At 36.8% G+C, this 72,089-nt stretch overlaps 2 protein-coding genes across 7 annotated transcripts; both read right to left on the bottom strand.

Annotated features, from left to right (window-relative positions):
• Positions 1-17,630: 17,630 nt before the first annotated feature.
• LOC131028199 (TOM1-like protein 4) lies at positions 17,631-57,800 on the bottom strand. 6 transcript variants are annotated; one of them, XR_009102578.2, is made up of 12 exons: positions 57,412-57,782; positions 54,067-54,267; positions 42,687-42,765; positions 42,404-42,502; positions 42,159-42,272; positions 33,065-33,231; positions 32,166-32,247; positions 22,326-22,411; positions 20,794-20,982; positions 19,588-20,522; positions 18,053-18,126; positions 17,631-17,957 (listed from the first exon to the last, which is right to left on the bottom strand). XR_009102578.2 is itself a non-coding variant. In XM_057958445.2 (11 exons), the coding sequence occupies exons 2-10, from the start codon at positions 54,165-54,167 to the stop codon at positions 19,613-19,615; spliced, it is 1,827 nt and encodes a 608-aa protein (XP_057814428.1). In that variant the 5' UTR covers positions 54,168-54,267; positions 57,412-57,782; the 3' UTR covers positions 17,631-17,957; positions 19,588-19,612. The 6 variants fall into 6 exon arrangements, 5 of the variants coding, with proteins under 5 accessions (XP_057814428.1, XP_057814429.1, XP_057814427.1 ...); XM_057958445.2 differs by lacking the exon at positions 18,053-18,126; XM_057958446.2 differs by lacking the exons at positions 17,631-17,957; positions 18,053-18,126 and adding an exon at positions 18,346-18,736.
• LOC131028200 (uncharacterized) lies at positions 37,662-42,149 on the bottom strand. Its single transcript, XM_057958447.2, has 2 exons — positions 40,437-42,149; positions 37,662-40,159 (listed from the first exon to the last, which is right to left on the bottom strand). Exon 2 carries the CDS (start codon positions 39,235-39,237, stop codon positions 38,101-38,103), a length of 1,137 nt encoding a protein of 378 aa, XP_057814430.2. The 5' UTR covers positions 39,238-40,159; positions 40,437-42,149; the 3' UTR covers positions 37,662-38,100.
• Positions 57,801-72,089: the final 14,289 nt, after the last annotated feature.

Below are 72,089 nucleotides of genomic sequence, written 5' to 3'. Positions count from 1 at the left end.
TATAGTGTCTAAACTTGTTAAGGGCATATATGACAGCTAGCATTTCCTTTTCAATAACTGTATAATTCAATTCAGGTCCTTGCAAATTCTTGCTGATATAATATATTGCATTTTCCAACTTGTGAACTTTTTGTCCCAGCACTGCTCCTATAGCATAATCACATGCATCAATATGGATTTGGAATGGTAGAGACCAATTAGGTTTTTTTAGAACCGATGCTTGAGTCAAAGCATGATTAAGCTTTAAAAAAGCTTCATTGCATGCTGAGGTCCATTTAAATTTTGCATCTTTAGTAACCAGTGTATATAAGGGACTTGCAATTTTGTTGAAATCTTTGATAAACCTTCTGTAGTATCCAGCATGGCCAAGAAAACTTCTCACATCTTTCTGCTTCACAGGGTCATTAATATGTTGAATAACCTCAATCTTTGCTGGATCCACTTGTATACCGTGTATAGATATATGATGACCAAGGACTATTCCTTCTTCCATCATAATGAAACACTTCTCACTGTTTAGAGACAAGTTGTAGTCTTCACACCGTTGCAAAACTTTCTTTAAATTACCTAATGCTTGATCAAATTCAGAACCATAGGTTGTAAAGTCATCCATATAAATTTCCATAATGTCTTAAGAAATATCAGAAAAAATATTGATCACTGCCTTTTGAAAAGTGGCTGGGGCATTACACAACCCAAAAGGAAGAACATAATATGCATAAGTGCCCCATGGGCAAGTAAATGTTGTTTTCTCCTGATCCTCGGGAGCTATTAGTATCCGATTATAGCCACTAAATCCATCCAAGAATGAAAAATATCTCTTACCAGCAAGAGAATCCAATACTTGATCCACAAATCGCAGTGGAAAATGATCCTTCCTTGTGGCTAAGTTCAAGGCTCTATAATCAACACATACTCTTCATTTGCCTCCCTTTTTAGGAACTATCACCAAAGGTGATACCCATTGACTGTCAGAGATAGGATAGATAAACTCAGCTTTCAACAATTTCTGCAATTCTTCTTTAACTATCTCCTTCAAGGCAGGATTGACTCTTCTTTGAGGTTGTCTGAGGGGGCAACACTCATTTTTTATGTAAATGCGATGAGTACAAACTGCTGGATCAATTCCATTCATATCCTCGTAATCCCATGTAAAGGCATTTCTATGGAGTTTTAGCAAGTCCACTAGGCTATTCTTCTGAGTATCTGCTATATTCTTATTGATGTTCAAATATTTATTCAATTCAACCTCTATCTTGATAGTAAGATCAATCTAATTTATATTAGAAACATGAGAATGTGACAATTCCTACGGCAACAAGGTATGCAAGACATCAGTGGCTGCAGGAAAGTCCAACCCTGCAATATTCGAAACCAATTCCTGCAATTCTTGGTCTTCTATTAATTCATTTATCAAGACATTATAAAGGATTGATTCTTCATCATATAACTGCATGAGTGGCACTCGATTAATCATCATAAGGTGATTAATAGAGTCAATTTCTTCAAATTCCTCTACCAAAATAGGCCAAACAGCCCGTTGCTGCTCAAGTTAAGGTTGTACAGGGGAATACAAGGCTAATGTTTTTGTGGAACTGCCATCTGAAATAGTCATGTCTCCTGATCTACACCCAATATATGCATCAGTTGTGGCAAGCCATGGTCTTCCCAAAATGACTGGATATCCTCTCAATGTTGCTTTTGGAGATAAAATCATAAAGTCTGTAGGATATTCCCAGGAATCTAGAATGACCACTATATCTTCTATCATACCATCAGGTCTTACTGCAGAGCCATCAACAAGTTGGAGAACTATGGGTGTAGCCCTTAAACTATCTATCTCTAGATGTTTCATTACTTCCCTTGTCATTACATTAATGACTGCCCCTAGATTAACTAAAGCATTTTTTATTTGACTGCCATTAATGACTATACTCACAACTGGACTACCTGGATCATAATACTTTGGAATAACAATTTTTCCTAACATAATATCAGCCAATTGACCTATAACATGACCTGTTTGTGGATCATTTTTCTTTCAGCCAGGTTTCTTTAGGCATGCCTCTCTCAATGCTTTACCATATATTGGAACATCCTTTATTGCTTGCAGCAATGGAATTTTAACACAAATGTGCTTCAGTTGATCAAGAATATCAAAGCTTTGTTGTTGACCAGTTGAAACTTCTTTGTCTTTCAATCTATGGGGAAATGGTGGTAATATTTGATTCTGAGGTATTACATCTTCAGAATCAGAGATTGGCTTCTCTTCTTGTACCTCAATAATAACTGGTTGAGAGGGATTAGGTAGAGTTGTGCCAGATCGAAGGTGAATATCATCTAGTGATAAAGAATAGGCTGGGTATTGATTAGCATCAGCTGAATAAGCTTGTTGTTGTTGCTGAGATTTGATATTTGGGTTAGGCAACAGTTGAGTAGGCAGTTGTGTTGGATTGGGAGGTGGTGTTGTGGCTATAGGAGGTGGCATTAAAGAAGGAGGTTGTGGCTGCTGAGCAGGGGTCTGATATCCAGAAGATTGGGATGACCATGATGGGTTTCCCCTCCATTGAGAGGTAGGTTGCCAATTCCCTTGAAACTGGTTCCCTGCTCTCTGAGGTGGATACCAGTTTCCTTGTAGCTACTGCCACTGAGGGATTTGATTAGCAAATTGTTGTCCTTGGCCTTGTGATCCATACCAATGTGGATAATTACCAAAATTTTGAGAATACTGTGGTTGCCATTAGTTATTTGGTGTATAAAAATTACCACTATAACCAGAAAAGGAAAGTGGATTAGGTGGCATACCTTGTCTTTGAAAATTTGGTCTTCTTTGAGCAACATAGAAGACTTGTTCATCCTCACCTTGAATTGGTTTGAAATCAGGTACTTCAACATTTGCAACCATCTTACATCTGCAATCTTTCTTCCGTTGCTTACAATGAGGACATAATTCTGCAAGAAATGCATCAGCTTCCTCATGCTTCTTCTTAGCTGCCAATGTATCCAACTGAGTAGCCATATTGTTTATAATGTCCTTGAAATCTTTTAACAAATGGCTAAGTTCCAATCTAGAAACTCCAGTTTCAGATGATGATAATGATGCCCCTGGCTTAAATCTCCTATTCTTCTTAGAAGTACATCTGGAATACTTCTTGCAAATTTGTCCTATTTCAGCCCAAGTAGCTTGTGTAATGTCACCTCCCCCCATGAGATCTAAGGAATCGGTGCATTCATCACTGATACCCCTCAAGAATATCAATTTGAGGGAATCTTCATTCAGAGTACTATGCTTGGACTTCTTAACACTAAACAAAAACCTTTCCAGATAATCCTCAAGGCTCTCATCTTCAGTTTGTGTCATTCTAAAGATATCATCTCCATGACGATCAGTGCCTCTACAATAATCTTTGTATTTTGCAAGAAACAATTGTTTCATCTCATCCCATGTATTGATTGTGCTACTACCCAAGCTCATACACCATCTCAAGGATGACTCCTTCAAAGTGGCTGGAAAATTTTTGAGTCTATGGGCAACTGTAGTATAATCAAAACTCCTACAGAGAACATCAAACTCAAACAGAAATGTATCTGGATCCTCAGTCACCAACCCATAGAATTTAGGAAGTGAAGATGCTGGAATGTTCTTGAGGTTAGCATTATCATGCTGGTCAGAGATGGGAAACTCAAACGTTGGACCAGGTGGTGGTGGTGGATTATTTCCAACAGGAGGTGGGTTCCCTTGCACTGGACTTGTGGGGGTTATTACAATAGGCAATTCTTCTTCTTGTGGACCAAAGAGGAACTGAAGACTACCTTCTGGAAATTCAGACTCAGGGTGATTCAAATTTTGTGGGACTTGATACAACTCAGAAAAAAGGTTTATATCTGGAAAACTATCTTCTGCATGAGTAGTATGAGTGGGCAAAAATCTACCTCTGGCATCTCTTCTTCTATTATGCATGCAGATTCATGAAATTTCAAACAATTAACTAGAAACTAAAATAATCATAAAAGGCTCTTAGCTTGACACCATCCCCGACAGCGGTGCCAAAAATGTCTACCCCAACTATAATGACAATAATAATATCTCTAATTGAAATCTCAATCCGAAGTTTGGACATTCATATGGTAGAGTTTACTATTCTCATGGTTGGTGTTCATTTAGTTGTCAATCCAGGAACGTAAAACTTGAAATGGGTCTGCAATATATATGCACTAAGCTCCTTAAATGATTATTTTGTATTACTGCAGGAAAGGTAGGAATGGAAATCATAAAGGTTAAATGAAAGTTTTACAAAACTCTGCTGAAATGATCTAATGAAAATAACAGTAATCATACCGTTCTGCCTTAGCTGTAGGAACAGTCAAAGGATCTATTTCTAGTGGCTGCATGAACAATCCAATCATGAACTTGTACTACAACTAAGTAAAAATTAACTTCACTAATCATAAACACAGGATCACTCACCAAGTGGGCCCCCTTAGATGAGTGATATCAAACTCTCAACAAAGAACTATTAATAGATCAAAATAACATATTCTTATTCATTTCTTCCTAAAAGATGATTACATATTCTAAAAGAGAAAATTCAGAATGCTTGATAAAAACTCTACTCAATCCCTTTCCATTCTGTCTAACTCTCAAAAAAGAAGGAAGAGCTTATTATAAAGAAAAGATAAACTACAATGGACAACTCCAGTTACGCCTAGAAGAAGAGGTGGATAATTGTCAGATGAAGGGGATAACTGAGAGCTTGGCTGCAGGAACTGTGGATCTGAAACCGAACCACAGTCTTTGCACACCAAAGCGATATTTTGCGAATTAAATATGCACCAGAATTAAACTCCCATGGTGAAGTACAACTGCTCCGATTATGCCATACATTGTGCTCGCTTGAATCTCCTTCAATTTGACCTCCAGCTATCTGAACGTGATTCTCCAGTCCTTAGGCACGAAAAAAAATCCTCCACCACAACATCAATTATTATCTGCACTAAAACAGAAACAACATACAAGGACATGCATATGTATCTTACTTAACTAATACATTCATTAACTCAAATATGAAATCATCCCAAATAATCTGCATGTCACAGGGACAAACCATTTGGCTATAGGAATAAATTGGCATGGCTGCAGGAATTAACCGACAAAGTTCAAACATGATTTCTTAAGTTCAGTTTTAAAACATGGATTATATATAGTCAATTCACAATATTTTACTATCACAATGCAACCCAGAAGATACCAAAAACCTAAGAGTCCTGATAAAAAACATCTCGAAACATCGAATTATCATAATCCTCGCTATCATCTGACAAGAATTTCAAGATAAATGCTTGTTGAGTACAAATGCATCACACATGCCAAATTAGTGACTCAAGGTTTTATCTCACAGAATGATTTCTCACCTCAACCTTCATGTGAATATATGCTCACTTGTGAGAAAAGCCCGAGTTGTTTATAAAACTGAGCTCATTCTGCTAAACATGACATTTCAAATTAACAGTCTAGGCAGAGTGGTACAAATCCAATCTTGATGGATACTCTAGTCGGGCTTCTTACTACTAATAAGAATCAGTTAGCATTTTTAGGCTTAATCTAAGAGTTGAGCTTAGAACACATGACAAACATGAAGAATGACTTAGTCATCTTTGTTGTGAAGTGTATATTAGGAGAGGATTTCTTGGTTTGCAAAGATAGGTACAAAGTGAACTCAAACATTGTCTACCAATTTGTGGCTTCTCTCCTAGATATGGGCAAACCAAAACCCAACATTGCCAAGCCCACAAGAGCTTTGTTTAGAGATAACTATACAAGTGGTTTGGAGGAGATTCTAGAAGTGGCTCAATATGGGGTAGAAATTTTGAACACCACTAACTTAAGGTCCTTTTTGAATAAGGACATTGTAGTGTTGTGGCTTCTATTTTTGTCAAATTTTTAAACCGCTATGATTAAAGAGCAACAAGATCGGTTTGCCCTTCTTTGTTCATTACTACGGAAGGTGAGGGGAGTCGAACCCATTTTACTGTGTGTTGTGACCTAATTACAGATCCCGCATTCTAAATGGGGACCCCCCTACTTTTTAGGTCTCTCGGTCTTTTGGTTTTCGTTTTTGAGGTTTTTTTGCAGCAGTCTCGTCGGTCTCTTTGACTATTTTAGGGTTTTACCTCTTAGTCCTAGATTTTAGGAGTTTCTTTTAGGGTTTTGAAAAAACTGAGCGTAGAACTAGAATCAGGACCCTTCGAGGAACCTCCTAGTGAGATTTGAGTGAATTCTGAGCAACTTTCTATTTTTAGAAAGTTCCTATTTTATAGGGATTTCACTGCTTCCAAGAATGTCTTCATTTCACCAAAAATCAAACTTATTATTTTCAGTAATTTCTATTTTTAGTACGTTTCTTTTTATAGTAAGTTTCTCTACGTCTTGTTTTTTGCTCTAACACTGACATTTTGAAAAAGTTTCTATTTTTAGAAAGTCTATTTGTGACAGGTCCTTGTAGGCTGATGCTAAAGAACCAAATATGCACGATCATTTCTAAATCTGAAAAAGGCAAAGAACAAGCGGAGTGATCAAAATTTGGCTAAGTGTGGGCTCACCTTTCAGAAGTGGAAAACTTGAGAGATCTTCTAAGTCTGGAAAATTCACACCAATTCCTGAAATGGCATCCTGAAGTTGGAGGCATTCAAACTTGCTAAGTTTGGAATATGAACTTGAAAATCCATTACCAAGGTGAAATGGCGCCCATATCCCACGTAGGGCGCCAAAAGCAAGACATCAAGGAAAACTCTAAAAATGCGAAATTCCTTGACCTGATGAAATCGGCGCCTAGGTCCTGACTAGGGCGGTGAAATGGTCAAGTCATGGAAAAACGAAAAAATTGTGAAATTCCTTCATTGAGTGAATTTGGCGCCCAAAGTGGAGTGAGGGACACTAAAGGGAGGTGGTTAAAGAAAAGGTGCAAAACCTATAAATCCTCCATGATGGGAACTTAGCACCCAAGGAGTAGACTAAAGCGCCAAAATGTGAAAGGCATGAAGAACTTCAAAATGATAAAATTCCATACACACACAAAATTCCGCCCAAGGAAGTAGAGGGGCGCTAGAACCAAGGTGTGGTGTGGAGAATGATAAAACAAGGAAATTCCTCCTTAATACCAAAATTGCAACCACGTATCACGAAAAACACCAAAATCGCTAAAGGGTGGGAAACCTGAAAAATGTTGAATTCCTTGACACATCCAAAATTCAGCCCATAGGGAGACTAAGGCGCTAAAATGACACTGGCATGCAAAATGTGGAAAAAGTCAAAATCCTTCAAGATCATGAATTGGCGCCCTAGCAAGGATGGAAGGCACCAAAACCTCAAGGTCATGGAAGAATGCAAAATCTTGAAATTCCATGACTCAGTCAAAACAATGCCTAGGTGAAGCGATAGGGCGCCAAAACTAAAATGCCAGGGAAAACTCAAAATCATCAAAATTCCATCATCAATGGAAAATAGTGCCCAAGTGTGGAATGTGTTGGGAAAAATGGCGTCTCAACCTTGCATTTACACAAGGTTACTATTTATAATAAGTTTTCATTTGAGCACAAAATGGTGTGAAATTCTCTCTGAAGCTTCTGGTTGGCTAGATAAGCATTTCGGTAAAGATACGTTGCAAGATCACAACTAGTTTTAAAGATATTAAATTTTTCGTTTTGGAGAGGTGCAATGAAAAGATTAAATTAAATTTTGAGGACTTAAGAGGCCCCGAAACACCTTGAAAAGTGGGTGTAAGTTGCGTAACTATTTACGAGGCAATAGAGCACTTCATGAGCTTTCTGGTGCTTCAAACGGTTCGTCAATAGGACAAATGGTTCTCAAGTTATGGCCTCTGGAAGTTTGTACTCTTGAAATAGGAAATATAAAATGTATCGAACACATAAATGAGTTGTAAAAGGGAGGGAAACGTGTTGATGTGTGTTTTAACACGTCATAGGGCATCTAGAAGGGAGATAAGGTCAGCGACACTTTAATGGGTGGTTTTAGCCCATGGTTTTGTAATACCGTTTGACGATTTCTTGTATTGTATCTCCTATATATGAGGTGTGTAAGATAGAGATTGTGTGGAAGAGTCTTATGGCGATTGAGTTATCTCTAAGTCTCTAATTAGTGGTACTCCTATGAAGAGTTTGCTTTGCAAGTATATTGTAATCTGTTGTTGATTGTTGAATAATATATGGGGCGGCTATTGGAGTGTGGGGTTTTTCTCTCGAAAGGGTTTTCCCCACGTAAATCATTGTGTTATGGTATGCATGTTATTGTGTCTATTTTTGTTAAGTTTTTGTAATTGTTGTAACGTTCTGTAAAAGTTTTTGCATTACCCTCCTCTTAAGGTTAGTGTAGGAAGTTGTTCCACTACTTAACTTCCTTACAGAATAGAGCACCAAAATCAAGATGTCAAGGAAAAGCTTGAAAAGTTGAAATTTTATACATGACGAGGATTCCACGCCCAATACAAAAGATGAAAATTTTCCAAGGCAAAGAAGAAATTGGAGGTCAAGGATACATTGAAAAATAAAATTCCCTTGGAGGAAAAATTTGAAAAATCCTCTTTTAGGCATCAAAATTCGTCTAAATTTCAAAAGTTCTTCAAGAACGACTAAGTGAGAATTTTTTCTCTCCTGAGCCTACAACTCAAATTTGGAAATAATTCCTAAAAAATAGGAGATGTGAAAAATTGGTCATAAAGCTCCTTGTGGACATGATGAATTCAAAGAGCACAAAAAATCCTTCCTCAAGGAACAAATTTCTAGTTTTTCTTCTCCAGTTCCAAAAATGTGCCCAAGGTTGGAAACAAGACGTAAAAATCAAGGTTCGGAAAGAAAATTTCAAGAATTCAAAAAATTCCTTCCTCGGGGAAGAAATGCGCCCAAGATGAAGAATTCCAGGAAAGTGAAAAATTGGCTAAGTGTTAAAAATTCCTTCCTTCGGGAAAAAATTCCAGGAAAGTGAAAAATTGACTAAGTGATGGAAATTCCTTCCTTCACAACAAAATTTTAGAAAATGTGAAAATTTGGCCAAATGATGGAAATTCCTTCCTTCACGACAAAATTCTTGGAAAAGGTGAAAATTTGGCAAAGTGTTGGAAATTCCTTCCTTTAGGGCAAAATTCCAGGAAAGGTAAAAATTTGGTTAAGTGTTGGAAATTCCTTCCTTCAAGACAATATTCTAGAAAAAGTTAAAAATTGATTAAGTGTTGGAAATTTTTTTCTTCAAGGCGAAATTCCAAGAAAGGTGAAAATTTGGCTAAGTGATGGATATTCCTTCCTTCACGATAGAATTCTTCGAAAAGGTGAAAATTTGGCTAAGTGTAGGAAATTCCTTCCTTCAAGATAGAATTCCAGGAAAGGTGAAAAATTGACAAAGTGTTGGAAAATCCTTCCTTTAAGACAGAAGTCCAAGAAAGGTGTAAAATTGACTAAAGTGCTGAAAATTCCTTCTTTCAAGACATAATTCGAAGCAAGGAAGAAAACATCCAAGGACGAATTGAAGATAAAATTTCTAAGGCAAGGAAGGAATGAAGGATGAACTGAACAAGAAATTTATCCTTGGGAAAAATTTTGAAAAACCATTTTCGGGCATAAAAAATCATCTGAATTTCAAAATTCTTTCAGATTTGGATTCGTGAGAGAAATTTCTCTCTCCTGGAACCTAGAATCTCGAACCCTATTTTTGGAAAGTTCCTAAAAAATAGGAGATGGTGAAAAATCATTAAAAATCTCCTCCAGAGCAAGGAAAGTTTGAAAAGCTTCAAGAAAATTCTTCATGTATCAATTTTTTTTCTTCAAGTTTTCTCTCTCCAAGGGTTTCTCACCAAATGGCAGTCGATCAGCGCATGTTGAGTCAATGGAGCATCTTTTTGCATGTAGCTGTCACGTGAAGGCATAGTGGCACATTCATTACTAGAATATTTGACCATGGTGGCGACTAATTCATTGCATGGTAGTCGTCGTACTTAATGAAGTGGTGGAGCATCCTTTGCATGTAACTACCATATTCAAGAGATGATGGAGCATTTATTACACATTGGGCGAACTTGATGTAAGTGGTACATTTAATGCACCCACGAATGCCATTTTGGGCATTTAAAAATTAATTGTATATGGGTTTCATGGGCATTTATTGTAGATTCCCACCTTGTTGCATCATGTGTGGGGAATATTTTCTGCGAAAACCCTAATTAGGGTTTGCATGTAGACTTGGCATGAAGCCTATATAAAGGGGTGACCCCCCTCATTTGTAAGGAGGAGAGATTATTTTCTGAGATTGTTGCAACAAGACTGTTAAAGTAGCAAACTTGATACATTGTTCAATTTGATGGTGTATTCTTGTTCTATTTTAGCAATCTACATGGTCTTTGCTCTCTTCCTTAGATTAGATTTGCTTTTAAGTTATTAAATGAACGAGATTTGATAGGATTGTTTGTTGTAAAATCCAAGCCCATACCTTTGGTTTGCAGTTGATCGTTCCCTACTGTGTAAGGTTAGTCTAAGCCTATTTTATGTGTGGACTTAACTTCGATTATCAAGTGGATGTTGTTCGAATTGATGGCATTCATTGGTAATCTGAGAAAAATATTTCACAATCCTTGAAGATTGCACCGCCTTCGTATAGTTGTGCTATGCTAGCAAAATGAAGCATGTTTTGATTTTGCACAAGTAATCGCATCTCTTTATCCAAAATCCAAAAAAAATAGCACTTCTATTGTAAATCTTTCGCAAAGTTGTCCTTGAATCAACAAATTTGTCAAAATCTTCTTTGAAAATATGAAAGACCCCTTGGATTACCAGTAAAACACATCATCCAACTGAGTCACGTCCATTGCACGAAGGATCCTTGGAGTTAGTCGTTTGATCTTACCGCAATCTTAGCATACGGTTTAACTTTGTTCAAGAGAGAGTAATGTGACGGTAACTTTACTCTGTGTTAGACGTTGTCATAAAAAACATGTCAACGTTGTGTAAATTACACATAAGATATAAAGAGCGAAGAAACTAAGAACAATATGTTGGCATTTGGCATAACTGATTCAGATGAGGTGATGCAGTTGAAGATGGATGACTGCACCGGTAAAGGATAGACGTTTATTTGTGATGAAGAGATTGAGATTTTGTGATTAGATGACTTGATCAGTTATTTGTGTTGTCATTGACGACAACTGATGTAAAATGTTGATTACTGATGTTCCTGATGTTTTGTTTTGCCATCTAAGTGATAGGGTTTACCGGCAGAGAATTGAAGTTTGTGAAATAGGACTTTCATCGATAAAGCAGAGATGTTTTGGTTGAATATGACAATCGGTGATGATTGGTGATTTGCGGTTTGGAATGAGAGCTTGTATCATGGAAAGGAGTATCTGACCCAAACTGAAACTTGTGAAGACTATTGGAATGATTGTTTCTAATTTCTGATGAAGTTTTGATAAGGTTTTAGTAGGGTTTAAGACCGGTGATGAAATCATCAAACCGGTAATGTTTTTTTGTTATGGCGGTGATCGACGACGAGTCTACATGAAGGTGGTAACACGGCACAACCCGCATGAATGATTTAACCAGAGTGTTTTGAGGTTTTGACTTTGGTACATATCGGATTTTCGTGATGGGTTACAATCAACCAACGGTTGATATTGCATTGTAATTTCATGTAATGATCTGTATATTGATCTAAGATGATCTCTTATGATTTGTATTGTAATTTCATGATGTAATTAGGGTTTAGTGGCCAACCTAGTTGAGATGGCTATTTAGGATGGCACAGTTCATGTTTAGTGTCAGTGGTCTTAAGAGAATGTGTTGAATCGTCCAAGTGAAGTGTGAGATCTGCCTGAGAGTTGCAGAGTGTTGAGCATAACTCGATCTGATCAAGCAAGCTGAAAAGTGCAAGTAACAGATCATTTTTTCACTCTTGTTCCCTAACACTTGCAACAAGTTAAATCTCTTAATCGGATAGGTCCTAAAACGCCTTAAACATTTAAGCCCCCTAACATGGCAGCTCTCAAAAGAGTGGTAAATCCTCTCACGAGGTTAATCCTAACAGGTCAGCAAGCTCCTAACCGAGCTGCTATGCAAATCCCTTAACCAGGTGACTCCTAACAAGGCCTATTGTAAGCTCCTAACAAGGCTAAGCTCCTAACAGGGCGTACCTCAAAAGAGTACAATTTTTTGTGGGTACCAACTTCCACGTGGTTTTTCCCTATTTGGGTTTCCATGTCAAAAAAATTAAGATGTTCATGTGTGAAATGTTTTTCATGTGATGTTCTCGTTTATGTTACATTTCATGCACTAATTCTGAGTACATCGATTATGATGTTTTATCAAAGGTTATTGGTACTGATAAGAGTTGGTAGAGAAAGTGTTTGATCTGATAATGAGTTGGTAAATGATCAAATTTATATGACTGATTAAGTGGTAAAAGAATTGATAGATGTGGTAAATGATTTGATTATTGTGTTAAGCAAATCTGATAAAGAGGTTGTTAGATCTGATAAAAGAAACTGAGATATTTTCAGATCTGATATAAGTTTTTTTTTGGTGTAAAGTCTTCATGGTAGTCTAGAGAAATATCAAGCTTCTCCTCTTGTGATGTGGGTTCTATTATGATATAATGCATGGGTTGGGAAGCAATCTCATGCATGGCAAAATTATCCTCTTCAAGGACAAGACTGTCCTCGTGCTCCTTGTCATGATCTTCTTCAAGCTCAAGGGTGACCTCATGTCCATATTCCTCACGAAGCTCCACAACATTATCCTATTGCTCAAAGACTACCATTGAAGTAGGCATAGGCATTATATTCTCTCTATTCTCAAAGAAGAATGGAAGATCATCAATGAGGCATGAATAATTTTCTTCACTTTTTCCTTTTTCATGGCTAGCACCTTGCCGTTGCAATTACTCATATTCATTTTTCTCCTAGGGAAGGAGAATTTTTTCATCCTTATGAGCATGTGGAAGCTCACAACCAACAAGTTGCTCCTCTTCCTCTCTTTATTCATGTGACCAATCCACCCTCAAAGAGTGAAATAGTATCAGGACAAGAGAACCAAGGGAGAATTTTTTTTGGCAAATAAGACTGAAGAATCTAATTTTTTGAAATAGTCCCTTGAGTGGGATGTTCTTGTGGAACAACAAGGTGGGAGTCTTTGAAACTTGGGATGACGAACATAGGTGATTCATTATAAGGCACCCCCCATTTGAAGTTTGGGATTTCAAATTTAGGGGTTTTAAGGGTTGATTCCTCCTTTGCACGAGTTACTCTTTTCACTAGCAGTAGCTTGCATTGCAAGAAACCGCTCTTGTGGTTTTCTCTAAGCCTATGCTAGAAGGATTGGGTGTACCACAGAACCAACCTACAATCCTTTATTGTGACAATCAGAGTGTTCTAAAGCTTGTTCGCAATCCAGTGTTTCATGAATGGACCAAGCATATTGAAGTTGATTATCACTTCATACAAAACATATTCAACAAAACAACATTCAGCTTCAATTATGCTCAACTCAAGGTTCTCTTATTAGTACATTAAAGAAATGATGTAACAAGGGGGGACTGTTGGGTATTCCATCATTTACTCCACGTAGTTAATTTCTTGAGTTTGTTATCGTTCGTTTTTATTATTTAGCAAACTATGATTTTGTTATTTTTTAAAACTGTGAATGCACGGTTCATCATAATGTCTTCATGTATAAATACATGATTCCAATGCAATATAATTCAATTGATTTTTAGACTTTCCGCTGTCTGTCTAAGGCTACAAAAAGTCCATCTCCAAGGAGGGGTGGATTCATCATTAAGGAATTTTCAAGAAGATAAAACCTACCGAGTATACTGGTATAAGTGGAGGTGAAGCATCAAACACTTGCTCACGAGCATGGAAAAATATTTTGGGCTTATGAATATGGAATCTTAATAATAGGAAAAGTGTTGGTATTTACCAATTGAAAGGTGAAGCAAAGTTATGATGATATTACTTCGAAACTATAATGATGAAATTTTAGAAATTTCATGGAAGAAATTTGAGAAGATATTCATAAAAGAATTTTTTTTAGTACATATAAGAAATTAATAGAAAAAAAAATAGTATTGAACAAAAGGATCATGTTTAATATTAAGATTGTAAAGTTGAAGACCTTACTGTAAGCAATATAAGCAACTATAATTGATAAATAGGCGAAAAAAAAAAAGATACTAATTTCAAGTCTCAAAAGTCCAATAATTTCATAGCACCTCCAATGAACAAGATAAATAATATACTGAAGAGGAACTTTGACTATAAAAGTATACACCACAAGGAAACCAAAGGTAAAATATTTGGAAAAGTGGCCGATTACAAGATGTTAGAGATGTGAAAATCATTATTAGAGGGATTATCTTCAAGTTACTAGTATAGCTATAGGAGAACATGTTAAGATTTATGACACCATGGATGAATAATAAGATGATAATTGGGTTACATTGATTGAGTTAGAGAGCTATTTTTCATACCCATCCTATTAGTATTTTAGCAAACTTGGATATAGATTATTTTATCAGTTTATATGTGAATAAATGTAAAATATTTCCTTCAACAAATTTAATAGAGAAATTATCGATGTAGAATTAGGACTTCATAAGACAACAAACTGATCATTGCCATAGAGATATTAAGATTGAGATACAATCTTTGAAGTTGCTTGTAGATTTATAAGTGCATAATTGGGAACTTACAAGATAACCCTAGGTATGGATTACTTGGGGCAAACTGTTGTTTTTTAGTGTAACTAGGATGGGAAAATAAAAAGGATTCGTATTGCCTTAAGGCATCATCTAAATCCTTATAGGGTTGGGCCCTTCTTCATTGAGGAGGCATGTAAATAGGGTTGGGCCCTATCTCCATCTAATGTATTTATGTAAAAGGGCACATAGGGTTGGACCCTATCTATGTGCACAAATTAGGATAGGGCTAGGCCATTTCTCTTCCTCACGCCAAGCAAGGTCAAACGTGTGAGATTGTAGCATCTACCTTAGCGCCCAAGATAGGGCTGAACCTAAATAAATCGTGGAGTGAGATATAGGGCCGACCCTATCTTGCACATATAACATGGGAAAAGTACAAAGACTTTAGCACCAAAAAGTGCCTTATTGGGCCGACCCAATAAGGCACCAATCCTCATATATAAAAGCTACATAGAATGCATCTTGATACAATTATCACATATGCAAATCAAATCAGAGATAACAGTACAAAATATATCTGCTCTCCTTTGGTATGAAGATACCTAATCTATGGATGCGACTTTGCTCTGATTGATGCGAACTTAAGTCTATTGTTCATGCTGAAGAAGGCACGGTTATGCTGATTACAAAAGTGTTATTTGAAGCTGAAGATATCTGCACATGTATTCAGCCTGAGATAAGTGTTGTAAGACGGCAATTTTAATGATAATGAATAATCAGATCTGAGGATTTGTTGTTACTGGATTTTCCTCCGAGAGGGAGGTTTTCCCAAGATAGACTTGTGTTGTGTGCCCTTTCTATTTGTGTGCTTTGATTCTTGTGACTGTGCATTATTATTTCTTGCTCATTATTGTTAATCTGATCACGAAAACTAACATAAACATATAGCACACCTTGGCATTTTTGTAGGAACACTAAATTTATGGATGTTGAAGGGGATGCAATGGTTATTCAAGGTATTCATAGGCTATTTTATTAAGAATGATTTCATCTATACAATCTAAAAATGTTGTAAGAAGGGTGTGCAAAGCTTTTGTGGTTAATGATGAGTAAAAAGGGGAAAGTCAAGTTCCTAAAATAGAACCATTACAAATGATTTACTTGGTTTACAACCTTAGGGAGCTTGATTTCAATATTGATCTTATAAATGGACTTGACCTATATCTAAGGCTCCTTATAAGATGAAAATGTTCAAATTGCAAAAATTACAAATGCAAAATGTTTTAGTTAAGGGACTAATGAATCTTACCATTATCATTTTGGAGTTCATTAGTATTGTTTTTGAAAAAAAGAATGGTACTTTTATATCATATATAGATTATAAAATGATTAATAAGATGCCATCAATAATCATTATCCTCTATTTAGCATTCAATATTTGTTTGATTAAATGAAATGTGGTTTAATATTTTTAAAGATTGATTTGAGATTAGAATATCATCTTTCGAGAATTAAAGATGATGATATTTAGAAGACTATTTTGCACTATGTATAAGAAATTTGTGGTATTACCATTTTGATTAATTAATGATCCATCAAGATTTATGTCTCATGAATCATGTATCAATGACTTGTTGTATGTAAGTGTGTTGGTATTATTGGATAGGAAATTTGTTGTCTTACAATTTGGATTACTCATGAATCATGTATCAATGAATTATTGGACAAGTGTGTTGGTATTATTAGATAATATTTAGATTTTTTCCTATGAATCAAGAAGAGTGTGAAAGACGTTTGAATTACCATAATAAAGAGAATAAAATATATAAGTCGTCAAGGCTTCATTCTTTAAATCTAAAATTCATTATCTTTAGAATATAATTGTTAAGAGCAAATATCAAATGTAGATAGTCACCAAATACTTATGAGCTCAAGAAAACCAAAGGTAACTAATAACGAAGCCAATGAGCTCAATAATTGCCCTTCACAAATGGTGGTACAATACCACATATTATAATGCATCCAAAATGACCCCTTATGAGGCTTTATATGGTCAACCTCCACCATCCTTGTCTTCTTATATTCCAAGGAGTTCTTGCGCACATGTTGCTGATCCCATTGTCCCATAGGGAGAAGGTTCTTGAGGCCCTAAAAAAAATCGCAACAAACCAAATGGTATATGAAGCAATAGAAGGGGATCAACATAGGTCAATGCAAAGTTTTGAGGTTGACAAGTTTGTCTTTTTACATAGGAAGCCCTATTAGTTATCATTAACAAGGATGGTGGGTCATTAGTTGGGTCCAAAAGTTAAGGTCTATTAAGTGGCAAGGTAAATAGACTATAAGTTAACACATTCTCCTTTTCAAGATCCACCCATTATTCCATGTCTCTTGCATCAAGGGAGTTATTGTTCCCTGATTAGACCAAGAGGTATTGCTCTTTTACAAAACATAGATGATTTTAAACAAGCATACAAGGCAAACTTCTACCATTGAGGAGATTTGGGTACAATAGAAAGAAATGCAACCGAAAGATGCAATGTGGTAATCAATGACCATTATTGTGCATAGGAATTAAACAAGTTATCACACGTGTGGGGAAGTTAGGGAATGTGGTCGTCCTAAGTGGAGGAGTGTTCTATATATCATGGTGCATAGGAATGAAAGTCATCTTGAGAATATTGTATTAGAGCTGATCCTCTTTCGAGAGATTGTCCACTTTAAGTGGCACTACAAACATTAATACAAATCATTCTCTTGCTCACTTTTTATGTTATTGATCTTATTTGTTGTATTATCCCCACATGTTTTGCAAGATCTACTTTCGCATTCCGCAAGTTGCTTGCACAATCAAAATGAACATAAAATAATGGGACACATAATGGAAGATAGAGCATAACAAGCAAAGAATAATCAAAAGGCCAAATAAAGAGCATAATGCAAAACAAGATATGTTCCTTGTCAACATTACGAGAGGCGCATGGGGAGGTACAAAAGTTGGTTAGAGATAGCAATCAGTTTTTTATTGTTAGTATTGAAGTATGAGAATAGCGGCAAAAGCAAGAGATGGCAGAAAATCATTTCAAAATAGAAAACTAAAAATTAATGAACAGTAAAGATTAATACCATCATCTCGACAGAAATACAGACTTTCTCTGACATTGGCTTCAGTCCCAATAGCTTTGCCATAAACAACTGAATTATGCTTAAAACATATGAATTGCCTATTTCCTTCCTAATGGACCATGCTAACTGCACAAGCCTGCACAAGACAATGAAATCTCAGAATCACGTGAGCTGTTATTAAGCATCATGGTTTTTATAGGCAATAAATATAATAAAATGGAATAACCCTACATAGGCTGTGTAGCAACACAATATAACCCAAAAGATGCTCGCATTGGTGGGAGCATTTGTGCCGGAGCCTTATCCTAAAAACAACCAAAGGCAAATGGGCAGAGAAAATTATGAGCATACAAAACATTTTATGCTAAGACAGTACTGAAAATTCAACAAGAAATCCACACAAGATTACAAAAAAATAAAAGAAATTTTTTATCATTAAATAATCTGACTTGTGAACTTCACATGCCACATTGTAGATTATACTTCACCAAACACAGTCAAAAGGCTAAAAACCAAAACATAAATGAATAGAATTGGAGGTCACTGCATAAAAAAGCAAATATAGATGCATAGTTGCCCAAGGTTTTGCATTTATGATGGAAAGGAAAGCACTAAAAGCATTTCCCGATGGAACTAAAAAGGTCCACAAGAAGCACCCTAATCTGCAATATCGATACCATGCAAACAACTTCATCCACCAAAGAGTGACACACTTTAGGCTTTACAAAAGCCTCCCATGTTTTTGACTTTTTTCAGCTCTTTATGCCTTCTTTAAATACGAGAAATTCCAATTTTGAGGTAAGGGGGCCAAAAAAATGCCACTCCCTGCCAAAAGAAGACCATCTTTCTCAAGCAATGTGCAAAGCCTGCATAACTGCTTCTTGATAAACATCTCTACAGAAACAGTCCAAAATGCTGAAAGAAATGGCAAAAGTTTGAAAATGGATCAGCCACTTTAAATCTGGTCTTTACGAGAACTAACCAAATCATGCTATTGCAAGTAACATAAAACAACACTAAAGCCCACAAAACAGGAAGAGGACTGGAATTACTACCAATGCCTATGAAACCCTTCCTTGCATTTTATAGACTACAATAATTATATTACATTCTGTTCATTGTAAGACTAAAACAAGACTTTTTAAATGCTTCAAAGATCCAACTCTAGCGTCTAGACTGTGTTTATTAGCTATATCTAAATATTGTAAGACAAAATGGCAGAAACATGAGAACTTTTTTCGGGCACCAAAATGGATCTTGTTCCCTCAAACAAGTAACAATCTGCTAAAATATTCTCAATCAACAAGGCTATGTATATATTGATTTTCTAATTAATAAAGCTTTGCTTCAAAAAAATGCCACGATCACATTAAAAATTAGAGACTAGTGCAGGCAAATAATTCTCACAAATATTATGATAAGAAAAGATGATGCTCATAACAGGTACAAACTAGTTGAGAGCTAAAACAGATCAAGCTTCAGCAATACATTGCAACATATGTATGGGTCTTTTGGCACTCACTAAAATCGTTTTCCTCCTATGTAAGGACATGAGTTTGTTTCAATATACAAATCCTCAAAAGGAATTTCATATCTGAAAAATAAGTAACAAAAAATAAATTAAATTGCAGTGCACTAGATAAATATAGCACATAATGAGTACTAAACCTCAATTGAACAAAAGACTATACAGTAGCTTTAATAACACTGATGCTCCACCTAAAACATCACTTGTAGCAAGCTACTTGAAGATATGAAATACTAACCATGCAAGAGAATGAGCTCTATTTTTTACAAACTTCCGCTTTTATTGGGTGAAGTTTTACTTTTTGCCTTGGCAAAGTCAACCAGGTCTTCAAACAGCTTATCTTCAGGTTTAACTTGTTTGCTGGAAGTTGAAGATTGTTGTGAATATGCAGTTCCATATGCATCATTGTAAGTTCCATCATGAATGGAGATGTTTTGTGTCCTTGATATCAAGTCATCATGTGTAGATTCACTGTAACCATGCATAAACTGGCCAGAACCCAAAGCTTGCTGCTGCTGAAAAAACTGCTGCCTCTGATTGTGCTTTGCTGGAGGAGGGGGAATAACTGTTCTAACATTGCTATCATATATGGGAGGTCCTTGTTGACTATCCACGCCTTGTGATGTATTCTGCGATTGTTCCAGTTCCCAAGGAGCAAGAGGAAGGCTTCCGGGAGTCTTTTGTGTTGATGCTTTCAAATTCTGTGATTGTGGCCCATATAAGAGAGCTGACTGTTGTGGATTAAGAGACTGCCCTGCCGGATTTGACCATTGCAAACCCTGGCTAGATTTGTCAGAGTATGACTCTGGGCCATGGTGTGGAAACTTTTGGTATTCATTCTGTTGTGTTGATGACATCCCTGAAGAGTAACCTCCATTTCGATATGGAGAATTTGATTGTGAATTCAATGGATATGGAGAAGCTTGCTGGGAAAGAGATACTGGTGGGGAATGTGTGTATTGCTCATTGACTGTGCTAGCTGGTGGTGGAGTTGCAGCAGTTGGTGACTCGTAAGCATCGCCACTGAGAAAATCCATTGTCTGCTCAGTTTTCTGACCGTGAGTATCAATTTTTTTAAGTCCTGGTGGTGGAGGTATCAATGGGAGTTGACCTGTTGACTGATTATTTTCAGTGTTACCAAGTTTCTGATGAGCCTGTGCACTGGATCTTGACCTACAATGCATAAAATACTGTTATTTCTATTTTAATTTTTCTGTATAGAAGCCTGTCAAAACATAGTCAATGTATTTAATAGATGAAAGGAACTAGTTGAAAGAAATCAATACAAGTAACTACATTATTTGAAAGGTACACCAACTCATGGCATGTAAAAGAAACAACATCCTGGCAAAGCATAGACAGGCACCATTTCAAGAATGCCAAATTACCAGTTGGAATGATCAATCACAGTTTTATAAAAACTAGCCATACATGCATAAACTACCTGCGAGCTAGTTGTGTTAAATTATCCTCCATCTCATCTTCCTCATGGTTGACACTGACAAGAGGAGCTGCCCGAGTTGATGTCCTCTCCCACGTAACAGGAGACCCTGCAGTAATGGAATCATGTTTCCCTAGTACACGATCCAGGTCATCATTCAATGCAAGACCCTGACCAAGAAGCTCCTCATCCCTGCATAAAATTTGAAATGAAGGTGAACCAGCTACAGAATGGGCTAATAAAATATGCTTTATTGTTTAAGTATGAAACATTAAAATCTATGTTACCAGTTTGTTGGCCTGCATGCCCAGATCCGGGTCCTCCGGATTCTGGGACAGTCCTCTAAAATGGGTCATATCAGACGAACCTTCTCTTCTGTTGATTTCAATGGATGGTCCACATTCACTATCCATGCAACTGTTTGCTCGGGAAATTGGGCATACCAGATGCCCATGTACCAGTTTTTGGTGTTTTCCAAACTAAAGAAACCTAATTTGAAGATGTTGACTGAAAACTTGGTTTGGTTGACATCTATGGCATCTTCTGTGGCATGGGTGGCGTTGGTTTGAGAATCCCCATGCAAGAGCAGTGTAAAAATCAACAAACACAAATTGGGCACTGCCCCAATTTTTGAGGTTGTTACACCAAAGCAACCAAGCTGTGTCTTGTATTGCCATCAGGCATAACAATGAAAATAAGTCATTGTGTGGAATTTGAATGCTTCAAGCTTGGCAGATTACAAATCTTTCTTTAAGTCAGTTACCTAGATGATGTATCAGTTTTTTCAATGTTAATTATGTTAAAGCTCTTGTGCCAATTTTTAATTTGACTTCTAAATTATTTATTAATTAATTCTGGCCTGACAGTTAAGGCACCGAAAGGTGTGACGTATAAAGAAAGAGTGCAAATTTATTACAAACATCCCTCTGCACAACAATTCAAATATAGTAGAACAATGAACTTTCAATGTTAAATCAAATATGAAATAATAGCAAAGCATGACGTATACACTCAATCAAATAAGCTAAAGCCATTTAATTTTTGACTGAAAAGCAAACTTTTGAAACACAAACAAATTCATTTTACCCATCATGATCTTTTAACACTGATCACTAATTTTATTATTTTAACATCGAACAATAAATATCTATCATGACATTTTGAGTTTGGCAACTTTACATTGAGGTAGCATTTTTTGTTTTTATGACGATTTAATTTGTTATATGATATTATGCAGTATTCTGAACTTAATTCCTGTTATTGCAATATGCATATATACACACTTTTTTGGTATATGGGTACATCCAAATTGGACTCTAACCCTTTTTTTGTTTTTACCAAATTCACGCACCAAACCTCCTTGCCCAAACCCAAACCAGTAACTTAGATTAGATTAGAACTTAAAATGAATGCAATGTTTCAACATAATAACTTCCAAATAACATCCCAGTATTTTAGAGTTTTCACTGGGTATTAATCTCAGAACTAGTACAATGGATTGCAAAAGAGAATAATAAACAGAAAATAGAACTTACGAAGTTGTATTCACAAGATGCATCACGCGCTGCTTGTAAGTACGGCATTGTCCGACAAGATCTATAATCACTTCCTGCTTCACGCCCTGCATATTGTAGCAATTCCAATTACAAAACTAAGCCTTGTACAATAGCTTTAATACTTCCTATGCATATATGAGCATATTCACTTTCTTTATGTCCAGGAAAATCACTATGTTGATATTTAATCCAAGACTCTCCCCTGATATTATAAGGTACAAAAAAGTAAAATATTCAGCCAAGCATTTCAATTTTTCAGCTTGTTGATAGTAGACTATAGCTTAAAAGACAAAATAAACCAGTGAGTGAAACCAAGTTATATTAATGGGATCCAAATTCAGTGCTCTGAACATCAAATTTAGAAAATAAGCTCATAAACATACTTTAACAACAACAAAATGACTCTTTCATTCTCAAGTGGTGATTTCATAACTTTGATCTCTCTCCTGTTTGTTGTAATGCTCCCACTTATCCCCATCAAATTGCAAAAAAATCAAGCCCATAATTGAGTAGCGTAGAGTTGTGTTGTCGTTCCCTAGATCATGTAATGGTAGCTAAACAACTTCATAATGTTTCCATGGATCATATGATTGAGTTTATTGGATTTTGTTTATTGGAATTTTCAGGATTTAAAAACAAAAAATATTGTTTGTCAAATGATTGTGTTGATGGATCAAAAGGTGTCTCACACAACTTTTTTGTTCCTGTGAAAATGCATTGCCTTACAAAGTATTAACATGTTATTAGACTAGGAGAGATGTTTTTGGTACCAGGAAGCAATTCCAATTTCTTGGTTGCACTGTGAATGATAATCTTTTCCTGGCAATGTAGTCTTTGATTACTGTGTTCTGCATTTCTTAGAGTCACTGCATCACTGAAAGCCATTGAAGGAGCATTAAAGTTATTTTAAAACATCGCATGCTAACTGTACCCTGTGAGATGAAAAAAGCGAGTAAATAGTGTGTTAGCAAGTAGAAAAGAGAAGCCACAGTCCATAAGATAGCATCTATTTCAGCATTTTGAAAGCAGTCTTTCTTGCTTGCATCCAGCCATTGATTTGCTGATTCAATGGCAGCATTGCTACCTTATGGAAAAACGCTTGGTAGAGTGGAGAGGGTGAGTGGAATGCCATTTGCAAGACCAAGGCAAGAAAAAATTGTTGTGTTGTTTGTTTGCAGCCTATAAAGATCAATATTGCATACACCAAAAATCAGAATCCTCTCCCTTCTGTAAAAACATCATTGTGATTCATTGTACAGTGTCATTTATTGAATGACAAAATCATTGAATTTTTATTTTTACTTTTAAATCAGAACAACATTTTGCCATGCCAGTATAAAGAATAGAGTCCCATTGATAGCATGGAAATTCTCATTTGAAGCAACATTCCTAGATGGCAATGCAGTGTAATTTTTGCACTCAATTTTCAATTTTTTATACCCACTGCCTTTAATCCTTTTCTTCCCTTTTTCTCAGCTTTCCCTAGATGGCAGTACAAAGAATAGAGTCCCATTGATAGCATGGGAATTCTCATTTGAAGCAACATTCCTAGATGGCAGCGCAGTGCAATTTTTGCACTCAATTTTCAATTTTTTATACCCACTGACTTTAATCCTTTCCATCCCTTTTCTCAGCTTTGCCTAGTGTTTTGGTTCCTTAGTATTAGCTAACCCAAGATATATCAACTAAGGCTCCATTCTGTGCCCTGTCGAGTTCTATTGTTCCCCAGATCTTATCCTTGACTTTCAATGTTAATTATAGATCCAAGAATCACAAGGCCTTATTTCATGCCTATGTGCGCTAATCCCTTCCCTGCTAATATTGATGTTTAATTTTCCTTACCACAGCTAAGCTCTGAGTACATGTTCATTTTGGCACATGAGGAGTTTAGGTTTCTTTGAGATTCCGACCTCCACCAACAATTGGATTTCTTTGATTTGATGGTCTGGGAGATTTAAGTGATTTTAGTGCTCCCAATAACTAGGGCTTCTGCCAGCCATCCATCTATAATCCTATGATCAACAAGAATCATGAGATGTTTGTATGAGAAGGATGGATGGGTTTCCACTGTTGGTTGATGTATGTTGGCATAAAAGTTGAATTGGTCTGTAGTGTTCTGAACGTGTCAGGTAAATATTATCCCTGAGCCCCACATGTCATTGGATCATCTTCAGGAAGTTTGCATCAGTTGTTCAATCTTCTTCATGTTAGGAGTTTGGAAACTATGATGTCAGCAGTGCCACATGTCAAGCCCCCTGCTATTTGAAGGCATTGTCAAAAATTTAGCGACCTTGCACCATCTGATCCATTTCTAATGCAGGAGATCCAGGTTCACATGTGATCCTGCATCACCCAAAAACATGGCACGCAATTTTTTATTTTCACTCAACATTTGGTGTGTGGCTTTCAAGCCATTCCTTACCAGAGGATTCTGAGTGTGTCAGAGGTAAATATTAGCCCTGAGCTCCACATGTCATCAGATCATCTTCAGGAAGTTTGCATCAGTTGTTCAATCTCCTTCATGTTAGGAGTTCAGAAATTATGATGTCAGCAGTGCCACATGTCAAGCCCCCACTATTTGAAGGCATTGTCAAAAATTTAGTGCAAGTTTGCACCATCTGATCCATTTCTAATGCAGGAGATCCAGGTTCACAAGTGATCCTGCATCACCTAAAAACAGGCGTGCAATTTTTGGTTTTCACTAAACTTTTGGTGTGTGGTTTTCAAGCTATTCCTTACCAGAGTGTCCTTTCAAAATATATGCTTCAGTTGGCATCCGTACATGTTCATTGACAACTCTAGGAAGCATATAATGGATTGCAATTTATATTCTTAAGATGTTGGAGAAAGTGGAGTCCACAAACATTATCTTTATCTGTTCTGGGATTATCTTGGGACTGCTAATTCTCTGCTAGTCGCATCTATCAATGGGACCCATGTGGAGCTAGATGCCTATCTTCAATGTTCCTTTAAAGAGATCAGCAGGAACAAATTAGGGTCAATTTGCTATCTTTGTTGTTTCTTTGGGGCCTGCACTTACCTTTTCCTAGCATAAGCTTCATGAATATTGAGCCTGTGAAGTATAGTTGAGGCCCACCTGTGCCAACTGAGCATTGGTACTTCTCTATGCTGTTGTCTTCTGCAAAAGACAATGATATAGCCCATCCTCCCATGCGGTCTTTTTTAACTGCCTGTTGGGGTCCAGTGGCTAATCCTAATTGCTGGCAGTTACCATTTTGCTGCCAGGAGTTTCATCTTCTCTATTCGTCATTCCTTGATTTGGTTGTATCTATTGGCAACTATTCTTTCCTAGTTTGGACATATTACCTGCAGTTATCCTTTAACTGTCGATTGCTCTTTTCTGACTTTCCTATTAAAGATAGACAGGTGTCCCGCTCCCTCATTAATGGATGACCTTAATAGAATCGTGGGATTTAATTGCTGTTTTAGGGTCCTATCACCTAGGACATGCCTTACTGTTGTCGACATCCTGATTCTCATTCACTGCCTATTGTTTATATTTTAAAAACTATGACAGGCATTATCCTTTTTCTTCAAGCTGAGCATTCAAAGTCAGATCGTGATAAGTATTATTTACAATACTTTTATTCCAGCGACTTAATAAAAAATATGGGGATAAATATTTGTAATCCCTGAGAAGCAATTACTATTGGCCTGTCCCTAACAAGCATTTCATCCATTTCTTCACCTCACAATGCTGTTGGCTGCAAGCCATCTCATTATTTCTAGCTGATCATGGTTGGATGTCCATCATATCACTATCAACCCTAATTTTTAAAAAAGATGAATGCGAACAGAGGGAGGCAAGAAGAGTATATAGTAGATTAATAGAATATCTTCCTCCTTGGACAAGAGATGTGAAACAGAGTGATAACTAAACGAGAGTTGAGAAAGGGTAGAGAAAAATATATGCAGGTACAGAGGGATGTGATAGAGATTTTACCTCCTTGGTTGGATACAAAAGAGCCTGTTTGTGCTAATTGACTGAGGGAAAATCTATAGAAATTTGTAAGTCCCTGTTGCCAGACTATGTGCCTAAGAGGCGAAAAAGTCATCTTATTTGTCTAGTGATTGTACGAGATGTTATGTGGCTGGTAGGATTAGCTGCCCTTCATCAGATACCTGACACTAGACAGCATCAATTTCCTATCCAATGGATTGTGCAATTTCATGGAGGTTTACCGAAGCTATTAGTAAGAAAGTGCACCACTGGTTAGTTGTATTTCAAGTCATCCACAGTGTATCTCTCATCTTTGTTTGTTTGTGCAAGTAAGAATCATGTCAGTAAAATGTTCCCATAGGCAAATGATATAATGATGTCAGTATGAACATGTGAAAATGTTCCCATTGGCAAATGATATAATGATTAGCTGCCATTCATTAGATACTGACCCTACACAGAATCAATTTCCTATCCAACGGATTGTTCAATCTCATGGAGGTTTACTGAAGCTATTAAGCGTGCCACTGGTTAGTTGTGTTTCAAGTCATCCATGGTGGATCCCTCATCTTTCTTTGTTTGTGCAAGTAAGAATCATGTCAGGAAAAAGTTCCCATGGGCAAATGATATAATGATGATGGTATGAACATGTGAAGGCTGCTGATTGACCTACTGAGGTTATGATCATGTGGTTAGTGCAATCCTAAGAGGTGTCAATGCTCATTGTTTCTCCCAGATTGCATAGGCAGTTGAAAACTTGAAAGTGATTACGGGAACTGATCTACAGTCCACGCAAGCCATTTATGCTCGATATTATTTGGTAGGCTTTGGGGTTTTGCCATTGGCTCTATATGGAGTTAGCTTGCATGGTGGGCTTCCTCTCTCTCCCCTTATTTGTTCATGTGCATGTGTGTTCTGCAGGTTGCCTTCCCATTGGTGCTAAGTGTCGCAATGGGACCCTCAATTCTTTTATGTGATTCCCAAGGTGATGTCACCATAATTATGTGGAGCCATTGATATTTGATGACATCGATAATCCAATGTTTCTTGAAACTTTACAAAGAAACTTTGTAATTTGTTAGGATGGGGCCCCAAGTTCCTTCCGATCAATTTTTATCAACAATTGTCATGTCAATGGGAGATTCTCCAATTTGCTCATAGCAAATATATGCATATCATGTGTCTAGCTCCTAATCAAAACAGCTAAATGGCAAAACATGTGTCCATGCTCAAGCATGTTTAAGCCTTCACCATTTATCTTGTTGAGATCAATCTAGACCATTGATCTATGGTGGGCATATGGTAATTTTGTAGGCCCACAAACTATGTGCTTTGTGTTTCTATTGGCGTCTAAGTGTATCCTACAAGGTCTGTGTGTGCTTAAGTGATAAATGTGAAGATGCCATGTGTCAAAGTATCAATTATGTGGTGGGGCCAATTGTGATTATGTGGAAGGAAGTGGTTGCATTTTTATGCCACATTGAAAGCTCAAAGGTAGTACTTATTTTAATGTGACCACAATGTTTTTAAACTTAAGTGTCGTGAGTAGGGAATATTTGAAGATCAAGTTGTACATAGGTTGTTGTGAATTCATGTGCCAAGCAGCCCCTAATAGACACAATTTATGGTGGTTGCTGATTATTAATTAAGAAATGACAAGTACCTATGCCATGGCCGTTTAAATGGTACAAAATCAAGTCTTGAGGCATGGACAGCCCCTGAGCATTAAATTGAGATCATTTCCCTATGAATGAGTTTTCTGCAACAAGCAGTAGGCATGCAGACTTTTAGGGAGATTTTCCCCAATCTTACAGAGCTTGATCCAAGAAACATTTTCCTATGCATTCATAACAGAGTTCAAATTTGATGGTCTATCAATTGTTGGCAAAGAATTTAATATTTGTAACAGGTGCCTTGGGCATGCAATGCAATCTTCTGATGCATCTTTTGTTGTGATTCATAAAATTTGAATTAAAATTTGCTTGTAAAATATTAGATGTAAATCTTTAAAAGAGTGCATAATTAGTGGTACTTGAAACTCAAGTTATGCCCACTCCCCACTTCAGCAATCTATAGTCCACGAGACATTGAGTTTGACTAGCTAAATGAATCGCATTCCAAAGGAATGCCAAAGGGCAATAAGAGGTTGGAGGATAATCACCAATCCTGAGTTCACCACTAACTCAAAGATTGGATCATAGTAGCAAAAGCTATTCTCGGAAAGAAATCCGTAAACCTAAAGATAAACACATTTTTCAAAAAGTTACAATTGAATCAAAACAATAAGTTCTAAGGTTAGGATTTTTGAATAAGAGCAGAAAAATTTGGCTGAATCAGAGACAACACAGTCAAATTTGTCAAAAAATCATCTAAAATTATAATTACTCCCAAGTCTACCAATTTATTGGCAATTTTATACCATTTACCATATAAAAAGAAAACTAAAAAAATAGCTGTACACAATTTCTTCAAAAAATCACAGAAATTCACAGGAAAAAATTGTCTAATCACCCAAACCGAGTTTCTCACCATTACTCACATTTTTTTAGCAAAAAATATAACAATGGATTGAATTGCTGCTATAGTTGCAATCCGGATACAAAAATACTAGAGCAATTGAGGTGAAGCCCACTCCCACCTGAAGATGCAGGGTGGTCAATTGCCACTACTTAAGTGATTGTTGTCCAATGAGGCCATAACACGCTACTGTTTTAGGTAGATATTTTAAGTGTGTCCATATTCCCACATGAATGACAAAGTGCATCACCATATTTAGGTGGTGACATGAAATATGTTGAACTGAGGGTGTGTCCCAATCCACAACAAAGTTGTTTCTCTCCCTAGAACTATATGCAGTAAGGGGGGAATGTTAGGAATATAGATGATCACATCTAGTTAGTATACAAATTTAGTTTATTAAACCCATGTTTATTAAATTATTAACTTTATTATTAGTGAGTCTATCCTAGAGGTTGAGTTATATATGTAGGTTGGTTGTTCGGTTGTTACAACACCCAACACAAAAGAGGTTCATGTAGATAGAATAATTTGGGAGACATGAGAGCCTAAAAATAGGTGGAAACGTTCTTGAAGACAGATCTCCAACAAGCTGTGTTGTCTATATATCCCTTTGAAAACTAAGTAAAATATAGGTATTGTGATAAGTGCATTACATTGCAAAGTTTTAACACTTGCTGCAGCATTCCTAGCTCAACCAGACATTAGACAAGAGGTGACCCTAACCCCCTTCAATTCAGAGACTGAAACCCTGGGAAAAAAATTGTTACAGGAGAACAAGAAAGCTTCAGGGACTGTATGTTTGCTAGGTTACCAGTAGGGGTATCAGGTATGGCAAAAAAAATTCCCCTTTGGTACGGAACGTTTAGGTATGTCTATATATATACAAAAAAAATTATAGAAATATACTGAATTGTAAAACTAAATACATTTGATAGTATGATACTTCATCGTTGATCAATGCCAAATGCCAAAAATAGTAGTGATAAAGACAAATATTAAATGCCAATTGATAGTTAAACATTTAAAATTTATCTTTATCAATTGCCATTTAATAGTAATAATTTTAGTTGTCTAAGTTCTTAAAACTGGTATCCACTCCCAGACCCCCTTATTGTAATCAAATTTCTTATATGAAAAGAGATCCCAATAACTAGCGGGGGTTTGGGAGTGGAATGGGTTTGAGGGGCAGCAATGATAAGCTGCACAAGGTGTTAGATGTGAGAAAAACCCAACAAAAGAGGGGGTGGGGGGTAAAAATTTCGTTTAGACCCCCTCTTTTGTTTAGAGAAAATGAGAAAAGAGAGAGTGAAGAGAGATTAATGATTTTTGTATCGTGCGAAATGATGCTTATAGGGGCATTTTAGTGTTTTTGTATGCAAAAGTAGTTAAAAAATGTCTTTTTTTGTTACTTCTTGTCGCTCAGCACATTTGGGTACGCCTAGTATGTACCCTGGACGTACCCCCAAGCGAACCCATACCCAGACATAACTGGTACAGGTGTGGGAGGCCTTAAGGGTGTACCCGGTAACTTAGAGTTATAAAACCATCAATTTTATCATGATACTATCCTTGCTGGAATCTCAAGAGACAGAGGAAACCAAGCAATACAACAAAATGAGACACCTGCAGGCCAGTTTCTCAATGCCAAGGAAACATGCATTTTCTTCTTCAATAATGCAGAAAAAGGAAAAACTTAGATCAGCGACAGTTCAGGATTTGACAGACGAATGATTCCATTGTTGAAAGGAAGCGTTACAAGCAATCACAAAATGATTTAATCAACAACATCGAGAAGAAATTGTTGTCTTGGCTTGGAACATGACTTTTACTCTTCCACATGGTTAGAAAACTGGGCCCGAGTTTAGCAGGCATGTGGACAAATATCAGAAACCAAAACATGTGTCATCAAGAAGACTTGCACACTGAATCCTGCCAAGTGCTTGCCAAGTCATTGTCGAGTTTCCTACAAAAACCAACAAAAAGAGCTTTAAAACATGATTTCATTTCACTTTTATTTGCTTATTCAGTCTTTGACAGGAGCAACTCAAGCTCAGAGGAATGTGTACTCTAAATTTTTTACTTTCTGTTTTTTCTCTGAAATTATTTTTTTGTTGAATTTTTGCAAAATCCTGTGTGTGAATCAAAATTTTGGGCTGTCACATGTGACTTCTCAAACTATGGTCTTCAACTGCAAAGAAGCTTTTGCTCATCCGCTCTATACTGCAATGCCCTCCCCATCTACCATTTCAATTCTACTCCTGCTTCAGCCAAGAAAAAGACACTACAATTCAAAGCATCTTCATATGGCACGGGCAAGAAGAAATGACCAGAACTATAGTTCATAACAGAAAGTATACCTTCCTAAGCTACAGGAGAGACCAAAGCATTCACCTAATAAACAAGGTTTTTGAGCTAAGGTTGAGCAGCACTGTATGAACCACTGCAGGGTATCTTTTTTCTATGGAAGTGGAGAGGATCTATAAAGCCTTTTACAGTCCCAAGGGTCATGCACTATGGAATTCATCTTTTCAAGTTAACAACATTAGTGGATGGAAGCAGATAACCAAAACCAGGCCAATGAGATCAATAAGATTCAGTTACAATAGAAAAGTATGTGGATAAGACGAAACACTACTACTAGAAAATATAAATCTGACGGGAGGATTAAACCTAAAGCCATAGCCTAAGCCACAAGAACCAAGTACAAGTACATATAGCCCTGTCAGGGAAGGATGCTTCAATATTGCATGGGGCTGATGAAGATGATAACGGACAAGCAGCAATGTCACAAGTCCATCCCTGCTTTGGTATCTTTAATTTAGAGCTCCTCTTTGAATTATTGTTATCTGCTTTGTCAGCATTTGTATGCTGCTCTCTTTCTAAGTCTACAAATGGACATGGATTATGTATGTCATTGACTCCAGCCTTTGCTTCCGTATACCAATGGATATGACTCTATATGTAGATTGTGTATATGGTCTACAGATCTTTGGTTTAGGATGTTTTAGGTAGCAGTCAAAAAGAATTTGCAAACCATTGCATCCAATCATAAGGACTGGCACTTCAACTTTTTGCTCAGTTCTGTATCTTAGCACCCAATGGTTAGGCCCTTGAGAAAAATAAAATGGCGAAAAACTCATTTCTGAGCAAACCCTAGTAACACAGAAAATAAACCATAATACATCTCAGATTCAAAAGCTGAACCTTAAATTTCAAAATAATAATAATCCAAGAGCAACTTCTTAATAGTTATTGAATTTAAATTTTAAATAATTCACAAACAGCACTAAAGTGATAAATGGAGTAAAAAGCATAACATAGTATAAGTACCAAATTACCTCCTTGCTACGAGGATCTAAAGCATTGAGCATCTCCGTCAATACATCAATTATACCTCGTGCATTCTGAATCTCTGTCAAGCTGTAGAAATGTTTTTAAGAAATGAGATAAAATCACTGTACTTTCCTCATGAAAGGAGGCTTCAATTTTCTCAACATTAAATGGTCCTTCAATATAATTAAAAGCTCTTAAAACATTATATTGTAAAATGCACAACAGTAATTAAAAATTGCAAGCTTCATCCATCAACATTTCATTTGTACAAGCTGCAAGAAAATAACTATCTATTCCACTACCATATAAAGAAAGATAAGAAACCCTGCAACAAAGGTCCAGCATTCAAGATCCCAGAGAATTGTAATGCCTCTAGAAACAAGTCAATTTTTTATTTTTTTGCAGTCAATATGATAATGAGGAGTCTCAGTTCTTAAAATAAATTAATGCTTGGCATCCTAAAGACCTCTGTTCAATAAGGCTCAAATTCTGACACGAATCAGCTTTAAAATATTTGGTATGTTAGGTCTAGATGGCACTAAAGGTCTACATAAGTCTCCTTATCTCATTGCTAATCTTGATAAGAATGGACACATGCCTTTACATCTATCTATTGAACTGTGCTTTTGGAATAAATGGCTAGCTCATGTCACTCATGAATTTATTAATATCATGATTGGCAATGACATTTAGCTAAAGTGAAAGGATTGGAAGGCATGAAATAGAAAGCATGGGACAAAATAAAAAAAAAGGAATGTTGACTAGAACTATAGACAATAAGAAATCCACAAATCACACCAGCCAAAATGATTCCCATCATTGTCAGAAGAGTGAAATCATAAGATCAAATATGTTAAAACCTATCTTAATACACAGATTATGCAGACTACTGTACAATACATACCTTAGACCAGTAACATCAGAAGCCATTGATGCCTCAAGTTCAACTCCATCCTCAAAACCTGAAGGTACATGGCTTTGAGTTGGATAAGAAGTTATTGGTTGTGTCTGAGGTGGAGTAAATATTGGAGCAGAGCTCTCTGGACGTGGTGGATATTCTACTCCTGCACGCTGTGGTGAAGACAGAAAGTCATATCTTGATTGATTAAAACAGATGTCAAGAAGCATGCCCATTCTTTCAATAAATCAGAAAGATAGTACAAGAAAATTACTTCGAATCCAATAAAGTGCGCAACAATAGCTAAACAAAACAGAAAGCCTCTTTTAACACAACCTATGTACCCTAAAGCTACAGAGCAGAGAAAAAACCATGTATAAAATCATGTTAATCTTCAAAAAAAAGCATCAGGGGAAAAAACCCAACGATGTGAAAATGAAAACCTTACAATAAACTTATTTCAGAAAAGACATGAACAACCATAACATAATTATTGATGATTCATTGGAAATCCTTAGAATAGCTACAATTTAGAAATTGTGGCAGGCAATCATATTGTAATGCCCAATAAGAAATGGTTCACGCTATAGATATTAATCTGCCCCATTATTGTGTAGGCAGCAATTGGAAAGTCTTCTCTGCTCTACAAAATAGGGATAATGGTTCAACAGGAAAGTTCATTGGCCAATCTTTAAAATCCTTCATACCTCAGACCAATGGATAATGAAATTAAAGAACACATCCCCACAAGCAAGATAAAATTATCCTTATGCTAATCTAGATAGATCCCCTTGATACATTGTTTCACTTCTGAAATCTAAATCTTGTAGCATTCAAGAATCAAACCTCAAGGTGTCAAACAAGTCTTACAGTTATCACGTATTTGATTTTGTGTTTTTCCATTTTGCTGCTTTGGTACAGACAAGTTATCAATACTAATATAGTTGCTAGGAATCCCTTTAATGATATTCCAAGTCCTCAGTGTCAACTAAAATGTAAATTTCTAAACAATTCTATTAATTGTGAAATTACACTTAACTTCTGGTCTCACTAAACATTATGCTCGAGTCCCAGTGACATGCTCCATGATAGCTCTAGGAACAAAGATATTTTTACACCAGGCAAGTAGAAACAATGGTGATATTGGATACAAAATATGCAAAGTAAACTATTTTTATAACACAAGGAATGGAATACTAAAAATCAAGCTGTCATAGGCATAAGTAATTTGTGAAGCATCATTGTTGCAACTGTCACTCAAGAGGGGGTTTGGGTTTAAGCATTAAAAGCATCAATAATTAAACTTTTAAAAAAGACCTCTTGCATTAAAAATGCACAGTTAACATTGACAAATTAGGGGGCTACAGTTTTAATAGTTGCAACACTTATTTATTATTGTATCTCCTTTGGTGGGCCCAATAAGCATCACGTACTTGACTAAAATTAGCTATATAAGGAACCCTCTAGTCAAAAAATCTAACATATAGTCTATTTCACATGGATTTTGTGTTGAGATCCAAAAGATTGATTCAATATCCTTCACACAATTGTCCCTAAAACCTTGTCCGACAGTTCTACTTTATATACCGACAGTTCTACTTTATATATGGACTGCAGAAATCTCAAGTCTTTGATATCTACGGTAGAAAAGCATAGAAAACACCAAACACCACTTGTACGCACACCATTTCAATTAGACATTTACACAACAATGATTAGCCAATTGAGACAAGAGCCAAAGAAGGGAGATTACTGATGCACTTTTGTTGAAAATATGGCTATTTTTGGCAAGCCATTAATCGCCATTCATAGGAAGTGAATTGACATGCATGTTGAACAGTGGAGCAGAAACAATCCATTCTTTCATTGTTGACAAGAGTGGCAAGCCATTAATCGCCATTCTATCTCCTTAGAGACTTAGCAATGTCTAGCTTGATGCTAAAATAGATGGCCTCACTTTAAATCTGAACTGGACAACCTAGAGAATAACATTCATAGATTAGCCCACAGAGCCCTCATCAAAAAAATTCTAGGATTGCAAAATTATACAGAACAACTATATCACTGTGCTAAGAAGCATTGGAATAGCTCTGAGAAGTATGAGATCAAAACAGGTTCGCAAGCTTATTTCATTGTCATCTTTGCAAATGAAACAGATCAAGAGATAATCATTCAGGGATGGCTGGATTGTTCATGAAATATTGGCAAATAGGACTCAACCCATAGAAGAAATACCCTCCAAACCACATTTTGGCTTTCAACTATATGCTCTTCCCCATAAGCTATGGTCAGATGACGTATTCAGAATGATTAAGCATTTTCCAGCACGACACATAAGCACAGCACAATTGCTGAAAAGAAGGGATTGACTAATGATACAAGATGTCTCAAACCCCTACCAAAAATCCCACCGAGTGCAGGATATCTCAAATGGATTCAAACTATTGATTGAGTCTTGCATGAATTTAAACAATTGGTTATGAGTGTAAACCCTTCAGACAATGTCACAAGTGTGCCCACCTAGCTGGAGAATGCCTAGTGGTAGATCAAATGTAGCAACAAACTCAAATGGAAAACAAACAAAAAAAGACGATGGATTTCAAACACCCAAAAAGAAGCAATATTATCAAATCAATAGGTTAAGATAGGCGAATCAAGCATGCAAGAATGGAAAGAGATGAGAAAACAAAACAAGAGGCCAAATATCAAGGTTAAAAAATCTAAAGACAAAAGAAAAAGCTAAAGTTAATCAAAGAGATGGAGGACATAGAATTTACAAAGAAAATTGAGGCTATATTGGAGGAAGAGCAAGACACTGGCAAGCCCATAGACAATACGATGAAAATATTCCAAACATAGTGTTATTTCTCATGGACCAGCAAGGGCTCGAACCTAGGACATCCCATATGCATGTCAGTGTGCTCTACCATTGAGCTACCTGCACTCCTTGAGACCACAGATTTTTGGCAAGCACATTATTACAGCTCGGATGTGGCTCATTTCTCAAACAATCCCCTATAAGTCACACTTTGGTACTCAAGGCACCTGGCTCTAATACCATAATATTTTTAATGGATGTGCATGTGGGGTGTTCTACCAACATGCTCCCAGCCCTCTTTGAGAACTGGGCTTTTTATCAAGATCCTTATCATGATTCCTAGAAATAGAGCAAAAGGGTGGTGAAAGACACCAAAGAATTAAATCAACCCTTACAAAAAATGGTTTAGTCCATCCAAGCTAAGACTAGAAATTTAGAAAACATAAGGGTTGCATGCTAACAGAAAAATGGTCCAACATCTCATGCCATCCTCGAGAAACAAGAAACCTTTATGCTCATAGAGAAATTTAAAAGCGACAAAAGGCCCCTTGATAGGGGGCAAGGAAAGTGAGGAAGATAAATAAATCAGATTGAGATCCAAAAGAAAGCAATGACAGCAATGGCAAATGGATCACAATCTCTAAAGGTAGTTGAGCTGGCTGTATCTCTCAAAAGATGCACCTATTTAGAAAACCGCTACCATTTCAATTAAGGATCTCACAAGAGGCTGTTTAACCATGTCACAAGTCCCAAGGGTTGACGCTAGACACATTCCAGCAATCTCCCCCTCAGCATTACCCAAGGGGATTCAAACCTCTGACCCCACTCTAATACCACTTTAATGGAGTTGATCTGGCCGTTCTCCCAAAAGACACACCTGTTGAGGAAACCGCTACAATCCCAATTAAGGATCTCACAAGAGGCTGTTAAACCATGTCACTAATCTCGAGGGGATATGCTGAACATTTTCCAACAGCCTCTCCTGGAACATTTGATAGAGAAATACATACTTATAATCAATGAAAACCATTTCCTGTAACATAAGGGACTTGCGTTACCAAGCCTATTAGAGATTGGTCAAAGGTTTGATATATAAAAATCAGATATTTTATTATTGCAAGAAACTAGATTATCTGAAAATTTAATAGATTTAATGTTAAAGATTTCAAGTAAAGCTGACCCTTAGGAAAAAAGGTAGTGAGTCAACTGGGTGGATCAGTAATATCCTATGGAACCATGCCTGGATCAAACATACCAACTTATATTCCTCTCAGGACTAAATTGCATGCCATGGTCTCAGTTTCAATTCTCCTTTGGGATTTTTACACAAACTTGTATGAGCACACCATGCAGGTCCAAGAGATGCATTTCAGAATCTAGTATATCTAGTATATCCAGTGTTCCACGGGCGTTTGGGACGGGGGGACGGGGGGACGAGGGGGACGCGTCTCGGGGACGGGGGGACCAAGGGCCTAAATTTGGGGACGGCGGGGGGACGGCGGCGGGGGGGGTGGCGGGGTGGTGGTGCTCATATATATACATATAGTACTTGAAAAACTAGTTTTGAAAAGATGTATAACAGTATAACAGTATAAGAATTAGATTTCAAATGAAACTATAGGAAATACCAAGATTACTTAGATTAGTGATACGTAACTAATTGCTAATTGCTAAAACTAAAAGTAAATAAAATTTGACAAATGAAATTGTCAAATTGGAGATTTCTCATTTCTATCATATGAATATCGAAAAAGGAAAATGAAAAATATGAATATATGATGCCATTGCAAAGTCTATAATAATAAAGATGATTACATGATTCATCATTACAATGAGTAGCCAAATACAAATACGTGTAGCAATAGCATTACAAAAGAGACGAGTCAAATACAAAATGACAAAACTGAAAAGTGAAAACTCAAACTGTAGCTAATGGAGGCCTCTAATCATCTGCAAACTCCTCCTCACTGGAACTGCTGGACTCCTGAGGATCAAGGTCCCTCAAGCTCACACCAACTAGCCCTGCATCTGAAGTGGTAGGATCATCCTCATCAATCTGTGAAGGCTCCTCTGGCTCTACATCCCATCGTGCCGCTGGACTCTCCTTGTACATAAGTGTCTTGCGGTCAATGAGACGCAAAGCACTGTGTACAGCCACAAGCTTCTCTGCTCTCTTAGAGGTAAGTCTGTTCCTCTTAAGAGAGTGGATGAAGCTATATGTAGACTAGTTCCTCTCAGCAGCTGAAGAACTGGAAACCTGGGATAGCAGACGGATGGCTAGAGTGGTGGTCAAAGATTTCGGGCCATGACATTTCCACCACAAAAGTGGGTCCTCCTGTGCCATAATGTCTATATCCATCTTTGCTGCATCTGAATAACCTCTAAGAGTGGCAAATCTTCCCCACTCAGTGCGCATTGTGCCGGCATCTCTGGAATCAAACATCTTCTCTATGCACCTAAAGAAACCTGCCTTCACCTCATCATCCTCAATCGGTGTCGTTCTACCCGGTCTAGCCTTGTACCACTTAGGATTCAAGGCAAAGGCAGCCATATGCAAAGGAGTGTTCAACTTGTCCCATCTACTCTGAATGATAGGCCGGATTTGCTCATTGTAGAATGCTAGAGAGGGGTCCTTCACTCGCACAGCAGCCCTCATCTGGCCAAGCATAGAGTCAATGCACTCATACACCTCTCCAAGGTTAGGTGCATCCCCATCCCCATATCTGATCACCTGGAATACTGGAGAAATGATGAAGACAATGTATTTCGTATCAGTCCAAAACACATCACTCTTCACTATCTCCTTCACCCTTCTCCCCTGCTCTGTCTTGGCCTCAGCCCACCTATTCCACTCATTAGTCATAACCATGAGTTGCAATGCCTCTTGCAACTCAATCATTCTCTCCAAGAGAATGAAATAGGATGCATATCTAGTCTCAACTGGTTTCAAGAACTCCTTCTTCGCGAAGGTCCTGAAGAGTGCATGTGAAATGTGGTGGTTGCAGATAAACATCTGCACATCTCTCGCATCGGTGACCACTCCTCTAATCCAGTCAATCTTCCCCATGTCCTTGAGTGCATTGTTCATGGCATGCACACAACATGGGGTCCACCAAATGTGTCTATAGGCTGCCTCAACGAGTCTCCCTGCTGCTCTACACACATAGGCTGCATCTGTCACTACTTGGACCACATTTTGTGGCCCAACCTCCTCAATAGCCTCCCTGAGGACCTGAAACTGGAAATCAGCATCTTTACGATGCCCTGTACAATCAACTGCTCTAAGGAAGTATGGGCCCTCTGCACATGTGACCATGACGTTGATGAGTGGACGATGGCTAATGTTCGTCCACCCATCCATAACTATGCTGCACCCCGATGCCACCCCAACATGCCTTCATCTTCTCCATCAAAATATTGATCTTGGAATAGCTTTTATCCAAGATCGAGGTCCTCATTTTCGTCTCCCCTGGTGGCACATAAGATGGTCCTCCCTTGGCCACCATATCTATCATCTTCCTATAATAAGGAGACCGTGAAACATGAAATGGAATGCCATTGGCAAAGAAGAAATTGCCAATGGATTCATCTATCTCATCTCTCAGCTGCACATTAAACATATCAGCAATGGGGTTGCTCTGTGGTGTATGCAACTTACGTTTCCCAGCCCTGGCAGCAGTAGAAGTGGAAGTAGATGGAGATCCAAACATCATTCCTCCCGCCTGCGAAGCATGATAAGTATGTGGCACTGACACATTCTGGCTGTCGTGAAGTGATGCCCTAGCAGACAAAGTAGTAGGCATTGAAATATTTGTGTCATCTGGAACCCCCCAAAGCCTGTTAAACTCAATTCTGTAATGTATATTTTTGGGTTCCTCCAAAAACTTACAATGTTTCACGCCTTTTCCTCTCCAAAATAGAAAGTGTGCATTCACCCTGCTAATGCTACCGAACCATTCTCTGTCACAAATATTGCACTTCCACTTCCTTGTTCCCCCACTTGAATGTGATGCAATGCCTTGTACTGATATTTGTGAAGCAAACTGTTTTAGAGGAGACTTAGGATCAAAATGACCCCTAGCATATGGTGCCAACAACTCTGAAGGGCAACCTGTACTAGCTGCTGCACTTGCCATAGAACTAGATTGGGCTTCAGGATCAGCCCCATGGTCACCCCCCTCATTTTCAGGTTCAAATTCTGAATCATTCTCACTATGAGAATGGATTTCCATGTTATCTTCACTCGTGCCTTGGGAGCTCATTGTGAAATTTTCAAATTGACACTGCATTTCACAAAATAAAAATAAAAATAAAAATAAAATCAGCCTTGTTTAACAATATATTTTTAAATTTTTTTCCTATTCATCTCAAAATGAGATTTGATGTTGAATCTTGAGGGCAAAATGATGAATCATTTTGCCCTCAAGATTCAACATCAAATCTCATTTTGAGTCTTAAGATGAATAGGGAAAAAAAATTAAAAAAACCAAAAATGACATAGAACAATGAAAATCAGAAAGTAAAACAAAAAAAAAACAAGAAGAAGTTGAAAAACCCTACCTTGTGCTTGAAAAATCTCTCCAAAATGTAGAAGAATCTTCTTCTTCCTCTTCTTCTTGCTTCTTCTAGCTCCTATCACGCTTGTAGTCACTTTTCTCACCCCTTCAATCAATCTTCTTCAAGCTGTTCCTCCTCTTCAAGCTGCTGGAAAAAAAATCAGTTTTGCATAATGAGAGTGAAATCCAAACTAAACATGTTTTTGTGTTGTTTTGGGGGGTAGGGTGGGGCCCACGTCCAATTAGGGTTACCCCTTAACCCCCCCCCAAAAAGCACATGTCATAAAAACTTTTAAAAAAAATGAAAAATGCGCTTTTAATCCCGTGGGAACGCGGGAGACGCCTGGGCGTCCCCCCGTCCCTCGAGAGACGCCTGGACGTCTCTTGAGGGACAGGGGGATGCCTGGGCGTCTCCGTGGACGCCCAGACGTCCCCGCATCGGGGACGTCTCCCCGTCCCGGCGGAGTTTGGGTGGCGGTGGCGGGACGGCGGGGGACGTCGCGTCCCCGTCCCCGCGTCCCCGAGACGTCTCTGACGGGGGGACGCGCCCAAAAATGGGGGGGACGCGTCCCCGTGGTTCACTGAGTATATCTTGTTTGTTTCAACTATTGTATGCAAATGATAACTTCACTAGATAAGAGTAAACAGCATACATCCAGCTTAAACAAAGTTCCTACCTAAACACCCTTTGCCAAAACCATGGGCTTCCAAAGAGGTTATCAAAGACATGGTTATGAACACCATTCAAACCCATGCACCACCTTTCATGCATGCGAGTGTAACTTCCACCATTTGACAAGGCCACAAAACAAACTAGGCACTCCATTCTGAAACTGTAACTCCTCTCCCAAGATGTTCTTACACAATACAGCCCAAGATGTTTTTCCTAGTCCATTGTATAACTCCCATATCAATGTTCCCATACACCTGTCATAATACAAATGCCAAGTGATGTAGTGCGTCATCCAACAAATCTTGAGATTTCTCACAAGAGTAGCGTCTTATTTCATGAGAGGTCAATTTATAACAAGGACTTGCAAAGTGTACAACATATCCTAACAACACTTTATGTAAGTATCTCAAAACTGTGGCATTTGTTGTTCTCTGACTGTTCACAAGCAAAACTGCTTGTGTTAGCCTGCACTACCAGTTTTCATAGTAAAAAGCTTCAAAACATTTACTAGGTTTAGAATGGGGAAATTCTGCCAAAGTTGGAAATTTCAAAGAGGTATAAAAATATTCAAAGCTATATTAAATGCAAATCATGCATAGTCACACTAATACAATGTGAAAATGATGTTAACTTCAATGCCACATGCTCACAGTTTTCAAAATTTGATATACCACATTATCATACGATATTAAAAGAGTTGCACTCACTCTCAAGTTTACATACTCTAGGCCCTAGAGCCACAGACTCTAAAATGACAAATGAAACTTCAAAATAAAAACTTGATACATGATATCATGCATAATCATTAACACAATTAATGCCATTATGCCAACATCCCTGCTGCAATGCATCTGAATCCTGAAATAGTTTTACAATATCACTACTTCCATATGGCATTTAAAGTATGTAGGCTAGAAAAAAAATCTAGACGACAAAAATGAGGATTCATATCAAGGTAAATGTGTTAACCTGCCATTGGCAGATTCAGTCGAATATATTCAGCCGAGAGATTTGTTGAAAATCCTTGAGGTTCATTTTAATTTTTATTCTTACCAGTAACTCGTGGTATGCAGAATAATATTGTGGATATTTTCCATTTGGCCCCCCAAAAGCTTCCTGCCATGTATCTAGCAGGACCAAGATCTTTTCTCTAACATTTAAATCTGGCTGCAAAATACAAAAAAATAGCACCCACATAAAGGACTGCTGAAAATATGCACTAAGCCCAGAAACCATAAATCATTTGAGCTACAACCCAGCAAAACATGTGCATATTATACACAAGCTTTCTTCCACACCTTTTTCTTTACTATCTTGACCATTTCATGTAGCACATCTCTCTCAGCAACTTGCAAGTGAACACTATCACCACAATTTTTTGTAAGTGTCTCTAATAGCTGCAAATGTAACCAGGCAAATATTGAATCAAAGGTATCCATCAAAATCAATCATGAATAAGTTCTTACTACAATATGTTTTTCGCCCTCAGAATTCAACCAAATATACATAAAACTATTAATCTTGATAATGTAAATTTAAACTAAATGTATATAGAATTTTGTTTTATTATTCAATACTAACCGTCAGAGAAAGAATCTGGATCTTAGGATTCTTATTGGCAATGCGTTTCTTAATTGCTTTGATTACTTCCTTTGCTTGTCTGTTCAACCACAATCATATTGACCAATACAGATCCTCCATTAATATCACCATCTCCAAATGGCCATTTTATAAGAAAGAATTTAGAATACAGAGCTATTCACCTGCTCTAGAAGAACCATACCAACATCTCTTATGCGAATTTAAATCATATAAGTGCCTTGTAAATTAAGACCTGGGATTATATTCTCAGAACATGGATGACCAGCAATGCATAATAAAGAGCAACTACCAATCAGATAATGTCAGATTGCATTGACTCCAGGGCACAGCTAACAGCACTTCAAAATTTGTAAAGCATAATGCATAATCAAGAAATCTGAACCTGAAGTGGATTAGAATGATTCTATGCCTTGTAAGTCAGAGATGAAGGTATTTCAAAATATTTTGGATAACTTATCATGTTAAACAAGGACTATATGGACACATCTTATAAATATAGCCAAGACAGAATATACAATGAAATGGGGTAATTTTGCTTTGAGTCATTTGAGGTTCTTTGATAGGCAGCATGAATGAAATGAAATGTTTTCATTTTTTTATAAACTCTTGAAAAACAAGTTTGATTGTGACTAACATTCATGTGCACATGCCTGGCATCATTTATTGCTATGCTATAGTTCTATATTACTGTTGTAAACTTGTAACTGACAAGTGGTGATGTAGACGAACAAATGGATAGATATGTTTTTAAATTAAAAAAAGAATAGTAATAAAAAGTTGCAGAACCCACTAACAAAATATATAGTTTCTTGATCGATAGCTTGCACACTGTGACATGCACTTAGCATGCATAACACTCCTTGTAGGTTTAAGAAGCAAAAAAGGCTTCAATGGGGTTGGAAATCATCTCACAACTTTAGAACTACACATAATTTCTATGGCATATCAATATTTCACATAAAGATAGCTCTAGAATGCAATCATACAGCTAAATGTGAAAATGCATTAATGTTTACCATAATACAAAGCTGGCCCATCTGTCCATCGCTTGAAATCTGGCAGATACTTCATGACACACTTTTGAATCTCATAGTTGGATCACATATTACAAATACCATATTGCATGAAATAAATATGAATACCAAACTTACAGCGTGAGAAAATCAATCAGCTCCCTATAACATATCATAAGGAAATTTCTAGACTGGAAAGGCAATGCCAAAAACCTGAATTTAGCACAGATGTTAAAAACATTGCTTAGTAAGAGAAAGTGAAACCCTACAAGAGCACAGGTAAGCAATTTTCTGCATACTCACCTGCACCTTGTCATGTGCAGTTTCAACTGTAAGCCTCTCCACCATAAGCAGTTGTTTCTATGTCAGGACCAATAGCAGATAATGGCACCCAAAGAGGCGAGGAGGTTTGTCCCAACTTATACAAGAACACGAAGACCTCAACTAAAACCCACCTGATGGTTTTTGTTGATTTGAATTTCCTAAGTATTCCACATTCAGTATATTGTAAAGATGTGGATAATGCATAGTTGCAAAGCCTATGGTTGGCATGCTTAATTTGCCAAAGTGTCTCTTTTTGTTTCAAGTGAAGCACACTAGTCAAGTGCTAGATACAGATCTATGGCTTTTAAACAATGCCCTTGTTGCCTTGGTTGCTTTCACTCCCTGCATTGTTCTTTTCCCATTATCAAAGTCAGAAGTGTCTAGCTCTTTACATTCAGAAAATACTTGCCTTCAGATATCAGGCTCTTCCATGAACTACCAGAGCAAGCAAATTTAACAGTTCATTCAGCCAATGGAGGTTATCAATGTCAGTATCTAATGCAGATGCTCATAGACACTAAGTAAATATGGATTGTCAAGTTTCTTTCTATATATTTGAGGGATATTTGATCAAAGATGTCAAGAGAGGATTCCAGAAGCAAACCTTGCTTCCCCAGAAAATCATTCGGTTTGGCCCCACTATCTCAAGATCGTTCTCTCAAAAATATTAACCTAAACCTGTATTAGCACTTTCACAGTGATCCATGAAAATGTTCATAGCAAAAGACTAATGGCCACAGATGAAATTATAAATTTATATAAGCCTCAAGTCTTAGAGTAGGATATGGTTCTGGTAAGCATTTATGCAGGCAGCATGCAAAATCCTAAATCCTTGAACACGTGGTTCTGTTAAAGCATGTTAAGTCCAAACTAGCATCTACCACTTCTCAAGAAAATTCCTCTCCATAAGACACTACTTTAATAATGCCCATATAGATTACATTTTGAGGTTCTCTAAAATGTGTCGTCATTTTTTTATTTTCTTTCTACTCAAATAGTCAAGAACTCCTACAAATTCAAAATTTATTTAACCAAAATTCAAGTTTTGATTTTTTATTCTTAAGCTTGAATTCCAGTTTCCTAATATAAGTTTTGGATGCTAGACAAATAAAGAGTCAAGCGCACTTACCATTATCTTCTTATGAACTTACCTGGTATACTAGAGCTAAACTCTTTGCCTAGTGAGAAGATACCTGCAATTGCTTTATTTTGAAATACTAATAACTGACAATTCCATTTACAAATTTGTAATATCAATAGAGGAAGCAACTGGCACAGAGTTTTAAAAACAAGGATGTCGATATGACTCACAAAGTCTTATGACAATTCCATACATACATATCATCCACAAATTTCTGCAAAGTCGCAAATGCAAGGCAAAAGTTTTCAATATCGGCACACAAAATGGGTATCAAATGGTTATTGATAATCAAGAACTAGCCTTACTACAATGCTATAGAAAAGTAGAAGGAAAAATTATAAACTCTTCTTCAAGCAAAAGCTTCAAGGTTCCATTGAATCATTCTGATGATAAGACAAATATCAAGCAAATAGCAACATGATTCTTATGTTGAGTTGGATAATATCATCAGCTCTTTCCCCTCCAAGCTCAATACCATGACCTTGCTACCGATGGAGAGGTTGATGATGGAATTGTGCAAATATCCTTGTGACTACCAATGATTGAGACACCCCAGCAATTGAGTAAAAAGCAAAGTACCACAAACACACATCCCAAGGTTTTTGGACCATTCCTCAATAAAGGGTCATCTCAGGTGCAGTTGACAGGGACCAGACATTGCCGTGCCATTCTACACATCCAAAGACCAATGGGGGGATGTCCCCAAAGACATTCCGCATACATCCTTGTTAGAATAATAATTTCTTATAATGTTAATGGTCAACTTAGGTTGTTAGATTTCATTAATGTATCTACAATATTAGGTAGATAGACGTAGGTAATATCGTTAATTTCTACAATGTTTTGTATTTCTATAAATTGTAATCTTTACCGGTTAATATGAGCTAAGACATTGTACCAGTGAATCTGATTTTCACATGGTATCAGAGCTAGGGCAAGGAACCTGTTTTTCTCAAAAAATCAGCACGTTTTTTAACGACCTAGGGTTTCCGCAAATTCGCCTAGGGTTTTGACCCTCTGTTTCAAGGCGAAAATTTTTTTCAATCACAGAATATTGGTGGTTTTTTTGAAACCTCAACTGGATCACCATCAGATTTTTTTTCACCTAGGGTTTCTGCAACTTCGCCTAGGGTTTTGAACCTCTGTTTCAAGACGAAATTTTTTTCTGGTTGCAAAATCGTTGTGGGTTTTTTTTCAGGAGCTCAACTGGGTTGTCATCGGATTTTTCTGGATGCATTGTTTTCCGTGCCTCATTTTTTGAGTGCAGATTTGACCCTTCATTTGCAGAAAAATTATTCTGGTTCCAGATTCTTTTTTAGGTTTTTCGCAAGGATTTTTGGGTCTTTCTCGGATTTTTCTGGATCAGTCGAAAATTTTACCTCGAAAACTGGGCTAAGGTTTTGAGATTATCTCCTTCGTTTCAAGTCAGAAAAAAAATTTATTTGCAGAATCTTTGTGGGTTTTAAGAGATCTAAATTGGGTTCTCATCAGATTTTCCTGGGTCTTCCAAAAAATTTCTGCCTCAAAAACCGTGCCAGGGTTTCAGTTTTTGCCTTGGTATCCATCTTGCAGAATTTATTTCTAAAAACCCTCTGTTTTCATCCTCTGGTTTTCGTGCATTCACCAGTTCAACCTTGGGGTACGTGATGGCATTGCTGACTAACATTATGCTAGAAAGCAGCCAAAAGTTCAATGGTCGCAACTACAACACCTGGAAGCAACGTATGTTGACGATTTTTGAGTACCGATGTCTTGATGCGGTTGTTCTAGGCATGTCTCAACGTCCAGACACTGTCGGAAAGAATCGGGACAAATGGGATGAGCGGAAGCGGGAAGCCGTCATGCTCATCAAACTCTCTGTTACTGATGAGCAGCTACCTCAAGTACCGTCCGATCATGATGGATGAGAAAACATCTCTTCAGGAGCATCTAACAAAGATCAAGGATATTCGCGACCAGCTGGAAGCTATTGGTCGAAAAATGGAGGAAGAAGATATGGTGATCATTACTCTGAAGAGTCTCCCACACTCGTATGAGCATTTCATCGAAACACTCAATATCACTTCCATTGATGCCAATTTGAAGTTTTATGATCTTTGTAACAAGCTTTTATAGCAAGATCGGTGGCGACAACAGTACCAATTCTCCCTCCACCAAGCAAGTGTTCTCTACCAAATCTTCTGCTAAGAACAAAGGGAAGGCTCAATCTTCTCAACCGAAAGGCTTTGGTTCTTCTCAGGACAGCAAGAAGAAGAACATTCAGTGCAATTATTGTCACAAGTTTGGTCAAATGAAGGCCGAGTGTCGAATTCGATTGGCTTATGAACAAAAGAAGTAGGGAAGGTCTCAATAGAGAAAGCAAATGTCATCGAACACTCTGAGCAGAAAGAATCTACTTTCGATGCTTTTATGGCCAAGAAAACAGCAGATCCAATACACTCTTCTGCCTAGTATATTGATTCAGGAGCTTCGCGGCATTTTACTCATCATCGGGATTGGTTCATGAAATTTGAGCCATTTTCAGATTCGGTAATCTGCAGAGGAGAAGAGTACACAATTGCTGGTAAGGGCACTGTCCAAATTCACTCAGGAGGTAGAAATTTATTTTTTCTTGATGTCTACTATATTCCAGGCATGGAACCTAATCTCCTCTTCGTCAGTCAAACAATGAGGCATTCTTCTCAATTAGATGTTGTCTTCACTTCGTCCATTTGCAGTATCGTTGATAGGGAGACTCGTACTACAGTCGCTATGGGACTTGAAGATCATGGTTTGTATAGACTTGCTGATTCCGGTGATTCTCAAGAGCATGCTTTGGTTGCTAAGAGTACATCCATCAAAACACTTTGGAATCAGCATTATGGGCACTTAAACGTGCACTATCTCTCTCAGTTATATTGGGAGGGTTTGGTTACTGGTCTACCTGAGATCCAACCTCAAAATCATGGAGTTTGTGGAGCTTATCAAGCTGGGAAGCAACATCACACACCATTCTCGGATGGTAATTCTTGGCGAGTCTCCAAGGTTCTTCATTTCGTTCACGCTGATGTATGTGGGCCAATGAACACTCCATTTGTTCTGGTTGCAGGTACTTCTTGTTATTTGTTGACAATTTCAGTCATAAAATGTGAGTGTATTTTCTGAAAAATAAATAAAAAAAGAATTATAAATATAAATAAATTTTAACATTGTAAATGTATTAAATATATTAATAACTAAAAAATTTGAATTAAATATTTTATATTATTAAAATTTAATATTAGAAAAATAAAAATAAAAAAATCGTCAAATTGGAAAAATGCTAAGTGCATGGACACAAATATAGATGCAAATATGGATACAGTATCGGCTATGGCAAATTTTGAAGACCCCTAATATGGATAAAGCTGGATACGCCATTCATAAAAAACACATACACATTAATTGCATAAAATTTCCACAATCCATTGTAAATTTGACTTCTAGATTGGACAGTGTGCCTCTTCCCCACCTCTCCCCACCTTTTCCTTTTTAGTCTCTTTGGTCTGCTACTATTTTCATTTCTCTTTTCAAGCTTTATCAACCTAATGATGAATCACGGAGCATGATCCAAAACGTTGATGAAAAAATTGTTCACGTAGTCAAATCCAAAAGTCAAATTTACAACATACGCATATCTAACACAATTTTTCTAAGTTATTAGAAGAGATTTCCATTACTTTAAAAGCAATATAGACACATAATTGGTACATAAATATCTACACCTTGATTTAACAATTTACAATATGGATAAGAATACAAACCAAGACCTATAATTAAAATAACAACAATCTCAATTAACTCTAAATTAAAATAAGATAAAGTCAACTTTAGATATAAATATAAAATGTAAACTATTTGAGTTGGGGCCTAGCTCGATTAGCGAGAGCTTCTAGTGGTGAAGCACAAGGTCTAATCTCCCCCAAACCCACGTGGTACTGGAGGACGTGTCGCGCCAACATCACTAGTCACGATAAAAAAGTTACCTGGCACATTGCAATTTATAGGGGGGGTGCTATACCTAATTCCTGCAGTCTAAAAAAAAGAAAACTATCTAGAAATATTAAAAATTTAAAATTCATATATAAAGGCCTAACAAACAATAATAATCTAGATTTAAACCCTCATTAATAGGGTTAGTCGGGTTAATCCATAATTAGTTAAAAGAAGTGAAGTGAAATGGGAACCCCCAGAGGCTAGATGGGTGAATCTAAACTTCAACAAGTGCATCCAAAGGTAATCCAAGGCCTTCGGATTGGAAGAGGAATTTTATAGCCTTCTATTAACCCCTACAAATGAGGAAAGAAAGCCTTATATAGTGCTCTCAATAAAATTGAATGGCCAGGATCAAGTCCAAATCAATGGCCAAGATTGAAAGATAGAAAACCTAATTAGGGTTTGTTACACACATTATATAACATTTAATGCTTGACCAATGATAAAATTACAATAAATAGGAAAGGATGTTCTCCACAGCGTTGACACTACTCAGGCAGTCATGTCATGGTGAATATAAGTTTCCCGTGAACTCTTGATGATATCTTGTGCTTATGAGAGCATAGCCGCACCAAGGCTGCCGATAAATTCCTTCAACAAAGATTGCTCGTAAGGAATTAAATCGACTTTAGGCCACATCACTATAAACCTTATTACCCCAATAATAGGGAAACCGCATAAATATTCGCTTTAATGCTATCTATATGCAGCGCTTAGAAAATATGTCTTCCATCACATATTAAAATGTCTTGAACCTTTACATTGTCATTTAATTAAGTCGGCTCCTTCAATAAACCCACAATATTACCCAAGCCAGGACTTCATCATATCAATCGCCAATACTAGGCCCACTACTACTATTCACCTTTATTTATTCCTCAACTATAAAAATCAACTGACTCACAACACATACTAATCAAACTCAATTCCACAAGAAGCAGCAATATTGAATACGACAGAATAAAACATTCTTATTTTTCCAAACTCATAATATGAACTCTCCAAGGCAGACACAAAAATAGTATTAAATCTAACAATAGAACTTATCTGCAAATTTGTCTCTAACACAGACTTCACAAATTTGGCTTAACTGTGAACTCTATCGCAAATCCACTCCCAAGAAGAGTCAAGTTTTCATCCAACTCTTGTTGATGAACTAAAGGTTTCTATCCTCAACTTCTCATAAATCATCATATCAAATCCAAAAGCATGTCTAAAACAACACCAGGAACCTCCTTATAAAGATCTCCAAGAAACATCTAGAACATTAGGATGAGTTGTTATAATTGTACAAATTTATTTAATAAAGTGACTATTTAATATTTATTATTTCCACTTTTATTTTTATTAATTATATTAATCAATTATAAGTCATCCTTATGAAATAAATTTAATTTGTGGACAGCTTAATTAATTAATTTAATTAAGTCGCTTAATAAAAATTTGGGGACATTACAATGCCCGCTATAAAGACAATGCTCACACAAAATAAATCACAGCTTCTATTAATAGTTTCCTAGTCGATAGCATCCCTTACCAAATGAAGGATATGACTGCCTCCACTAAGCCACCTATCATAAGTGTGACTTGGAAACACAAAAGGGAAATTAAGATATATGACAGAAATAATATTGTCTTCATCGATCATCTTATTTTGAGATAAGTTTGAATATAATATTAGATTATAAATTAATTGATATACAAATGTACATTGCAAAAATCAAGTAATTACTATTTTGTAAGTAATTTTATTGCATTTCCTTTATGAATATTTACTAGTGAATGCATATAGCAAATTCCTATAGAAAATTAGCTTTGAATTTATTAGAAATGGCTTGCAAATAGGAAGGATGACCAGCCCTCCGAGTTCAAAAGATATCAAGCTCGCCACCCTAAGATGGATGGACTAGAAATCCTACCATGCTCATGGGTTGGGGGGTGTTGAGGACCAAAAATCCAATCATGCCCTTGGTCTTGAGGATCTTATCAAGCACACCACCCTAAGCTGGATGGTGCAAAAATCCTACCATGCTCATGGGCTAGGAGGCAAACGAGTGCTCCTGGGATTGACCAAGGAGGACAGCCAGCCTCCAAGGTGGATCGAGGGATGGAGTAGACCCAAGATCCTAGCATGTTTGTGGGCCAAGAGGCAAATGAGTGCTCTGGGCTTGAGGGTTTTCTCAAGTACACCACCTCGAGATGGATGGACAAGGAATTCATCCATGCTCTCCCAAAACAAGGACAACCATCCTTGAGATTGCAGTTTGCAAACATTTTCAACGCATGCCTAATATGGTGTTATTATAGGAATATGCTTTAGAATAATTATTTATGCTATTAAGGAACTTTAATTAAATAAGATTGATGCTTATATGGAATTATATGATATCATGAAATCTTGATATTTTATGTTAATACTCTTCCTCAAATCCAAGACTAATTGATTAATTTCTCTTAATTGTCATTTCTTGAAGGTTTGATGAGTGGGTGCTTAAATGATGCTTCCAGGAATTGATGCTTGAATGATTGATGTCTTAGTGATTGATATTTGAATGATTTGATCTAGAATGGTTGATGTTTGAATAGTTGATGTTGGAATGATAGATATTTGTATGTTTGATTGATTGAATGAATTGATAATTTAGGATGACAATCCGTTGATTCATTGTTTTCTTGATTTGATAGCTGATGATTAATTTTGATGGATTCATGAGTTATGATTGAGTGTTGATTTGGTGTATTGGTGAGTGATAATTGATAAGTGATGATTCAATGTATTGGTGATTGATGATTGATAAGTCATCCTTGAATGCTTGGAATGATTTCTCTTTATACTTTATTAGTGAAAGGGTCACCACCTTTCATAAGACTTGAGAATCACCACCCTCCATTGCTGCCTTTTGAGGAAAATAAATTATTTTCCAATTTGATCTCTATTGCATGTCCTCCTCAAATGAAACCTTCTTCCCTTTATATCTTCCAATGCGAGGGAGAAGTCACACCTCTTCATCATATCTGCCCTTTGAAATAGTCAAATCCTTATTTTCTTCCCATTCCTTTCTATTAATCCTTCCTCGATTCATATGCTCAATTGTTTCTTCCTTAATTCCCCATTTGTGATTTGTTATATTCCTTGCTTCTATGATCTCCTACCAAGGAAATGATTACTTTATATCTCTTCTTGAGGTTGGCACAAACTTTCATTTCATGCCTTTTGACTATTCATTGAACTTAATTAAATTTTAATTATGTTATATGATATTATATTTTTATTTTTTAAATATTTTAATTTATTATTATTATTTATTACTAAATTTCATTCCAAAAAGGGGATGTTACAAGGACCCAAGTCATTTTCCATATGAATTTCATGGCAAATTGAAACAATTTGTAAAGACTATATTAAAGCTCGCTAAACACCAAACTTCATATATTAAAGCTGGTGAATCCTATGACATAGTAACAAAGGATAGGTTCACTTTAAAATGGTCACCTAAGAATCCCTAAAGCTCTTTATATTTTATTATTATTCTTAAATCCCTAAAGCTCTTTATTGTCACCTAAAAATAAGTGCTTTAAGCAGATAAACTCTTAATGATAGTTGAAGCTAGGCTTATGCTACAGAAATTGTTGTTCAACAAAAGTAATTGTGTGTTTGTAATTTCATCAAGTGAATCCAAAGAAGACTGTATTAGTTAGGCTTTGTATGGGCAAGATACATCTTTCTAAAATACACCTTTGAATGCAGTTTAGTTAATTACTTCTTAAAAACACGTCTTGTTCCATCAATTTTCCCTTTAAATTTTCTTTTATAGCTAAATACTGGTTCCTACCATACCCAATAAGAAATTGTGTTCATTTGTGCTTGAATTAGTTTAGTCTTCTTTATATCTGAAAAAACTCGCTTCAAGACTCGACAATTAACATTTTGCCACATGCATCCAGGCAAAAAGATAGCCATTTAGTGATTTCCATTTATGCAAACACCCCATTGAAATCTTTTATAGAGTGCATACTTGTAAGTTTAGTCTATAGTTTTAGTCTAAATTCAATTTTAGGTTTAGTTAGGTATCAAGAAGCTTCCCCTCGCAATTTGGAGAACAATTCCACCATACATGCTGTTTCATTTTGTGTATCTCACAAAAGATTTACTCATTCATGTAAACAAACCTAGCAAGCTTTCTTGTGTGTTTATTTCATGGGAAATTGTGTGACTGCAGGCAACTATTCAAAGAAAATTTACATTTGTTTAATGACAGAATACAACTATGGATACATGTAATTAAAATGTACCACAATCAAATGGCAACATACAGTTGTTGTTTTCATCAATGGCAAATTATATGACAGCACACAGCTGTAGGAGAGCAGGCAATTATATAATGACAGTATACAGGCATAGAATGAACAAAAACATGATTGCATGCAGTTGTAAAATGGAACCGTGCATATGTCAAACAAGAGCATACAGTTGTAAGAAACATACATGGTGATTACACTTTCATTATGATTTTGTATTCTTCAGGCCTTTTGTTGCAATGAAAACATTGAACAATGAAATCAGAATTTTCTATTTTTAAATTTTTATAGCTACTATACTTGAATCAATGAACATGTTACATTCAGTATTTCTAAGCAGAAGAAATAAAATTATAGAACACGGAAGAAAACAAAATGTTCAATTGAGTAATCAATAATATACATAATAAAATGGAAGTTGTGATCATTCATTAATCTTTTCAAGGGAGAAATGAAATAACAAGCAAAAAGTGTATTTATTGTAGAGATTTACATATAGTAAATTACATGCACAAATTATGAAGAGCTAACTCGAGAATACTAAAATAGGCACAAGAAAGTTTCCTACCCCGGGTCACCATTAAGAATGTCACAGATCTCAATGTTCATTCCCCAGTCAGGACCAATGAGCATGTCACTTGTTGCTCTCTCAACAAGAGCAGCAGCCATTCTTAGCCTTTTCTTTATAACTGATCTTTATAACTGGGAAGTCCCACTTGCAAATATGTTAAGAACAATACTTCCTTCAGCACATTAAGATTACTCACTCCTGTGACAAATGCCAAGCAAACAACGTCTGAAAATATTCTATTTGAAATTCAAATATATACTATTTAAGGCATTCAACATTGTCCCTTTTATTTATGACTTAGTCATATCTAGTAAATTTTACACAAATATGTTTTTACTTTTTTAGAGGTACAAGCCTAAGTGTACAAAACATGAACTTTTTATTTAATAGAAACTGATACAATAAGTGCACTTTTTGGCTTTATACTTTCATGGAATGGACTGCATTCAAATGTTCTAACAGAATAAATAACAAATCCTTCAACAAATCAAGGATGCTCAAGTATACAACAAATTCCAAACAAAGAGTGATCGGAAATATTATCTCACAAAAATGTATGAATATAATTTGCACGTTTTAAGATCTTCCTCTCAATGTGTGTCCTACTTGAAAGCTGGAAAATATTCTCAACTTACATCTGTACATGTCCAAGAAACTAAAGAATAGTATGTGCACATATATTTATAAAAAAAAGTTCAAAAAATGTTCTTTCTGTCTCTATGCTTTCATGGACTGCATTCAAATATGATCACTGTTGCTCTGAATAAACAATTGAAAACAAGCACAGCCAAGCTCTCTAGCTGGTATGAAGCTTGGTTTCGAATGGTTGGACACAATCTGAAAAAAATTTAAAAATGCATGCAAGAAGATTGGAAGTCTTTAATTAATTATTCCTCCAACTTTTAACAACAAGATTGATTTGTTCTAGTGCCAATGACCTTTGTTGTATACATATAAGAATTTGACAAAAATGCAAGTTAGCATAAATATGAATTTGTGAGGAACAGCCATCGTCTAAACCAATGTTTATTTGTGTTTGGAAAATAAAGCTCGCCAGATTTCATTCAAAAAAATTGAAAGCCAACAAACATAAATGGAAACCCTATAAATCATTCTGATGCACAGATCTGTTTCTGCTATGCTGTCAAGTGTCAATAGAGATCTTATTCTGAGTGTGAGTCATGGTTGCTGTCAGCTGCATTCTGTTTCTGCATTGGGCTTTTCAGCTAACACTTTTGGGAAAGGATAGATAATTTGCGAAAATTTGTAGTTCAAAAAATATCTGATTTTTGTAGTCAAGGATATATTGTTTTTACATTATTAATGTGAGTGAGAAAGGAATTTACTTCAAATTGCCAAATCTTTAAAATCTGGATATTTGTATATACCTTATACTGGCCTTTAATTTGTCATTTATCATTTATTTGTATTAACATTTAACAATCTATGCTTTCTTGAAACTAAGATAAAGTTTTAATTTTTATCAATTAAGAATTTAATTATATTTAATATTTAATGTTGTTATTTAACATGTTCAAAAAATTAATTTAATGAAGTAATGATTTATATTATGGTATTAATAAAGTATAGTTTATAGGCTACAAATATGTATATATTTTATCATTTTTTACTTCTTTTTTTGTATGAACATATCCAGAACATACCCAGCCAAAAAAATGCCGTACGGCTATACTGTATCCATGTAACCGTACCCAATTCCAATTTGCAACTTAGCAAATGGACTCACAAATAGAGAAGTTTAGCACACAGCCACAAATAGGCAACTGTCATTAAGAGTCTTGTGCGTGGACAAACGCTAGAACTCTAATAGAGCAAAATAAAAAACCATTTCAACCCCAATTTGAAATTAAAAGTTGACTGCAATGGATCAATTTACTAACTGTGTGCTGACTAGGCTGTGACCTAATTAGAAGATTATATTAGGCGCACTATATAATGATATGATGATCTTAGACACAATCGTGCAGGTATTTGCAGTTGTAGGCTTATAACCTATTATGCAAAAGCTTAAATGAAAATCGAATAAATCAGACAAAGCTCAGTAAGAATATTTTAGCAGGACATGCTCTCAAAGTAACAATGTCATTAGGGCCTACAGAACATTTTGACCTAAAGAAAATTAAAACTCATCTTATCAAATCTTATTTTATTGGCACGTTTGGGGAAGACTAGAACTAGTATTCTGCTACTGATGCAATAATCCAAACTAGAGCATAGGTTGCCTGTGTTAGGAGCCAATGAATTGAACTCCTACTAGCAAATGTTCATATCATTAACGTGACCTTGGAATAGGAAAGTACTTGACTTATGCAGAGTCTACCAGGATCCTATTCCAGCTGTATGCAGTAAAGCTCCGAGACAGTTCAGTAAATTCAATTAGTAGGCGGTCTCGTATGAAGAAGATGGCATTCAAGGTTGAGTTCTCTAGCTAAACTCCCAAATAAGAGGACTTCAGTTGTTGACTGGTGAACGTTCTTATATGCATGTTATATTGCAATGAATAATAACTTCAGCAGAGTTAATCCAAGGGGCTTGACTGATAGAGATGAGTAGGAGCGAAACAGGAGATGTCACTTATGCACTTGGAAAATATAGATAAATGGAGGGCCAAAAAGCTAGTCGTTATAAGCTCCACCAATGGAGCTAAATGAAGAGCTAATTAACAAGGTCGACTATTAGAGATGAAGAAGATGTCTTTTATGCCCTCCACCGATGCAAAGGGGGACGAATGAGGATCCAAAAAGAGAGGTCATTTATGTGCTCAACTTCTAGAGGTGAAGAGGTCATGTATGCACTTGATCGAGTGGCGAGTGATGGGGCCAACTGGAGCAATCATTTATGCCTCTGTCAATAGATAAACCAGGGCACAAAGAAAGACGAAATTTATGCGCACGATTAACCTAAAATTAATGAATTGTCACCAGATTGTAAGAAACAAACTACACAACAAAAACAACTACTCAAATTGCAACTCCAACCAAACAATTCCATGGAAACCAAAATGAATACAAACGCTCCGATCACTACGTACTTCTTCCCAAACACCATCATCATTAAAACCAACAACGAATACTAAACAAATCTTCGTCAAACCAATTTCATAAATACAGCACCGAATCAACGTTTCAGAGCCACTATTTTCACCAAACAAACCATATCAATCAGATCAAACATGCGCAACATAATAAAATCTTAAAACCCTAAAAAACCCTAGAAATGCTAACACTAATGCCAATTGAAATCAAATCGGATCTGATCTATATATTCCAAAAGCAATTAACACCAAAGAGCAAAAAACCAAAACAAATAGACAGCACCTACATCCACAGCCGTGCGATCGTCAACTTTTTTTTTCCCAGATTCTTCAGTTTAGCCCCCAGTTCTCCGAATCTTTTGTAAAACTGCCCAGCAATTGCTCACCAAAACAGCAGCTAATAAAATTTAGCAGTCCTCCTTCAAAGCAGTTACAGCCCTGCTCCTGTGAGAAACCAAATCAGAGGGCCAATCTGAAACAAATTTCTTCCCCTACTTCTTTACGCGTCGATTTTTCAGCCCTATCTTCAATAAAAAATTTAAAATTTAGTAATGCCTATGAAAAATCCGGAGACTATTTTTGTTTATGTATTGGTTTATTCAACCGACCATGTCGAACACGGTGCGTTATTTCCACCGCAAATAAAGTGGACTAGGCCGAAAAAAGAATGAAGAGATTCGTGTGTAGTCGCTCACTCATTCGTCGCCTTGTAATGGGGTCTTTTTCGCTTACGTACGTAGCATGGACTTTTTTGAGATTTATGTAATTCTCCTTTTCACTAGAATGTTACCTTATATTTGACTGCATTATCATTCTCTATCCATTTCTTATTGTTTGGAAACAACATTTCTATTGGACACTCCTAAAAATGTGTGATTCCCCATCCCAATCGACTTTTCAAAGTTAATTGGTAAAGTTTGGTTTATTTTGTCTTTGCTTTGTTAAATTAAGAATACATGTAGAATTGAATAGGATAATATAAATTTGTTTAGTTGATTGGTTGAGGAATATATGTATATTCTAAACAGGATTCTAAATCTTTAATATTTATGTTTAGAAAATATGATTTCTTTTGTTAGTGATGTGATTCGAGACCTGTATTAAATGTGTTATTTAGGATTGAATATGTAAGTTTAGGTTGTGTTTTAATTTGGTCTTATGTAATGTGGAATTTAATTATGTAGTTTATCTAATTGATTTTTGTTTAGTCTTGTCTTTATTTTGTAGTTGAGGGTTGGTGGTATTTAAAAATATTTTGGAAGGGCTAACATTGCCTCACAAGGAGATGTGTTCAAGTAAACCCTTAAAAATATGTATAAAAGATCAAAGACAAAGTCAAGGGTCCTAAAATTATGTATATAGATTTGTTAGTCCTTTTAGTGCATACTAAATCCAAATGTTTCATTATTGATTACTCCTTTAATGCTCTATAATTAGAGAGAACTTGTGGATTCTAGATTTGATAAAATAAATGCTATTGAATTCCTTTAAATACTACAATGTATAACATAGAATTTCACAAAATAAGTACATAGTCAACTCAAAGAAAGAAAATAAAAGATAGCCTTACCAAAATTTTCATTTAATTTTAAAGAAATAATGGTTGAATTTGCAACCACATAAATAAGCATGGCTAAGTAAAATGTCACATTCATGTGTACAATGGCTAAAAAATAAATTTAATTTTAGAGAGACAATGGTCAAGTTTGCAACTGCATAAATAAGCATGGTTAAGTAAAACGTCATATTCATGTGTATAATGGTTATTTTAGGTAGGTGTACATACAAATATAATAAATGTGAAGATTAGGTGAATCTATCAAAATATGTATATATAAGGATAAGGTGGAGGCTAAGAGAGTGGGAATATATACATATAAGGATAGTGAATATTAAGGGAATGAATCCAAATTTATACTATATTACACCATCTATCAATGTTGTAAGGAATTAATCTTTACTTGGTAAAAGTTATTTCCTTTTACTTAGTTACTTGTAGCAATATTCCTAAAGAATCCCTACAAATCTTTTGTCTCATTTGAGTTCTCACGTGTGTGAGTATAACTCACTTTTGTTATTCCTAATATTTGGAAGATGTGAGTTTATGTGTGTTGGTAAACAGATTTGTCACTGCGGTCGTTTATCTGAAACTAACCATGTTTGGCCGATGAGCAGTGACAGACGTTCCAACAGTTGGAGAGATTGGAGTAAAACCACAATCTTTCTCTGCGTTTTAGAGGAGCATCTCCCTCGTATGATAAGGGTATTTAGGATTTTTGTGTACTTTTAACATGAAAGTACATAAAGGAGAAAACATATAACTTAAACAAGATTAATAATAAAAACCCTACTAGAAGACATACGGATACCAAGTAGGATTTTGTAAATGATAACAATTACAAAAAGGGTTACCACCAAATAGGTTAGTCATGCAATGATGATGAAAGAAGTACAATAAACCTCGACACGCGAAGAGATAGGTTGTACTAGCACATGCAAGTCAAGATACCATGAAATGATGTGTTTCATCAATAGATTTCACCAATACATAAAGGGATTACTAATTCAACATACGAGAAATTAGTAACAATAACTCACGAATACATTCAAGACACATGAACTCCACGCATTCTTCATTATTCTTTTTAAAAATATACAAGTTCAAAAACCCCTTAGTACAAAGGTATGAACATCAAAAGTTCTCACTTAGTTCCTCTACAAAATTCTGCAGAGTTTCCCTCTATAAAAGTATCTCCCCCCTTTTACATTAAAAATAGCCTTGTATTTATAGGCTTCGTAGGATAACTACCTTATAACCAACTTCAATCCCAGGTTAATAACTAACTCTTTTTTGTGTAAATTTCAATGAGTTAATAACTTACACTTTTATGCGCAGAAGAAGTCAACTTTCTAACCTTTGGTTACAATAAGTGACATAAGTCACTTTTTACAAAAAGAATTTCAAACCCATTACATTGAAGAAAATAATTCATTTCTCGATTTTGTCGAGGTGGCCTCCATCTTCATTTTCTTCATGTGCATTTGTAATTATCCTGAAGTATCAACTATTGCAATATACTCACATTAATATTTTGACCATTGACTTAAAAGAAATACTTGCCCACAAATATATTGACTTCAAGAACATGCTCTCTAATTGCATCTACATCTGTCAAGCATTCTTTAATTTCATAACACATCTTTTCATAATGGGAAGGCTTGCATGATGGCGTGATTGATTCTTTGCATTCATACGTTGTGGATTCCATCAATCATACTTCGAAGAACATTACTATTCATGTGATTGAAGTATGTGCAACCATCTTCCACTAAATAAGACACACATAAAATGGTTCGAGAGTCCTTCATTAATTCAAATATATTGATAGCTCCACTACAAAATGCATTTTTCACAAGTCATGTTTCAACATTTTGCATTGCATGCCTGCGGGAACATTTCCAACTATAACCTCTCACGAAAATCTGGAATTCTATTATGCTTCGTGGACGTTCATACCATGTAAGGAACTAGCAAAGGTTGTGGTGTTCAAATCTACACCTGTGGATTGCATTAGCTTAAAAGATTCGAAAGCTTTTTCAGGAAATCCATTTTGTGCATATCTTGCAATCATTGCATTACATGAGATGATACCTTCTTTGAAGCATTTTGTCAAACAGTTCACTTGTCGTGTCTAAGCTTCCACTTTTGCATGCATTTTGACGTGGCATTCTGTCAAACAGTTAAAGCGCATTGTCTATGCCTCCACATTCTGCGTGAGAAAAACAGTTTCGCGTGCATTGTATGGATGAGCTACAACACCTTTGTCGAGCTTCACGACACAGTTATTAATGTGGGTGGGTATCAAATCTCCCAAGGCACTTCTCTCCTTTTATGGACGATCCCCGCGACTCTACTCTACAAGCCTTACAAACATGTTATTCTGTCAAGCAGTTTACGGCTTTGGTTATGCTCCCACGATTTGTAGTCATGTCTACCAAAGCAGTTGCAACTACAACATCTGACTAAATTCTTCTATCCTCTTATGCTTTGATGAATGTCCATACCGATGTTCTAAAGCTTCCATTTGGTATAGGCAGGAAGGATGGCGACATTAACTTGTAAACAGGAAGGATGCTAGCGAAGTTTGTGGAATTTGGCTTTATACTCGCCACTTGAATTTGCTTGATAATTTCTATAATGTTTACAATCATTGCATTGTGAGATGACATTTATCCAATGCATTCTGTCAAATAATTATCATGCACACATTATATCAAACAACTCACGTACATTGTCTGTACTTCCATATTCTGCCCGCCACGTCCACGGCATGCATATCAACCTTACAAAGCATTAACATCATGGAGTTTGGTTTTACATTCACCAATTGCAGTGTATACATCCTATAATCAATCCTCACAATAGGCAATATCCTCAAGTTTGGCAGTCACATCTACCAGAGCAATTGCAGCTACAACATCGATGAAATCCCTCTATCCTTTTAAGCTTTGATGAATTTTCATAACCTGTTCATAAGCTCTCGACTTTGTATGGATGGAATGGAAGGTAGAAAAACTTGCATTGCAGATTTTCATTATTAATCATACTGTCTTCTCTTACAAAAACCCATGAGACTGCATTTCATTTGTGCATTTTCTTTTAAACTCTTATGAAGAAGGTTAAGAATGCTCCAAAATGGAGCATTTCTAACCTTTTTAGACAAAGCGAGTCCACACAATGTTAGGAAATAAGGTTAGAGATGCTCCGTTTTGGAGCATTCTTAACCTTTTTCTTTTTGAGGTTATGAATATGGGTTAAAAATGCTAAAAAATGGAGCATCATTAACCATTTCTTCCAAAGACTATGATCTTGACCTCCATAAACCATTGACTACGAAGGAGAATAAGGAGATATAAAAATAATGACGTTTTTAGACAACTTTTTTTTTCTCAAAGGACCACAATATTAAATTAGTTTTTGAAAAATAATTTAAATATTTTAAATTTAATGCCCAGACTTAGGAAAGACGGCCATATCTTCCAAACAGTAGGGAGTTAGGCTCTGAAATTCAAAACACATGTTGATGGTAGGGAAACAAGACAACGTCATTATTTATTCCTCATGACGATACCTAGGATGAGAGATTTTAATCATTTTTGGGCGAGGGACATCAAATTTTGAAAGTTTAATATATAATAAACTATGAACTGGGTTCAAGCAAAAATTGGCCACATGACACAAAATGATGCTTAGGAAATGTCTATCAAATGATTTCCCTCAATTCTTGGTAATTTTCAAAACTCGTCCATTTTTCATATTTTGACTGACAACAACCTTGGATCACGAGCTCACTCATTACACATAGACACATATTTGGGCCTTCATTCAACATTGGGACCAATTTGAAGTTCAAATTTTGGGTATGTCAAATATGGGGCAACAGCTGGCTCTGACTGGGGACAAGGACTGCAAAGGACGCAAGATGAACCCAAAATATCTGGTTCGCAGGCTGGTGCACTATCCATTGGGCAACAATGTCAAAGAGGAAACAACATAGGGAAAAGATGGAGAAACCATACACAAACCAAAAATGGGACGAACACAAAAAAACTTCTAACTAAAATATGTACATGGTAGGCAAAGCCCACCTCAAACTTCTCTAAGATTGTCATACAAAACCATTCACAAGCTGAGAGAAATAGGCACCTTTGCGGAAAAGTGGCGTACATCCATGAGACACCTGTAATCTCAGCAGGTTGGCAAGATCAACATGTATAAGATGAGAAATATATTTGAGCAATGAACCAAACAACCATCTCTCATCATAAATCTGTAGGCTCTCTTTAAAGATTTGGGTACCACTTTGAACATTATTGGCAATTTGCGGAATATTCTCAAGCATACCTACATCCTCTATTTGAAGATCCCTCTGATAGTTTGTTATGCAATAAATTAATCCACGAATTGGACAACCTTCATATAATTTGTGATGTGAAGAAAGTTGAGTAGACATAACCATTGAATCATGTTCATGAATATCAGCTTGAAAATCACCTATAGAAATACACTCATCTGAAAACAAAGGATTGAGGTACACACTTTTCCCATAGGAGAAGTCATCATTTGAAGTCTTCAAACACCAATCTGGAGTACAAACATTATGAGAATTAACTCCATTGGCTTCCTTCATTAGATCATCCATTACCCCATTTATCTCTGCATTTTTAGTACAGTTCCCAAAACTATCCTCTAAAAGAGGATTGCTTTGAACCTTGAATACTTCATAAGGCATGTATTGTAATTCCATCAAAATAGAGACATTTGTTGATATACCTACATAGATTTCATTTTCAACCTGCTCATAGATATTTACATTACTTTGTGTGTTCTCTGGTCCCAATGATTCCTCTTCATCACACTCTTCATGAAATTTGAAAACTTCATAGTCAAATGGAATGTATGATAAAGAGTGGATGCTTGATGGTTCTTCTTCTTTCACTCGGGGCTGATCTAGAAGTTCAGTTAAGGTATCCATTTTTGAAGATAAATAATATGTCTGCAAAACTTTACTTATGGTTGCTTCTCCATTGGTCATATCCGTACAAGTTTGTCCATTAGGTATCATACCTTTGATTTCCTCGTAAAAGTTTTCATCTTCAACAATTAGTGATGGATGAATGAGAATATCTTCACCACATAGAAAGTCATCATCAGAAGAATTGAGACAACAAGTTGGAATGAAGACTATAGGGGATTCTTCTTCATGCATGACTTCATCATTATTTTCAAGTTGGGGTTGCAAACAAGACTTGAAATCACTTGATACCTCTTGTTCAAGCTCCTTGTTATTTGTAATCAGATTTCATGATCTAATTCATTTAGTTCTACATTGCCTCTATCATCTTGTCTTGCTTTCGTTGTGTTTACTCTTGTTGCACAGTCCAGATAGATCTCGTTGAGATCCCTTACTTACCATGACTGCACCAGAGGGAATTTACTCACTCTTCTTGGTCTATTTGCACATTCATAATCTCTCATTTCAATTCATCTATTATCATAATTGTGTCTCCTTATCTTTATCTTTATCATTTTATCTTTCATTGTTGCTATTATCTAGGTTGTCCATGGAGGTGGAAACACCAAAACGGGGGTTTGATTAAGGAAAACCTCTAAACACAATCCCTGACATTTTCCTTCTTGCTTGTGTGCAGGTTTATAGTCGTGGGAAGGCAATCAACTTGCAGGAGGCTTCAATTGTGGATCGGCTGTAAGCTTTCCTCCTCTTTTCTCACTTTATTTTAGTACTTTGTATTCTATATTGTTGATTTAATTTTCTATTATATCACTCGTGTAGTCATTTTATCATACATGTTGCTTTCGTACGACTTCTGTGTTTTGTCTGTACAAGATGACAGCACGTCGCGCTAGTGTCCCAATCCTACGCACTTGTCCCAAGGATAGAGACTCAACAGAGTCATCTGGGAGTCTCATTTGCATTCTATTAGCTTAGTTTTACATTTTCATCCCCTGGCTCACCTTTAACACTAGTATAAGTGAGGTAGAGCGAAGGAAGATTTACTCCTTGAGGTCCATCACCTTGAGGGTAGTAAATCTCGTCCTCTACATTTTAGTGAACCAAACGTGAACCAATTGAATCATCTTTTTGTTTCTAGTATTCATTTCATAGTTTCATTTAAAATTTAGAAGCAAAGCAAAAAGAGAAAACAAAAATCGAAAAAAAAAAGACAAAAATTATCACATTCCAACTTTGAAACAAACCTCAAAACAACTTTCTTTATCATTGAGTATCATAGGTTTGTGACATCCTCATAGTGTGGTTGAAGTGTCGTGGAGCTTGTCCATGAGCTTTATGACCCAGAATGCCACATGAGTTGTTGTAAGAAGGACTACTAGGAAGAGCATTCCTACAAATTGTTACAATTCTCCTGTGTCAGGTCTGATGTTTGATGATCTACTTCCTGATCCAAATGATTTCCTGGCTTCTCACCCTCTTAATACCATTTTGACAGGGGGTCCCTCTTCACCTGATTCTCAATCCAGTTCTCAGAGCAAAACTCCAAGGAGTTCTCCCACACCTTCCCCTCTTGTTGTTGATCATGATTTTGTCATTTTTGAACAAATTAACATGTTGGAGCAGAATCTAAGAGACTTTGAGGGTTTCTTGAATTGGGAGAATGTCCTCCCCCAGGCTGGAAACATTGTAAGCACTATGAGAGACATGTTAATCTCAGATAGAAGAGGCTTGGAGATGTTGAGGGCATTATCTATGATCGTCAAGAATCACATGCCTTTGGCTGGTACCTCTCCCTAGGATACGCAGTCTGACACTTGTAGTTCTCAGCTTGGTGTTGACATACCTGGTTTGACAGTACATATGGTTGATCCCGAACCCACCATCCCCAACATCAATGCTTCTACCACTCCCCTAGTTTATACTACTATGGTTGGTAGTTCCACTACCACTTTCGCTGCAGGGCACACTACCTCTATCAGTGTTGGTGCTATCCCTAGTGGTAGTACCAGTCCTCATGTCAGTGCTGGTAGAGGTGGTGGTGCACACAATGCTCCTCCTCCTCCTCCACATCTTAATCCTATCCTGAACACCATTCTGTAGAACATTGGACAATTGTAGTTGTAGCTCATGAACCTATTATCCGTCTCTGGTCAATCTTTGATGCTTTCCTATTATCATAAGATCCCGCTTGACATCGCCATCCTTAATACCATCCTTCCCCGGGGGGGGGAGTCGCTGAAGTTTGATTAGATCAATGGTGATGGAGATCCCAATGTTCATATCGGCTCATTTATGACCATGTGTGGTGACTACCACAATCTAGATTTTGTATTGCTTAAACTATTCCCACGTTCTCTTAAGGGGGCCACGTTAGAATAGTATATTTGTTACCTAATCACTCTATCTAGATGTTCAATGAACTTATAGATCTCTTTCTCAAGCGGTTCCAAGCTAACATTGGCAGCAGGGTCCCCATCGCTAACCTTGTTCATTGTAAGCAAAGGTTGAATGAGAAGATTACAAAATTTAGCTCACAATACTAATCTATCTCTACCAGGATCCCCTTTACCCTGCCAAATAGTGATTTGCAAAAGATTTTCATCAGAAATTTGCACTCGACATTAAGGGAGAATTTATCTCGCAATCGGTATCAAAACTTTGCCAATCTGTGTTATGTGCTCATTGATTATTAGCATATGATGACTCGGTTCAGAGAATCCTCTTCAAACCCTCATACTAGTACTTTCCCAGGCATGTCTTCAAAAGGATCTCGAAAGAACAAAGTTGTGGCCAATGTCATATCTACTACTTCAAAAGTCGTTGCACAAGAACCACCACACAATAGGATCTTCACTAAATTGAATGACTCTTATCTGAGCATAATGCAAAGATTGTTGAAAGAAAATCTCATCACCCTTCCTGAGATTAGACCTTTGTCAAACAATAGACCATATCGTTGTTGATATGATGGATCTAAGTTTTGCCAATATCACCGTGTACTTGGACATGACACTGAGAGATGCTATTGTCTTAGACACATAGTCCAATACCACATCAACAATGGAGCTATAAAGGTTAGTGACAAATAGTATAAATCTAATAAGTCTGTTAATAAAAATAATAATGTGTTGTAGATATTCACAGATCCGTTCCCTTTGTATTCGTCCAGTTTTATCTATACATCAGATTCAATGTCGGATGACAATCCTTATATGTCAATATGGTTACCATTACTTTGATCTCGCCTTCTAGTCATAAGGTGAAGGTATCTGATATATCATTCACCCTTTTGGATGCTCCATATTGTGGAGAGCCTACTCCTCTATACATCCCTACAAAGCTCAATGGTCAAACTATTACAAGTGTGATGGTTGATCCTTCGTGCAAATTCAATGTCATCACAAAGGAAACCTTATTTGTAAATGGATGGCATAGGCTAAGATATGATGAATGTTGTACAACTTTAAGAATACATGATGGATTGTCTCTTTCTTCTTTGGGCAGTGTCACCTTAACGGTCCTAATGGGACCCAATGTTGTTTCGTCTATGTTTGTGGTCATTCCTAAATTGGACCTATTTCGAGTCAAACTAGGTATTCCATGGTTGATCGCTACGGATGCAATCCCTTCAACGATTCATAAATGCCTAAATTTTCCTCGTGAGGGTTCGGTACATGTCGTCCGGGATACTGGATATTGACCCTTGGTAGTCTGTGGGGATTTTTCGTTGAATCATTTTTGGCCCACTCTTGTGGGGCCCATGCTTCTGTGTGGTGATTTGATGTACCGCACATATTATCAGTACAAGACAGGGGAGTTGGCCCCTAAATCGATTTAGCCTAGTTATTTGTTGCATCTTCCTGCATCGACCTCTACTCTGTCTATTCCTATATTGGAGCAAGTAGTGCCTTATGCCCCTTCATAGTTGGGGGCTAAAGTTAAGCTTGTTCCTTCGAATAGACCTCCTCATCTGCCTAGGAATGCATGACCTCTAATGGTGTCTTATTTTCCTATGACTACACCTAATGTAGACAAGGGAAAGGCACTCGCACTATCAAAGTTTGCGGCTTGCCCTCCCTTTGAGCTCCTGATCATGGCTACTATCCCTTGGCCTTCTTGATACGAGAAGGGGAAGTGTTCTTCTCAAGTTCATTTTTCATTGCTTTCTCCTACTTCACAGCCCATGTCAGCACCCTCTATTCCTCCAACCAATCCTCGAGCGAAGTGAGGTAGGGTGCATGTTGTTGTGAATGTCGTGCCCATGTCAAATGCACCTCTTGTTCCATCGGTTGGGCCTTCTCCTATCCCCGACAAGGTCTCAAATGCCTCCCCTATGGAGAATGATGCTATCGATTCTTCCTAAGCTTCAGCTTCTGGTTCTCATCTTTGTCACAATCAATGTGTGCGCAAGCATAAACGTTATCGGCGGGCCATGGTTCAGGAGCGTGATGTTTCTTTGCAATCTGGTGGTGCACCTTCAACACCCATTCCTATCATATCAACTCCTATCTCTTCGGATGTTCTAGCTTTTGAATCATCTTCGGTATTGCTTCTGATTGTTTCAAGGCTTGTCGATGAACCTCCCCCTAAACGAGTGTAGCTCTTCATTGCTCCTTCCTTGGAGCCTCCCCTTATCACCTCGTTATCGAATGTTCCTCCATTTTCCTAACCTCTAGATACATTGCACACGCAGGTGGTATCTAGCGCAACTTTGTCTAACACTCCTATTTCATAGCCGCTTCTCCATTATAGCTTTCACGGGGTCCTTCAACCTACTATGGTTGACAGGAGACCCTTTCCTCCCGCACAACCTAAACACAAGTTTGAATAAGGTTATATTTTGGAGTTTTGTTGGTGCAAATCAACTCAAGTGTGATCCTCTCCTATCTCTTTATTTGCTTTAGTGTATGTTTCTATTTGTGTGGTTGAGAAGGCCCCGCCATCTCCCAAGTTCATCATTGCCCCTCTCACCGAGGTCGATAGTCCAACTTCATCCACTCCCACTAAGTCACCTATTTCCTCTACATAGGCATGCTTGTTTGATTCTCTTGAGGATATCTTGGCATTGTCTATGACCTTCACATAGTCATTGACCCTTGCCTCTTCCAAAATTATGGACGCAGATGTTGTTGTAGCCTCATCCCTTGCCCTCACTACTGGTGAGGCGTCTAGTATTGCCCTTGCAATTGTTCTGCTTCAGCTTGCCCTCCTTCCCCATATGATCAATATTGGGATGACAATGACTTGATCATTGAGGGGTTGTAGGATAGTACCCTCTTTATCTTGTAGCATAGCGTGAGTGCATGGTCGTGTTCCCTCGCGCTTGCTTTACATGTTTTTTCCCTCCTAGAGGACCCAAGCTACTTCGTAGGTGCTTGGAAATAGAAGGTTGATTGTCTTTATCTATCGTGCTCTCCTAGAGGACCCAAGTTACTTCATAGGTGCTCAGAGACAGGAGATTTTCTATTGTATAACTTCTCTCTGTTATCTACTTCTTCTCTCTATCATATCTTGTTTTTCAACATTCGGGGACGATGCAAAGCATTGGGGGCATTTATGCCTTCCTCTATGTTGCCCAATTTTTTATTTTGTCTTTCTCTTCATGTGCTCTTCTTTAGATCTATGAAATTTGGCATTATTATGAAACACCTATTTACATTTCTATTACATATTTTATCTTTCTACTATGGGTTCTGACACCAAATAATCAGATCCCCATGTGCCTTTGCATCTTTGTCGATGTTGTGGATCTTATGTGTCATTTGTCAAAGATGGCATTCCACAGAAACATCTTGTTATGTTGACGTGCCATAAAATTTCTTCTCCTTATAATGACATGCCTTTCATGCATACCATTTTAAGGGGTGACTATCGTATCTGCATAATCTACATTTAGATTTTGTATCTATTTAGCTTGGCATTCTTGTTTGCCTTAGTGGGGGCCAAATCACTTGATCTATTTTATTTATCTTGTTTGCCCTGGTGGGGGCCAAACCACTCAATATTTTATTTTTATCTTGTCACCTTTTGTGGGGGCCAATCCACTACTTATCAAATCAATCTATGATTGCCCAATTGCATGACTATCTAGCATTTTGCTATTCATGCTGACAAAATCTTGCCTAATCGCACGACTATCTAGCATTTTGCTATTCATGCTGACAAAATCTCACCTAATCGCATGACCATCTAGCATTTTGCTATTCATGTCGGTGAAATCTCGCCCCATCTTATGGCTATCTACCATAACACAACTTAGTCCCCATATCGACACTATCTCTCGTAATAGGAGTTTTCCTCCATTAAGTGGGGTTTGTTTCTATTATATTATATTATCTATTTAATGTTTGATCACTTTTCATCTAAGACGTTGGACTGCAACCAACGTGTTTGTCATGAAATAAGCTTAGCAAAATCTAACTCTATCTCGAGTGTATCTAACTGGGGGCAACTTCATCTGATTAGTGAATGTCGATTCCTCTTGAATCTTGATATTGTCTCTCTCTACTTTAGCTTCGCGTTTCTCGACAAATACATGCTCACTAAAGTGGGGGGGGGAAATGTAATTTTGTGAATTGCATCCCATAAGCATCTTTTCTCTAAGTCAATGGAGATCATACATCGTCATATTTGCTCTTTTGTCCACATGGATCGCTTTGTGTAGCCCGAAATTGACTTCTAGCGAGCATGTTGACCAATTGAGCATGGGACTCTAGCACATCCCAGAGACGTCCATGCGTCGCGCTAGCATCTCATGAATATGTCAGCCCACAGGTGGTCGTTTGAGTGTTACACCTACGCCCAAAAGAGTTTATAATGCCTCTGTCCGCAGCCACCAAAGTTGAGATTCATTTAGGAGGCTATATCTCTCACATTCTTGGTCTTTCTTGGGACTTCTGAATCATTCAAAGATATTTTGAGCTCTTGGCATCCACTCTCCTAATCTTATACAAGCTTTCCAACATCTCGAAGACCACCATGTTAGCATTATATTATGTGTTGTCATTGATATCAAATCCAGTGGTTAGAATTAGGTCTGAATGTGGTATGTTGAGTAAAAGTGTTTGATTAAGGCATGTTGTGTGTTTGAAGGTTTCCTGGTCTTACCAGATGTGCTTGGTGTTTCAGAAGATGTGACTCAGTAGTATCTTTGCGTTCAGATTTGTCCAGAGCTCAAGGTTTTGGACCAGATATTTAAGATGTGTAACATAGCGTGAAAATGTGTTTTAGGTCCGACTTTGGTGATGTATGTAACGTGTTGACATGTTCGATGAGGAACGGTGCAATATGGTCCACTTCTCATTCCTTCACACCACCACAATGCTTAGCAGAGACCTATTTTAGATCTCTGTCTTAGCCGACATTGAGAATTATGTTTTTTCAGAGACAACATATGTAGGAGTATAGATTGGTGATATTATATACGACTTTTTGTGTTGAAGACATACAATATTGAAGGAATCCAATTGTTGTGTGAGTATAGTGTTGCAGATTATTACCGAAAGAAGCTCCAACAATGTAGACTATGTTTTTGTGGCGGATTCTCTTTATCTTTCTTTCTTCTTCGGTAGTGAGCCTTTCAGGGCAATGAGCCCACCAGTAGTGAGCCTTTCAGGGCAATGAGTCCACCTGTAGTGAGCACCTTGGTAGTGAGCCGTCCTTTTTTTTTAATCACCTTAACTAGTGTTTATATATTGAGAATTAACATTCTCCATGGTTTTTCCCTTCTTGATTTTTCCACGTAAATTCTGGTTTTTCTTGTGTCTAATATGTTTCGTGCATGTGCTATCATGTTTTGTTAATTCTATTAATCAATTTGTATCTATGAATTAAAGTTAATTTTTTTTTTTAATGTTAATTGATTCAACCCCCCCTGCCCCCACCCTCTTAGTTGCTCAGATATTCAACAATTGGTATCAAAGCTTTGGTTCCTTGATATAAAGCTTAACCACTTGAGGTAGATCCTAATTTGATGGCACACAAGTTATCCATTTCTATCCTTGGAGGATCTAATTATAGCTTCTAGAAAGTGAAGATGAGAGGATATTGGTTTCTCTAGGTTACAATACTTGGAAGGCTGTGGAGACTAAGTATATTCTACCAGCGAATGGTTTCAACACTCCGGATGAGATTCAAGCCTACAAAGAAAATGAAAAAGCAAGGTATGCTATTTTCAGTGCACTATCAAAAACTAAATTAACTAAGGTTATCTATTTGAATACTACTTATGAGGTTTGGCAAAAGTTGAAAGGCATCTATGAAGGAAATGAGAGGGTCAAGTTGACAAAGAGGTTAACAACTAAGAGAATATACAAAAACCTAAGGATGGGAGAAGGAGAAGACATTGTAAGTTATTTTGAGAAGGTTGACACCACAGTGAATTAAATTAGAGAACTCGGAGGTACCTTGAGTGATGAAGATGTGATTGA

Source organism: Cryptomeria japonica, chromosome 1, assembly GCF_030272615.1.
Source record: "Cryptomeria japonica chromosome 1, Sugi_1.0, whole genome shotgun sequence".
NCBI lineage: Eukaryota > Viridiplantae > Streptophyta > Pinopsida > Cupressales > Cupressaceae > Cryptomeria > Cryptomeria japonica.
Note: the sequence above shows the minus strand (reverse complement) of the source record. Positions and strands in the feature narration are given on the sequence as shown.

Bases quoted from the DNA above. Each gene is read 5' to 3' on its own strand.
- LOC131028200 (XM_057958447.2), bottom strand. From the start codon at position 39,237: ATGGATGGGTGGACGAACATTAGCCATCGTCCACTCATCAACGTCATG.
- LOC131028199 (XM_057958443.2), bottom strand. From the start codon at position 54,167: ATGGCTGCTGCTCTTGTTGAGAGAGCAACAAGTGACATGCTCATTGGT. The intron at 22,412-32,165 runs GTAATTTGGTAC...TACAATATGCAG, and splicing joins TAGATCCTCGTAGCAAGGAG to GGCGTGAAGCAGGAAGTGAT. The intron at 20,523-20,793 runs GTAGTTTATGCA...TATGCATTGTAG, and splicing joins TTAACACAACTAGCTCGCAG to GTCAAGATCCAGTGCACAGG.